The following is a 72089-nucleotide window of genomic DNA, read 5'->3' as shown; positions in this document are numbered from 1 at the left end:
CGGAAGTTGATTTGTTAAAAACCTTGCCCAAGTTGGTTGGCGCGATTGCGACTCTGGGACAAAGCGCCAATTGGCGCGCCCTCTTTAGAGGATTTCCCTCATTGGCGCGAGCAGTACACAAGGGACCCGCGCCAATGCAAAAAGGGCTATTTTTATGGGCAAGCTGCAGGAGATGTCTTCAGGGCACATGAAGCTTGTATTCAGAGGGGAACAATGCAAATGGTTTCAAGTCTTGTCACTTCTCACAAGTCCCGGAATGAGTCCTCCCAGATGCAGGAGAGGGATAATGGGGACGGTGACAAACGGTGACAAATTACTGTGTAACAAGAGTCCTCCAGCTATCCAAGCAAACCAAAGTGGGAGATTGGTATCTTTACCAAAACCATAAAGAGATAAGGATTTATGGGTTCTAGCTTGCACCATATAAATTACCCAAATGCCTCCTCATGAGGTTATTTGCTTTGGAGTATTATAGGCAAATAATGAAAACAAATGAAGTAAATTTTGTTTCAGCCAAGAAGAAAACCCAATTCATAGTCAAAGATCAACTGGGCCCTTTCATCTGTAATTCAAGAGAAGCAGGGAGGAAGCATATCACATATTGCAAGAAATGAAATTCCAAAAGAGTTTCATGTGGAGATATGACCCTCAGGGATTCATGACCGGACTTAAGGAAAAGGCCAAATTGGGGCCTTACATTCATCGCCCCATACCTGAAATATAAGCTTATGCCAACCAATCTGAGTGGGTGGAGAACACTCTTATAGATAGAGTTAGTACAAAGGTAGACATTGAGAATACCTTGATTGATTTAGAAAGGCAACTTGATGAGAGCTCATTTCTGCAGGTGCCAAGACAGCAAGAAGCCACCATGAGCACCCCTCTTATCATGCAGACTCCCCAAAATGAAGAAAGAAATCCCAAGAGAAACAAAGAGGGAGCTTCTACTTCAGGCATGGATACATCTAATCTACAGCAAGAAACAAGCCAAAGCAAGAGGCCAAGGCTAAATCCTGCCTCTGAACAGGAAGATACAGAAGGATCAGCACAGGTGACCAACACAGAGGTAGACAGAAGCAGGCCCACAACTCCATCTAGAGACATACAAGAGCCATCCACATCATAGACTCAGATGTTGGAAAGGCAGCTAAGTGTGGAAGTGTCTTCGTTCAGTAGGCCTGCTGACAAGGACCAAGACATAAAGGACAGATGTAAAGAAATCAAAATGAGGAATGAGAAGCTCAAAGCTCAGACTTATGCATCATATCTAAAAATCACTCCCACAAATCAAACAAGACTGATGTCAGCTTTTGACATCAAGGAGGGAAAACTTCAAATGTCCTTTATCAAACCTACAACACAACAGCCCAAGACATCTTCAGATTTCAAGAGGGTTGACTTTGAAGTATTGGCAAGGGATATTCATCCCATAGACCAGATAGAACTACAAAAACAGGCTGGAGAGATGATATACTCCACCCTTACAGGTAAATCCATATCTTCCCATCAGCTACAAAACTCATTGAACAACATCTCGGTACAGTTTCAATTGGAGAAGGCCTCCTCACAAGCCAAAGATACTAGGATTAAGTCATTGGAAGACTTAGTTATTGAGTGCAGACATGATCCCAAAGATATAAAGGCTATTGAGCAGCTGATAAAGAAGAAGAACGATGATATTGCTGCACTTAAGAAGCAATTAAAAATACCCCAGCTGCAACATCCTCAAACACTTGAAGTCATAGAGAGCCAAACCAGACATGAAGAGTTGATGGACTTGGTCCTAAAACTCAATCATCAAATAAGGGAGACAAAGAAAGAATTGGATAGCTTGATCCAATTAAAAAAAACTGACATTGCCAAAACTTCTACAAATGTCATCCCTATAGTATCTACAACAGTCCCTTCCACACTGGCAGCTTCACTAGCACCTATAGCTCCACCTGCCATAGCATTTCCAGTCACAACAGAGTCTACATCAACAACAGGTACATCAGGAGAAAAGGCAACAGAGTTGGTTAGAGCCATGGAGGAAATGTCTATTCAGGCTACAGAAATGAACAGACTGAAAGAAAAGGTGGCAAGTTTAGAAATTGACTACAAACTTGCCCAAATTATGCAAAAGGAAGAGGCACAAAAGGCCAATAGAATGAGTGAAAGAGTCAAAGCTATGGAGAAAGACCTAACATTGGAGAAACCCCTTGGACAAGCCAAGGAACTGTTATGGGCCAATATCATTAACTTCGTCAAGGATATTTGGCCATCTATTCAAGTTATTTTTTAGCAAACAGAACTGATAAAGATAGCTACAGTAGATATTCAGAAAGTCAAGGAGGAATTGGGAGACATGCCTGAGGATGCCAATAGACTCATCCACTTTCTCAACAGCAAAAACAGGTATGAGCTTCATGAGCTAGATATAGAAGATAGGACTGAAACCATTTTGGAAATAAGGAAGGTCCTTTCCAAGAGAAACCTAATGCTGAACTTGGAAGAAAAGTGCCAGAACATGTAGGTAGCCATTGATAGATTCATGGCTAAGTTCCAAATTTTGAGGGAGAAAGGATTGCCCAGTCCATTGGTCATTAATGACAAACTTATGACACAGCTGGACTATGATAATAGACTCAGGTAGTTGGCTAAAGAACAAGCTAGCACTTCAGCTATAAAAGCACTGCCAACAGGCAAAGTTTTGTATAATACATTTGAGAACTTGTTTTTTCTCCAGCATGAGATAAAACACTTGTTCATCACTAAGCCCAATTTTGCCAAATATACTGAGGCTGATGAGATATATAGGCGAATGATGAATGTCAAGTTACCTGATGCAGAATGGTGGGAAAATATGACTGATTTACTGTAAGAAATTTACAGTAAAAAAGGTTACTGCACAGTAAAAGTAAAATAACCAGATAAACAGATGAAAACAAGTCAGCATGGTTAAAGAGTATCAAGTGAAAGTTAAAAGGTAAAGAAGATTCCAGCTTAAAAGACCACAACAACAAGCCAACATAAAGGGCTACAAATCCAACCATAAAAGACAGCAGTACCGCAATAAAAGGGTAACATGAAACAATTCAATAGCTGTCTCTATCTTCTTGCAAGAAGATATTTTATTTCCTAGATTAAATCTCGAGTTGTTTTGAGATATTTTGTAATAATTTTTGTATAAATACATCACAATTCGAAGTATGTAGGGTGGATTCTTATACATTTCTATAGACCTTTTTTATCAAAAGACTGTAAGATATTGTACCATTGATTGGACCAACAAGCTGGATTAATGAATAAAGACAAGACATTTCACAGGATTCATGTGTAGAGCGAGCAGACAAGTATTTTCTCTTTGTGTTGTTATCTTTCTCAAAGTTTATTCACAATATTTAATGTATTTCTATATCTAAATGCTATAATATGGAATGATATCTCAGAATTTGCTTCACTACAGTCTGTTTTAACTATTATGCATTTAAATGTTTTCTACTGATTATCTAAGTTAAGGAATTCTTGATTGCTCCTTAGTTTAGGTTGTCCCCCTGTAATCTATAGCAAAGGATTCTTAATTGCCCTTTGTTCATGATTATCCTCTGTTCCTCATTTTAATCCCGGTCTGAGAATTCTTAATTGCTCTCTCACCCTGGTTAAGATCATTTCACCCATCTGGCCCAAAGACCTGCACTTTACTCTGCTAGCTTGCCCTTTGAACACTCCCTTTAGTGAGTTAATTCCAGTTCTACTGCCCTTCTTTGACTCCATAGCCCAATGGTCCAAAGACATCATTCTATCCATATGTTTTAAGGATTCCACCATCCAACCTTCAATACAAATAAAAAAACCCCTGAACCTTCAGAACTAGCCTAAAATCCCAGCAAACAAAGCTAAATCATATAGAGAGAGCCCTCTCTGAGCCATAGGTTGGCTAGAGACTATGTTTAAAAGTTGGTTTGTGATTACCTCGGTCCTTTCCTTCTTCTGAAAACTTCTAGGGAAAAGTTCTGAGTGATAACAGGATAAACCAATCCATAAACAACCAAGGGAATCTAGAGGTTAAACCACCTCCATCCTCACCCTATTGTGATCTCACCTAAATCGGTGTCGAGATAAAAAAACCAAACCGAGATTGGATGCCTCAGAATTTCTTCTCCAATACCTTGAGGAATTTTCCTGTCTCCACCCTTAGGCTTTACCATGTATCCCGCCATTACTGGTCAAGGGATTCCTAGGCCTTTGGGAATTTTCCTGAGACCACCTCACCCAGATCCAAAATCTTCCGGAAATCCAAAGCTCAAACTGAGAAAAGTCCCATCACACCATGGCTATCTAAAAATGGCAAGGCAAGGCTAAAATCCACTGTCGAAACCCAACAAAATCCATGCCAATGACAACAAAAGAACCAAATACCAACATGCACATACCATGCATGTCAAAACCAACTAGGAAATCATACATGAAAACTATTACCTGCAAGTATTCCTGTTGAAGCTACTTGATCCAACTTTTCCTTGCTTGATCCTTGCTTTCCTTTTCTTTCCTTGTCCTTCCTTTGCTTGCTTTCTTTCCTTCTCCTCTTAGTTCTCTTCTCCTCTCTGAAACTAATTCCAAAACTAAACTGATAAAAAGATACCAACTGATGCCCTAATGTGTTTTTATTATTGATGTCTCTAATTTCTTCATTTTTCTATTATTTTCCTTCAATTTCCCCCTCACATGCAACCTGTGACCTTTCACCTCCATTTTCTCCTAATTTCGTTTATTTTCACAAATAAAATGTCAATTAATGCATATTTTCCTTTTCAAATCTTTTTCCATTGCCTTTGCCAATCTCCCCTTAGCCATAAACACAACAAGTGATGCCCACTAGGATATTTTTCCCAACATTCAGCTTGGAATAAGTGACCCTTGACCTTGGTCTTATTTTGCCTTTATTAACTTTTATTACATTAAATTTTAACCCGGGGCTATTACAGAATGAATGGGAAACTTTGATTTACAAAAAAAAAAATATTATCTTTATTCTCTAAGATGATCTCCTCCTTTAAGCCCTAATAGTCGAGCCATGATTGTGAATCCTTGTGCCAACCATGCTTGAGCCATAGGTGGGAGTTTTGGCTATAGTTAGAAGCAATTTTAGGGAACCTATTGGTTTCTATGTTGCAGAGATTATTCTTATACATCAAATAGCGAAACATAGCCATGCTTTCAATGGGGGAAAGGCTACCTTCATTCAAGAGGATAGGATAGAGAGTATTACCTTTAATCTCGAGGTTGTAGGTTATAAATTGATTCGTGGTCAACTTGATCTTCCTCCACGATTCTCTAGATACACTGCAACCCCAAACCTCACATCCATATAAAATAACAGGGGTAACGAGCATCTCAAAGAGGAACTTTTTTTTTACTCCAAAACCATAAATCAATTGTATTCCAATTATTTTCAAGCTCATAATAAGATTTCCAACCACCAATAATCATTTTCTCAATGTTGTAATTCTAGTTGAGCTGATGATGAATGTCAATACCTAAATATTTGTATGAATAAACCTTCTCCAAGTAATTATTATCATGACTTTAGTCTTTTCAATATTAACAGTCATACCCATCTTAGAGCAATGATCATAGAGAATTTTAAATTGTTTTTCAATATCCTCATGGCTTATGACTAGAAGAGCAATATCACCAACATAAAGGAGAAGAGTAATGATCATACTATTGAGCTTAGTGCTAGTGCATCTTGCAGCTTCTAAATGCACTTCTACCTTATCAATGTAAATGCCAAAAGGGGTAGGGGATAGGGGACACCCTGCTTATCACTGATGTTGCATTTAATTTCTTTATACCGACCCTCAATGGTCTTAAGCTTGGCGACAACATTCTCATATAATTGAATCACAACAAACTTCAACTCAAGAGGAATCATTATCTCTTCAAGTCTTTGTTGTAACTTATCCCCGGGAACTATGTCGAAAGCTTTTGTAAAGTCAACAAAAAAATAAAAGAGATCATTTTTACTATTGTGACATTCCTTGACAATGATCCTAAGAGTGATAACATGGTCAATAGTTGAGGGATGTCTTCTAAAACCAACTTGTCCTTGAGCTCTTTTACCATGGCTTTTAAGCCATATTCTAATCTTCTTTTCAAAAATGAACCCATATAGTTTGACTAAGATGTGGTTAATCATAATGGTCCTATAATTAGAGGGAACATTTTTATCCCCACTTTTAAAGATAAGCACAATCAGGGTTTGTGTCCAAGGCTTAGGGAAGCCATGTTTTATAACCAAATTAAGAAGCTTGTGAATATGAGGAATGATGATAGACCTTTCCTATTTTGAGAGTATTCATTTATTTTTAGATTAAAAATAAATATTTTAATAATTAAAAATTACAATTTAAATTTTTTTATAATGGAATTCCAATAATAAAATTTTAAAAATTAAAATGCTAAACTTTTTATTAGTTGTTGGCTTGTTGGGGCCTGTCCCAGGTTCAGAGTTAATTAGCCAAACAAATCCCTGTACCACTGGCCCTTTCGGCAATAGTTCGCAGAGCGTGGATTAAGGTCTCACCCGACGTAGTATGGGGGGGGTGCTGGAACCAGGTTTCCGCACCCTTGAGATGTTTGAGAGGTTCGACTGGTCCAACTATTCGTCCCTGCGCGCTGGTTGCTTCGTACACTTCCCAGACCTTCGCACCCTAATATACTTGCCTTTGCGCAACCCTAACTGGGGGCTGTGGGGCTTCCGCATTGCTGGAGCAACGCTCTGCGCTATTCCCCTAAGTCACACCCAAGATCCTACTTATCTTCCTATACCAGTTAATTACCTTCGCGTAAATAGAAGCCTCAGGTTATATTTATTTATACAACACACATATATAAGTTTGCGTAGCAAATAAACAATACACTTGCAATTTATACCCAATCATACATTAAAACATGAAAAGATACACAGAAATATGGTAAACTTCTCTCTATTAATGCTTCCAATGGTTACAAACCCAACCCTCCATGCACACTCAGCTGCAGGGGTCTGTGCACTCATCTGCAGACTACTAGGCCTCTGCGCACTCAGCTGCAGAACCCTGGTGGTACCCTGAGAACCCATCAGTAAAAGAATATGCTTCTTGCCCACCGACATTTTCCAATACTTCATCTGTGAACGGAGTTGGGAATGGGTTGTGCACACATGCATCATTCAATTTCCTGAGGTCCACGCATATTCTTATCTCGCCCTTCTGCTTCTTTTCCTGCACTACCATAGGGCTTACCCAGTCAGATTCTTCCACTGGCTCAATGATTCTAGTTGCGAGCATTTTGTCTAGTTCTGCGTGGACCTTTTCCTTGTACTTCGGATTCAAGCGGTAAGGCCTCTGCTTAACCGGCTTTGCATCGGGTTTTAAGGTGATCTTCATCATCCCTAAATCGCCAACAATCCCTTTTAAGTCTATGATCTTGGTCAGGAATAAGTCCTGGTACTCGCGGAGTAACTCAGCGACCTTATCCACCATCGTGTCATCCCAGTAGTCGCCGAGTGTTGCATACTTAGGTTTGGCCTCCATACCAATGTTTACCTGCTTTGTCTTTACCGGCGCGGTTATGTCAGGGTCTTCAATCAATGGCCCTTGAACCTCGCGATAGCCTTCAATTTCTGGAATGTTAACTTTCCACGGATCCTCGTCATCTTCTTCAATATTCATGTTGTAACACTCCAGTGCGCAGCTCAGCTGGGTCGCCCATTCAAGCTGAAGCACTTCCATTGGCTCCTGGGGTATTTTAAAGATATCTACTTTTATTGCTTGTAGCGCATCATCAACAGTATCCCACCAACGATCCTCAAACGTGAAGGTTAACAGGAATCCTTCGCGCAAGATATCCCATTCGTTCGTTCCATGGCGGAGCTCCGTCTCTATATACCAATTCATGGGTATAATATCCAGGGTATGGCAGAACAGGTGCACCCACTCAGGTTGTGGCTCTTCTCCATAGACCTTTGTCCATTTTGCGAGGTGCGCACACGGATCATCTCGTCCGTCATACTTGTCTTTTAACTGCATCTGAGGCTTCCCAAACCGCATGCGCATCATCCTTCTGCATTCGCGCCAGTCCTCAAAACTTCTTTGGTGCGTACCCCACCACCTCGCGGGCGTAGTGCACAGTACCCATTTCAAAGCTTCGAAACGTTGTTGTTCCAACACTTCTCTTTCAAATCTGTTCAGGAAGTCATCCACCTCACTTAATCCATCATACATAGGAAGATCCCTCACCTCCGTCGATACGCAGTGCAACGATCTTGTCATCATGTTACAGTTCAGTGTGGTTACCTCGTGTAACCGGTTCTGCCATCGTTCTATTTCCTCATCTGAATCTGATGTGCATGAGCTTTCGTGCTCCCATGAGATTCGTCCATCCGCGGTCGGATTCACCCAGTCTTGCTCTTACGCGGTTATCTTGTAGATGCAGTCCAAGTCATCGTCGTTGTTGTAGGCTTCGTGTAGCGCGATCCTTCTGCAAGGTCTAAAGGTACAACCACGCGCAGAGACTTTTTCTCAAAAATCATCTTGCGCTTCTTCATATTTATCACCCCATTCATGTCAGTGGCCCAATCTATTCCTAATAGCGCGAGGTAGAGATTGTTGTCATCAATAATCTCTATCACTTCGAAATCTTCTAGTGCACTTGCTCCTTCGATATTTACTGTGATTCCTTGCAATCTCCCCATAGGTAGGATCTTTTGTTGGTTCGCTGTTCACAGTTGGATAGGAGACCATTGTAGTGTAGGCCTTCCCATGCGCTCACATGTCTTCTTCGGCAAGATGTTTGCGTCCAATCCTAGATCCAGAATCACTTGGTCCATCTCATATTCTCCAATCTGCACGATCAATGATCTCATCTCCCTTCACGTTTGCGTTGTGTGCTTTCCGAGCTTCCGGACTACGCACGGTTCTCTTGGCGCAGTCCCAACGCATATATTTATGAGTTCCTGCAGCCCCTTTACAGCCTTGTTGTCATACAGCAGCTTCATGCATGTTTCCAAGAACATGGTGAGCATCGATGGGTCCATTTCGACTCAAGTCTGTCTTTACTTCCTGAAGTGGAGGCATCAACGAAGCTCTTCTTGGCCTCCATGAAGGTTTCCTTAGCGCGCTCCAAATCAAACTTTGGTTCCTTCGTTGGAACCTTGCGAACCCAAGTACTTTCTTTAGGCTACTTACCTTTGTCATCCCCTGTCGTAATTCCACTTCGAAGCACAATATTCACGTTAGGGTCTTCCTCACGCAGCTCAGACCTCATCATTTGCAAGTTCTGAGTCGGGGGAGGTTGGAGTGCTCCTTTATCGCGCAACCTTGCTATCAGCATGGGACAATCCTCTGTCTCGTGATCAAACAATGTACAATACAAACATGATGGCCACGTTGGATTTGTACAATCGCGGGCATAATGTCCTGGCCCTCCGCAATTGTAACATATCAGTTGTCTGTGACCTCTTCCTGGTCCTCCTCCACCTCGGCCTCATCCGCGCCCCTGAAATCCGATTCGCGCCATCCCTGCGTTCTAGTCAAGGGGTTGCGTTTCGGCCTGAACTCTGTAGGTAGGAGTCTGATCCATCATCAGCTCATAACTTCTACAGGTGCGCTCATCATGTCCCACTGATCTACAGAAATTATAGAACAACTGCTGTGAATTCTGTGTATACTTCTGTAATAAATGATAGTTATCTGTAGCATGCTTTCCTCCTATTTGACAAATCGCGCACCATAATGCAGGCGTCACGCTTGGTCCTGCTTGTGCCTCCGGTCTCAATGGCATTGGTCCTCCTCCCGCGAGGTAATTCGCGAACACCGGGCAGTGGTCCATGTCGTGCCCCTGGCCCTTGTGCTTTACGCACCATACCTCATTGCGCACTTTTGGGCGAGCTGTCCTGTCCTGTTTCAAACTCTGCATCTCAAGGCACAAGTTTTTCAACTGCGCGTGAATCTGCTAAACTCCTAGGTTGGGATCTTGTATCAGGGTCTCGTGCAATCTCATCGCGACCTCCAAGGCCTCGGCCTGAGTTGTTAGCCTTTGTTGTGATAGCGTGTTCCTTAGATGTGGCGTTAACAATGCTACAAACCATTCGTGGTGTTTTCCATCCGTCAACGTCATGTTAGCTTCGCGAATTGTGCACTTCAATCTCTGATCCAGCTCCCAAGGGGTCTCGCCTGGTAGCATTGTGATTTCCTTAAACCCAATGATCGATTGTGCCTCTGAATTTGGCCTGCTAAATTCTTTGTTTAGTGCAACTTGGATATTCACGATCCCCACATTCGGATTGTCATTGGAATGCTTAATGTACCAAGTCAGCGCACGATCCTGCAGAGCGCTGACCAATGTTGCCTTCTTTATAGTGTCGTCTGTGACTCCTTGCGCTTCCCATACATCTTTTATCACGAACCAACACTGGTCTGGATCTTCATTCCCTACTCCCTTGAACACTGACAACTTTATCACGCTCGCCAAAATGCTTTGCGGTGGTGGCGGAGGTGGTATAGGTGAAGATGTGGGTGAAGGCGGTGAAACTGGAGGAGGTGTGGGTGGGGGTGGTATGCGCGGAATTCTCTGTCTTATTAAGTTGATTGCACGTCTTGGTGAGACCTTCGCAAGCTCTTCTTCGCCCCCTCGCGGAGGTGAAATCAAGAGGCTGGTTTCTAGTTTTGTACTACCTTCGTTTTTGTAGATTCTCCCACTTCGCGTAGCCCCAAACATCAATTTATTCGCATAACCCGTTTTTCACACAGTAGCATTTTAATCCAAGTGTTCAAAGATTTAACGTACTTACCTCGCGGCCCTTTGAGGAAGTGTTGTTCTGCCTCGCTATAGCTAACTGAAGTATCTACCGCGAACTCGGTGATGAATCCTCCTATGATTCGATCGAGCCAATGATCAACAACATGCGCGATCTTATCCTCTGATGCTTCCAATCTGCGCACCAATTCTCGAGTCCACACAATAGGTTTGTCGAGTTTACACCTTCCTTGGCTATCTGTTAGCTTCGCGATCCACTCGTATAGCTCAGTAGGGAAAGACGCGAAAAAAATTTCGTGGATCTTTATATATAAGTAGCAGTCTAACCACTCTTCCTTTGATAGTTGCGGATTCCTGTTTTTCTGCGCCGCGAACTCGTGAATCTTTTTATCCAACCAATCTTCAATTCCTTTCTTTGTCGGATTCCAGTGATACGACATCAGACATTTCTATGCAGATCTCGGTCCTAGCAACGAAACCATTTGTTGACTTGTTGGGGCCTGACGGACTGAGGTCTCACCTGAAGTAGTATGGGGGGTGCTGGAACTAGGTTTCTGCACCCTTGAGATGTCTGAGAGGTTCGACTGGTCCAACTATTTGTCCTTGTGCGCAAGTTGCTTCGCGCAGTTCCCAGACCTTCGCACCCTGATATACTTGCCTTCACAGTAGCCCTAACCAGGGGATGTGGGGCTTCCGCGTTGCTGGAGCAGCGCTCTATGCTATTCCCTAAGTCACACTCGAGATCCTACTTATCTTCCTATACCAGTTAATTACATTTGCGTAAATAGAAGCCTTGGGTTATATTTATTTATATAGCACACATATATAAGTTTGCTCAGCGAATAAACAATACACTTGCAATTTATACCCAATCATACATTAAAATAGGAAAAGATACACAGAAATATGGTAAACTTCTCTTTATTAATTCTTCCAACGGTTACAGACCCGACCCTCCCTACGCACTCAGTTGCAGGGGTCCGCACACTCAGCTGCGGACTACTAGGCCTCTGCGCACTCAGCTGCAGAGCCTTCTCCTACTCTACGACCCAAAGACGCACTTTACACTTTGACTCAATCGTTTAGACTCATCCTGCTTTCATTTTATTTTCTTTCCTTCTATACATTTAGAGCCTTGCTCTATTTATACAATCTCATGGTCCGCAGACCATGGGTAGGTCTATCAAGCCGACATTACATTACAAAACTAAGGACGAACAACCCTGTGACTCTATTATAACTTCACGCTCCACGCCCATAATTTGTGGAGCTTTTACAAAAGACTTGGGCAAATCTTGGGCTTTAAGCCCCAAAACATGCCTTGAGGGAGATTCCATACCCAGCATTAGTTTATTTGTAATAATTTTATTCTATTATAAAATTTATTTCTTAAAAACTAACATAACTATATAAATTAAAAAATAAACATGCTTATCAACATAATAAATTAAAAAATACAAACAATTTAATTTTAATTATAAATTTAATCCAAATAAATTATAAATTTAATTTTATAAAATTTAATGTTAATTAACTTCAATACTTTTATATTTATTTTGTATTATATTAAAAAGAACAAAAAAAAACAAATCTTTACTTTTAAATTTATAATACATTCAAATAATTTTACAATTTTAAATAAAATTTTATTAAATTTAAAATATAATTAATTTTTTAATTAAAAAAATAATAAAATCTATCATAACCTTATTAGTAATGTAACTTCAATGTAAATAACGTTTTATTAAAATTAAAATAAATTTATTTTTAATTAAAAATTAATAAAATCTATCATAACTTTATTAATAATATAACTTCAATGTAAATAACTTTATTCACAATCTAAAGAGCCAATCACTTGCTCTATACTTTGTTTTCTTTGTTTTAAAAAACCCCCTCAACCAATCCAACAAAATAAATAGCCACCCATCGCATTAAAAAGACATTAACTTGTTTTTTCAAAAGAAAAAACATAAACATAAACTCTTAACCAATATCTAAAAAATAGCCACCCATCGTATAAAAAATTGACCTAACTCGTCGTGATATCGTTTACCTTTTATTGTCCAAACTCCATCCAGCCTTTATTCTTTATTCTTTGATCCTCGCCTCTTCAACTTTAACATGGGGTGCCTACTATCGAAAAAATTGACCTAATTAATCGTGATATCTTTTATGGTCCAACTCCTTTCATCCATTCTTTATTCTTTGATCCTCGCCTCTTCAACTTTAACATGGGGCGCCTTGTATTGAGCTACTTTTTGGCGGCTACACAATCCGCGGGAAATCCCGATGACGCTGTTTACTGCAGTTTCTTCTTGATTTCTGTGTAGTTTTTAACCTTCCGCTGGAGTTACCAGACGGCTGCAGGCGCAATCAGTACACTTATGCGCCTCCTCCAAGTGGTGGCGCTTGAAACGTCTTAGCATACAACAGTTTCAGTCCAGGTAGGTTAAAACATATCTATTTCCGGCAATTTCGATTGTTTTTCCACTTGTTTTCCTGTCTTTGGCGAGTAATTTGTACTTTGGAATGTTCTTTCATCGATCTTTAAGCTCCGTTCTCTAGAGTAAATGAGTTTCAAAAATCTTTCCATATTTAATGTATTCCCGGCGATCAATTAGGCGTTTTTCTGTTTTCCAATTAGAGAGTTGAAACTTAGAAATTCTCATGCCGTTACTGCGTCTCCTTCACCTGAACTCCGAGTTTGGAATTTTTAATCAGAGAATGGCGTTCTTTATACTTATTTTGGTGATCTTTGAAGTTTGAGTTATTTCGACTTTTGTACTTTTGGCTAAATAAATGTATAGCGCAGTTTTTTTTCAAAACCCGGTTTGTGTTTGTTCTCGTGGTCAAGGATCCGTATCCACGGGTTTGACTTCAAGTTTAGGCACGTATCTGGTTTGTTCTTCTGGTTAAGGATCCCTATCTTATAAATGTCTAAGAGGTTTTAAGTTCGAGTTTTCGCTTAACGGCTTTTATGTGTGTATATCAAGACGGGTTTGATCTTGTGTTAAAAATTTATGTTTATGAATAAGATTTAGATTTATGCGCATACATCTGTTTCACCTTGTGATTAAAAAAGATTTACATCGATGTATAAGAGGGGTTTGTGATTAAAAATTTATGTTCATTTATGAGAGGATTTAAGTAGAAGTTTATTCAAATGGTTGAAGTTTAGGCATAACTTTTTTATGTGTATATAACTAGTTCGTTCTTGCGAAATACCTCTCTCCAAACAACAACTTTCTCTCCCCCTTATAACATGGTGTTGTAGCGGGAGAAAATGGAGCTGCAGAGCATGTTTGAAAAGGGTTAGGGCTTTTTCTGCAGTCGCTTGCCACGACTGCACCCTACCCACCCTAGCTGTTGTCGTCCACTTTCCTCTGGCTGCATCAACCGCGGTGGTACCCGGATCTCGTATCCCGTCGAGGCCTTCCGAAATAGCGCAACTAACCGTCCTCCTCCTCGATTACTGCATACCCACCGATTTCCGACACTCTCAACGCGACGACGGTTATGATGGTCCTGGAGGCAGCTGGCGGAGAACATCTCGAAACAGGTATGGAGCTTGACCTAGTAGACTATTCAGAGGACCCGTTGGAGAATGTCAATATCTGGCAAACCCCTCGCTCCGCCGCGGATGAACTCCTACCCTTCTGCTGCGATCTATCGGCTACCATTGCGGGTCTACCTTCGATCTCGGGACCTTCCTGCTCCACAGTGACATTCTCAGAGCCTCCTCCGATCTGACCGTTTCCTCCCTCGCCGCCACAGTCACCCTCGGCTACAACTTTCGTATCTGCCTGCCTCCACCCTAACCCTGAGGCTGCAAGCTCACAAACCCCCCTCTCATCCCACCCTGGTGGATCTTCAAGCAACCCCCCGGGACACCTCAACCTGGCCCAGGGAATCCCACAAGTTGTTGTACCTGAGGCGCCACCATCGGGTAGTTATGCGGTGGTACCCTGGCTTTCGGAGCTAATTCCAACGGTCGACCATCCCTGCCCCGATAACCCTGCTACAAACCCTAACCAATCGGAGGATAGTTTGGACGCCCCTGAAGAGCCGACGCGGTTGGGCAAAAAAAGGAAGTGCTTCAAAGCCAGAGGCGAAGACGTTATTCTCAGACTCGGGGAGGATATACAGTGGGGCGACACCATGGACACGGCGGACCGGGTGTTGGTTGGAAGGATTCGTGGCCGAAGCTACACAACGGCTAGGCTTAAGCTGTGGACCTCTGAGGTATGGGGGCAACACCTGACGGACCTCCCAATTGTACAAACCTTTGTTAGGGGCTGGTTTGCTCTGCGCTTTGCCAGAGCCAAGCACACAAATTGGGTCTTATCGTCCTTTTGGCATTTCGAGCATGCTCCAGTTCTTCTCTAGTGTTGGAACCCTCTTTTTGATCCCGAAAAAGAACAGATAGGAGTTGAGCTTATTTGGGTTCGGCTACCTAGACTACCCCTTCAATTCTGGTCGGAGGATATATTCCAACGCATCGGCAACACTTTGGGAACCTATATCGAACATGATAGATCATATCTGGCTTCTGGCATGATGGCATATGCCAGGATTCTTGTTCATCTGGATACTCGAGGCAGCCTTTAGGAGCATATCACCTTACAGTGGAAAACCTTCTCCCGAAAGCAAATCCTAGATTACGAAGGTGGGATACTTGTTCAAAGACTGTCCTCTGAATAAGAAGGTGAGGGAGGGAGCTAAGGGGAAGGAAACACCGTAGAAAAACCCACAAGCACAGGGTAGCCCTCCAGTGGCGGAAGAGGCAACAAATTTGGCACATTCAGAAGCAGTACTCGCACCTATTAAGGAGATCAGAAAGAAGCGAGGAAAGGCACCCATTGGCGCACCCTCTCCTCCTCTAACCAGAGCAAGGGCAGCTGCTGAGGTTGCATTCTCTATGGGTATGTCGAATACAAACTCCTCCTCTATTTACTCTAATGTTTCTCCACACTGCATTGATACAAGTTCTGTTCAGTTCTATTTAGTTCAGTCCCTTGCTCACACCTTCAACACCCCCTTATCCGTGGATTTCCCTATCAAGCCCTCCTCCCCCACCATCTCCTGCACTCAGCCATCCTTTCCCGATGAACCTCTTCCCAATTCCCTTAACCATGCTCCCCCCCCTCATTCCAGCCCTCCATCCTTCAAATACCCCACCCGAGCTCGGCTTCGATCACAGGCCCCTGACACCCTGGGTATCGACCTAATTACCTCTCCCCCTCCTGTAAAGATGACTATAGGCAGACCCTCCTCCCTATCCAAAGCTAAGTTACAAGCTGGGGAAGAGATTGTTGCAGGCAAGCAACACTCCATCGATTAGGTACTTAGAACAATGAATACCCATGAGCTCCCTCCTCCATGAAATTTCTCTCCTTCAATTATAAAGGGTGGGTTAGCCCTGAAGAAAAACTAGCTATGAGAAGATTGCTCTCAGCTGAACCCCTTGATATCCTATTTCTTCAAGAAACCCTAGGGCAGGGTTGTGTCATTACCCACCTCCTTGAATCATGGCTACCTGGTTGGACATTTTACACCCTAGATGCATCAGGGTGTTCTGGGGGTCTCGCTTTGGGTGTAAACAATCGTTCCATCAGAATCTGTAATACTTGGGGGAGCTCGGGCCACCTAGGAGCTGACATTTACTCCTCAGAGCTCGATTCTGAGCTTAGGGTTATCAACATATATGGCCCCTGTCACAACAGGGAAGGATATTGGAGCAGACTCTTAGACTCACACATCCTTCAAAAGGACAAGCTCATTTTGGGGGGGGGGCCTAAATTTCTCCATCGGCTTTGCAGAATCATGGGGGTACAATGCACAAAGAGATAACCTCTCAGATTTTTTCGAGACCATTCTGGAGGATCATAATCTCATAGATATCCCCTCCTCAAAAATCCTGCCTACTTGGAGAAACAACAGATCAGGGGTGGACAGTCTCTCCAGAAGACTAGATAGATTCCTCATCAAGGAGCAACTGCTAAACTTGGGGCAGGGATTTAGACAGTGGGTGGGCTCAGGGGGAATATCGGACCATAGGCCGATCTATTTGGAAATCAGAGGGGGTATGAACAAACCAAAAGGTCCCTTCAAATTTAATGTTGCATGGCTGAGAGACGCTGATTATATCCGTCTAGTAACTGATTTCTGGAGGGCTCATCCCCCTGTGGCAGAAAGGACTATCTCAAAAGGATTTGCAAAAAAACTGAAAGAACTAAAAAGCCTCTCCAAAAAATGGGCACATAAGAAGAGAACACAGGAAGATCATATACTCAAATTGACTGAAGAAGCCACAAAGGATTATGAGAATGAATATGAGGGGATCTTCTCTTCCCCGGATCACAAAGAGTAGATAACCTCTCTACTAGCTAAGAGAAACCAGATTCTAAAGGACAAGGAGGAGAGCTGGAGATTGAGAAGCAGAGCCATTTGGCTCAAGGAAGGAGATGATAACACCAAGTTCTATCACAAATTTGCGAATGGGCACAAAGCTATAAATACTATTTGGCAGCTAGCAGATGAACAAGGAGAACCTGTGAACACCTTCCCCCGACTAGCAGCTATGGCCACTGCCCACTTCAGGAACATCTATAAGACTCCCCCAAATGCCACCCTGGCTGAAATCATGAGGATAGCTCAACTATTTCCAAGGTTTGTTGAGCAAGAAGAAGGCTTGGAATTGACAAAGGAGGTCTCCCTGGGAGAACTGGAAGACACCCTTAAATGGTTTAAGCGAGACAAAAGCCCTGGCCCGGATGGCTGGAATGTGGAATTCTACTTGGATTTCTTTGATACTCTGGGTGGGGACCTTTTACAAGTTATAGAGGAATTCAAATCCTCTGGAAGAATGTATGAGGCCTACAACTCAACCTTTATCGCCCTTATACCCAAATCGGACAATCCCACCTCCTTCAATGACTTCTGGCCCATCTCCTTGTGTAACTGTATCTACAAGATCATCTCCAAGATAATAGCCAATCGCCTCTGGCCGATCTTATCAAACCACATCTCAGCTGAACAATTTGCCTTCTTACAGAATAGACAAATTCATGAAGCAGTCAGAACTACTCAAGAAATTCTACATTCTATTCAGACCCAGAAGCTCAAAGGTATGGTCCTAAAAGTTGACCTCTCGAAAGCCTTTGACAGAGTAAATTGGTTATTCATTAGAATGATATTAACACACTTGGGTTTTCCATATGAATTCATAAGATGGATTATGTGCTGTATTACTAATGTAACATTCAATGTTCTTATAAATGGTGCGGCCTCTCCTTTCTTCCACTCTGAAAGAGGCCTCAGGCAAGGATGCCCACTGTCCCCGCTTCTCTTCTTACTCATCATGGAAGGACTCAGTCGTATAATAAAGGAGGAACACCGACGAGGCAGGCTTAGGGGGATCCACATCACAGAAGGATGCACATTGACACACTTGCTCTTTGTAGACGATGTGCTGCTCTTCCTAAATGGGAGTATTGGTGACGTGACTGCTCTTCTCAACTCTTTCACTATCTTTCTAGCAGCCACAGGCATGTTGGTTAATGATGAAAAGTCCACTATAACGGCTATAGGATGCTCACCATACGAGATTCAGTATGCCCTGCGAAGATTCCCTTATACCCTACAACACCTGGATGAGGGACTAAAATACTTGGGCTATAGATTAAAGCCCCTTGGATATAAGAATGTTGATTGGATCTGGCTTATAACCAAAATGGAAAAAAGGCTAAACATCTGGTACCACAAATATTTATCAAGAGCAAGAAGGTTGATACTCATAAAAGCAGTTCTGGAAGCAACCCCAGTATACTGGATGTCTTTAGCATGGATACCAAGGGGAATACTGGCCAGAATAAAAAATCTATGCTGCAGATTCCTGTGGAAAGGGAAACAACTGGGAAGGATATTTGCCTGGACCAAATGGGAATCTCTGGCACTCCCAAAGAAATGGGGAGGATAGGGAATTAAAAGCCTTGGTACTTCCCCACATCCCTAGCGGCAAAACTAGGGTGGCAGCTCATCACCTCAATTTTTGAATTCTCAAACAGGATAGGCTTCTAGCCCAAAGTACAGTATATGCCATAGGCATCTGCAAAATGTATTTTTCTTTACTAATGAAAATTACGACTTTTTTCCAGGGAAAAAAAAACTAGTTTGTTCTTGCTGTTAAGGATCAATATCTTATACATAAAAAATGTCTTTATTCGCATATATCTAGATTGTTTTTGTGGTTAAGAATTTATGTCTATGTAGAAGAGGGTGGGAGGATCAATATCTTATACATACATTGTTGTTAAGGATCAATATCTTATACATAAATAATGTCTTTATTCGCATATATCTAGATTGTTTTTGTGGTTAGGAATTTATGTCTATGTAGAAGAGGGTGGGAGGATCAATATCTTATACATACATAATGTCTTTATCCACATATATCTCGATTGTTTCTGTGGTTAAGAATTTATGTTTATGTAGAAGGGGGTGGTTTTGTTCTTGTCATTAAAGATTTCTATTTATGTCTGGTTTTGAGTGCAAGTTTGAAGTTAAGGCATACCATTTTTATGTTCATGTACCGAGTTTGTTCCTTTAAATGTGCAATAGGTTTTGATAGGGTTTGTTCCTGTAAACATGTCATAGGTTTTTAGTTCAAACCCATGCATAATGCCTAGTTTGTTCTTGTGAATTTATGTATAAGAAGTGTTTGTTCTTGGGGGTAAAGATTTATAGCTATATATGAAGTTTTGAGTTCAATTTTATCTCAATAGGTTTTCAAATGTTTATTTCCGGGTTGAATCATATACCTATTTCAAGTTGAATGTTAAAATTTTATGTTAAAAAAACTTTTGAATTTGCTTTTTAAATTTTATGTTAAAAAAACTTTCGAGTTTGCTTTGAACCAAACAGTGTTCAGAAGTTTATTTCCACCTTAATTATTGCAGCTATTTTGGGTTAAATCTTAGAAGTTTATTTCTAAGTTAATACCCGCACTTGGAGCTGCATTTCTCTCTTGAATCTAAAGCTTTTAGACTTTATCTGCTCGTTTGTTTGCCAACTTGGGGATTTTAAAAACCGTAAGAAATTTCCAGCGTAGGATGGGTTTTTAAGAAATCTGTAATTGATAAAGAATTTACTGGTAACTTGTAACTAGCCTTTTTTGTCCTATTTCAATTTTTCCTCGGAATTTTGATTTTGCAATTATGTTAATGACAAGTTAAGTCTAGCCTTATCATGGTATAAATTCATGGATTTTATCACATTCCACAAATACTTCACTGATTGATTTATCACTTTCTAATTCATCATTTCCATTTTAAAAAAATCACACCATTGAAAATAATAAATTAATGATGAAAACTATTCAATACTGTTAAAAATAAATAAATTGTAATTAGGATTTTGAATTGTAAACTTATTTGCTTAAATTTAAAGAACTTATTCTCAAAAAAAAAAAAAAAAAAAAAATTTAAACTTTAAATAATGTATTTTTTAAGATAAAAAAATTACTCTTAATTCTGAAATTTAAATAACTTATCTTATAAAGTTTTCCCTGACGGGGTGACAACTCATGGGTCAAATTGGTGGCAAAGGAGGGTAAGCGAGGTGGCATGAGGTGATCAACACATGACAAAGCAAATGGGTGCAATGGAGGTTGGTAATAACCCTAAAGGGTATTCCCTATACAGGTTCCCTTGCCTATTTATTCCTTCACATTTGCAGTATGACACCCCCTCTAAACATGAGCATGGGGCTAATGACCACTAATAGTTCATGCAAGGGAGGTAGCTCATCTAGTTGGTACCCTGAGAGGGCAAATGTCGATTTAACCTCCCACTGGAGTGAAGCCTGGATTTGGATCATGCCAAGGACTATTGTCATGAATAAAATATTATACTCGGGGAAGGTTGTTAGAGACAAGCATAATGGTATTTGGGTACTCTTCCTAATTCACTTAGTGCTGAGGTATTTTTACTAGAGGATAGTTGTTTGGGATTTATTAGTAATAGTTTTTGTGTGCTTGGCTTCATTCATCTCTGCGTTGACATCCACATGAGTTATGGTTCATGGAGAGGGAGCCTGTATGTGGCAAAACATTGGTTCAAGCACATTCTAAGGGCAGAGTGCCTTCGAACCATGACTTTGACTTGTTGCAAGCATGACAAAGGAAAGAAGTTGATGTCTGGTTCTAGGGACATGGCTCGAAGTAAAGAGACAAAATCAAGGCATGTAGTGTGAGTTAAGTAGGATATGGAGTGAACTCACAACCAGTTTCTTTATGGGTGTCCCGTGGAGAGAAAAACGACCATTAACGAGGTAGGTGTGGCAGTGTAAAGGTTCTGGGAAAACATGGACTCAAATTAGCTTTTAGCAGAGACACAAGGTTGGGTTTATGACCTTGGGAACACCCAAACCCAGGAAACAAGATTCTTCGGGCTAGCATAAATGTATTGGACCACAAAAGCCATGATAATGCAGGGCATTGCTCCAGAGAGGGATGAAATTGTAGAGCTAAAGAAACAACATTCAATTTTTGAAGGAAAGTTTGAGGCCTTCATCAAAGGGGTCCTTGGAAAGTGACCATTAACGAGGTAGGTGTGGCAGTGTAAAGGCTATGGGAAAACATAGACTTAGAGCAACCTTTAGCAGAGAGGCGAGATTGGGTTTATGACCTTGGGAACACCCAAACCCAGGAAAAAAGATTCTTCAGGCTAAGCATAAATGTATTGGACCACAAAAGCCATGGTCATGCAGGGCATTTCTCCAGAGAGGGCTGAAATTGTAGAGCTAAAGAAACAACATTCAATTTTTGAAGGAAAGTTTGAGGCCTTCATCAAAGGGGTCCTTGGGCCCAACGTATCAATCACAAGTCCAACAAGAAGTGGGGAGCGAGTAGAAGACAAAGATGGATTGCAAGGCTCAAAATGCTCCTAGGAAAATCCTATGCTAGTCCCAAAAGATCCCCTCTTGTCCTCATCCAGTCTAGCCAACACCCTAAGTTCGCAAATTCCATGTTTTGTTATAGAGGAGGTAATCCCAGGCTTTCCCTTGGAGCATTACCCCTCTTCTAATGAATTTTAGTTATCATCTTTGTTCTACTTCTTATGCCTTATCGTTGAGAGCATCACAAGATAAGAATAAGCTCTTAAAAAATGAGACAAGGGAGAGACTTCCTTTTTATCATAGAAAAATAACTAATAAGCTTTGAGATGATCGATCTCCCTTGCATGCACTAGATTTGTCGTACGACCTACGTAGATCTTGCTATCTATGACCTGTATGAATAGTATGGATGCATAAGCTTCTCTTCCTATGCACGTATGCGAACTGGAGGCTAAGTTAAGGCTTTTTGAGTTGAGGCAATTCAACCTTCACTCGATTTCTTCTACCTGATTGTTGAATGTCTGCGATGTGCTGAAACACTTAACCTTTCCTTCCCTGATTTGACACACACTGCTTGTGCTTGACTAACTTGCCACTAACTTGCTCGATCTCCTCTTATTATTTTGATCTCAACCATAATCTCCCTCTCAATGACTGAGATTAAATCGTGATCAAGGATTGAGACTAAATCATAAGTTAACTTAGAATTTTTAATTTTCCTAAGTCTAACTTTAGGAAATAGTTAAATAAATCAATATTTTGCTAAAGTGGTTGCCTTGTGGGTTCTTCTACTAGCCTTAACACCTAGGTAAGAAAAAACCTACCTTCTCTACTCCAATCAACACTCCCTCTGCACTACACCCAACTTCTCTCTGAGATATACAAATCTGGTCCCTGGCAAAGCCGTGTTCAGAATGTCTGTTGTCTACGTCTCTGTTGGTATGTACTGAAGTGTTACGATACCTCTCTGAACAATATCCCTGATGTGGTGATAACATACGTCGATGTGCTTAGAGTGATCATGGAACACTGGACTTTCAGAGAGGTTGATGCAACTTTGATTGTCATAATGTATTATAGTGGGCTCCAACTCTGTTTTGAACAAGCCCACGAGAAGCTTCCACAACCAAATAGCTTCGGACCCTGCCAAACTGGCAACCATATACTCAGACTCATTTGAGCTCAATGCAACTGATCTATGCTTCCCGCTAAACCAAGAAACAATTATTGATCCAACACTGAATGTGCATTCCTATGTGCTCTTCCTGTCTATGGAGATCCCTGCCTAATTTGAATTAGTGAAGCCCTCAAACCTCATCTCATTAACCTATCTATACCACAATCCATGCTCTACTACCCCCTTGAGATATCTTAAAACATGTTTAGCAGCAACCCAATGCACTCTGGTCGGCTTGACCAAAAACTAGCTCAGAGTTGATTGCAAAACATATATATACCCATGTGTTAACCAAATACATCAGTGATCCAATCGTCCACCGATAATGAGTGGGATCTACTTGATTCGTTATGGATGTATCCACCTTCCTCTAGTTTGTGATTAGAGGCATGGTCATGGGCCTGCAAGCTTGCATGTGGAATCTCCTTAGAATCTGCAGAGTGTACTTGCCTTGTCCCACAAAGGTCTCTTCATCACCCTGCCATACTTCTATCCTAAGGAAATAGTGTATTAGCCCCATATACTTCATCTGAAACTCGCCTGGAAGATCTCTCTTGCACACTTGGATGAGCTTATCTGCGCTTGTCAAAATGAAATCATCCACATATAGCACCAGAATGAGCTTCTCAACTCCAGCGACATTATAATAGAGGTTGGGGTCTGCTTCACTCTTCATGAAGCTTAATCCATGAAGGTAACTTTATATATGAGCATACCATGCCTGCGGAGCCTGCTTGAGCCCATACGAGGCTCTATTGAGTCTACATACCTGTGTCTCTCTGTTGCATGTCTCAAACCACTCCGGCTGCTCAATGTAAATCTCCTCCTTAACAACCCCATTGAGGAAGGTTATCTTCACATCCATCTAGTGGGTCATCCACCCCATTTGTGTTGTAATAACTTTAACAATTCTAACAGATGAATATCCAACAATTGGGGCAAAGGTCTCATCATAGTTAATTCCTTCTACTTGTAAGAACCCTTTAGCCACGAATCTTGCCTTATATTTCTCAATGCTCCCATCACTCCATGCTTGATCTTGTAGACCTAGTGAGAGCCTACCACAAACTTGTCCTCTGACCTCGACACCACTTCCCAGAGATCATTCTTCATGATGGAGGTATACTCCTCCACCAACTCCTCCACCATGGCATCTCTACACACTTGTTGAGTGGTTGCCTCTTGATAGCAGGAAGGCTCAACAATCAATAACTTTGCCATAAGTACCATATATCATGTGTACCTTTGTGGCTATTTATTTTGTCGAAATGATGTTCTTGGAGCACCAACTTGCTCGCTCACCTCCTAAATCAGTTGATCTTCCCATCTCGCTCTCCTTCTCCTAGTGTTGGGTTTCGTTCCCTGAGTGGGCTCTACTCTCTCTTCCATTAGCGTGTCCTTCTCATCCTCATGTTGTTCAATGTGCCCATGCTAAGTTGTAGTCTGAGGTACTAAATGAACCTCCTACTTGGGAGATTGCTGCTCCTCCTCCTACATATTATAGCCTACTCATGCTCTAAGGACTTCTTCAAGGTGGGCTATCCTCTTCAAACATCACATCTCTCATGATGATTTTTTTTTCTATGTGATGGAATGTACACAATGTGCAATTTAGATGCCTTGATGTAGTCCATGAAGATGCCCTTCTTTGTTGTGGGCTCCTACTTCTTCCTTTTCTCCTATGGTACATGGAAATATACAAGGCTACCGAATATGCAAAAACGAGACACATCCGATTTCTTCCCTATAAACACCTCCTTTGGTTTAACTCGTCCCGACACTCTGTGTGGGCTTTGATTCTACAAGAAAACTACAATATTGCATGCGTTGACCTAAAGAAACTTAAGCAATCCTTGATCATGCAACATGGATTTGGTCACTCTAATTATGGCTATATTCTTGCGCTCTACCACCCCATTTTGCTGAGGGCTATATGGTGTGATCAACTCCCTCCTGATGCCCTCCTTGGTACACAACTCCTTGAATGTGTTTGAGGTATACTCCTCACCATTATAAATCTCAGCACCTTGATTTCCTGCCAGTTTGATTCTCAACCAAGGCCTTAAACTCCAAAAATTTCGAGAAGATCTCATCGTTCTTTTTCATTAAGAATATCCAAGTCTTTCTCGAGTGATCATCTATGAAGGTGACATAATATTTGTACCCATTAAGGGATACTGTAGAGAATGGACCGCAAACATCTAAATGAATAAGGTCCAAGGCCCTATTGTCTTTGTTAGGAAAAGAAGACTTGGCATACTTGCCAAATGCACAACCCTAACACACCTCATGTTGATCCACACTGAACTATGGCGACCCTGTCACTATCTTCTTGAAAATCTTCGAAGCTCCATGGTGCAAATGCTCCATGCGCCTATGCCACAACTCTCCAAGCTCGCTCCCTGAGTCACAACCTCCTCATCTAGTCAATGTTGTTGTTGTCTCAAATTGTAATTTGAATAAGCTCTTGCACCTAACCCCAATCTACTTCGACACCTTGGAGTCATAGGGTTTTATAAAACCCTACCCTATGTTGAGGTCACCTCGTACCCCTTATCCTCCAAAATTGAAATTGAAATGAGGTTCTTCTTGAGCCATGATATGTAAAGAACATCTATGAGATATAGAGGGTTTTGAGACTCCCACTCAAAATGAACTGTACCAATACCCTTGGCTCGGTACATCCCATTGACTTTCATCTTAATATCCAACTACATGTCCTTTTCTGACAGTTTGCCACGGAAAGTTTTAGGGGAAAATTTTTGCTAATTGGCAAATTTTTGGACATTTTCTAAAAAAATATTCGCCCATTTCATTAAAAAAATGCCTTTTTTTTACATATAAATGGTTAAATGGATGATATTAGCAAAAAAAGAAGTTACCAATTCTAGTAGTAAATTACATGTTTTTAGTGAATATTTGCCTACATTCTATATGTATGACTTGTCAATCAGGAATAGTTGCCTACAATACTATAAATAGGCATAACTTTTCAGTCCTTAGTAAATAGCCTTTGTTGAAGTACTTCGTGTTTCTTGTCATATGGCAAGATGCACTATTGTCCACATACCATAAACTGGTAGTCACTAATCTTGACATGCAAGCGATGAGTGAAAACTTCTCAAAATGAGAAGAGAACTCATCTATCTTTGCATAGGCTGCTACTTGGTCCTTTTTGGACCCTTTCTTCTTGTTATGGCATTTAGTAGCACAATGTCCAAACTAGTGGCGCGAAAAGCACTTGATCTTGCTAAGATCATTTTTCTTCTTCTCACCCTTAGAACTCGGTTCACCACCACCACTGCTATTTTTACCCTTGGACTTGGTCACTTTGCTGGCTAGAGCAAAATCTTTTTCATCTTCCTTGCTTTTAACACAAGATCCAGCTTGAGCTTGTCTGCAAATCCCCTATCGGACACAATCACCCCATAACTTCTCCTAATCTGGAAAGTTTTCTTGGGCACATATGCCATCTGTGAAGGTTTTCCATGACATGGTGAACCTAATAGAGTAAAATTTACCAGATCCTTATCTCGAATTGTCTCACCCACATCAACCAACTCTTCCTTTACTTTTGAAAACTTGGTGAGGTAAGAAACCACATAATCTAACTTGGACATCTTAATACTTCTAAGTTTGTCCTTCAACACCAACTATTTGACCTCACTTGAACCCTGATAGAGACCAATGATGGCTGTCCACATATCTTTGGCCTTCTTCTTCCTTGTTAGGGGAGGGATAATGTGGTCTTTGACTCCTTCCAGGATGATCCTTCTTTCAACATCCATCTTATTGTGTTGATCTAGCTATTGAGGTTAGTGGGTGTTGTTGGAACATTATCAACAAAATCCCAAACCCCTTGTTCCTCTAGCACCACTACTATCCTTTCATTCCACAAACAGAAGTTGGATGTACCATCCAATTTGTCTTCAAAAATGAGACCTTGATATGCCATACTGACAAATCAAATTGCTGATTACAATTCACACTACCAGAAACAATGTGCACTGCGTTGAAACCCTAACAACCAAATCAATTTGATAGACCTACTCCCTCTGAATCACAATATCTACTCCTGAAGATAAGATTTATACTTCTTCAAAAAAAAAACTAAGATCTGATACCATGTTAGATTTACTTCAAACCCAATAATCTGATTCACAATTTTCTAAGTGTAAAAACCCATAAATACAAAAAAATGATATTATGGAAACTTAAATCACAAATACATTGAGTTTTCTAACTTAACATGCACTATAGAAAATAAATCAGAAGACAAACTCATCAACACATAGAACACAAGATATACCCATGAAACCCCAACTCCGGGGAAAACTTGCAACATTGTATCTTTTATTTCCTTCTTTAGTAAAAGGATTTTCTTCTAATAATTACAACAAGGGGGATACTTCCCTTCTATCTTAGACAAACAATTGATCAGCTATGAGATGAATTAATCTCCCTCTCACGCACTAGAGTTATTGTACAACCTATGCAAATCTGACTATGTGCGCCTTGTGTGAATAACACAAACTAGAGGTTGCACTAAGGTTGTTTGAGCTAAGGCAAATTGACCTTAACTTCATTTCTTCTTCATGGATTCTAAATCTTTGCAACATGTTGAAGCCCTCAACCTTTCTTTTGTTGTTTTGACACACACTGCTTGTGGTCAACTAACTTGCCACTAACTCGCTCTATCTCCTCTTATAATTTTGATCTCAACCCTAATCTTCCTCACAATGACTCAGATTAAATCGTGATAAAGTGCTAAGATTAAATCACAAATTAACCTATGATTTTTTAATTTTCCTAAATTTAACTTTAGAAAATAGTTAAATAACATATATTCTACTAAAGTAGTTGTCTCGTGGTTTCTTTCACTGGCCTTAGCACCTAGGAAAACAAGCCTTTTACTTCTATACTCCAATCAACATTGGGGGAAGTTGACTTCAATATGTATATTATATTTTAGAAAAATGTACGTTGGTTTTAGAGCGAGAAAGACCCAACACCATGGATATGGTTGGCTATTGCTGAGCATCTTTTGGAGTTTGCGCTCATCCCTAACCTTTTTGCATAATTGAATGAGATTTGTTATCACATCTAATGCCTTAACTCGAGCACTTCGGAATTAGTGCAAATTCTTAAACAAGTTTACATAACCCACATTGATATGGCAACTCATGCAATATTTTTACATTTTAGGGTTTTTAGGTGGCTAGTGAATTATTAAACTTCATTATTAATATTTTTACTTTTTAGGGTTTTTAAGATGGCTAGTGAATTATACAAATTCATTATTTATCCGTATATTATAAAATAATGTAATATAAAGATATTAGAATAATTTAATTCGTGGATAAATTTATTATAAAATAATGTAATATAAAGATATTAGAATAATTTAATTTGTGGATAAATTTAGTTTTTTTTTAAAGCAACTTTTTGCAATTTTTAAAGTTAAAATTACAATTTTATGTAATCAGTGAGAATTAAGAATTTTGATAGTAAAATTTTACTTTCAATTATTTAAATAAATTTTTTCTTAAATTCAATAATTTTTATTTTTTATTTTTATTTTTTTAATGAAAAAATTATAATTCTAATTAATTAAAAATAATATTTATTTTTAATTTATTTTAAAAATTTTTAGTTTATAATTTTCTAAAAAATTTAAAAAAACACTATTCATTTTTTAACTTTATTTAAACAAAAAATACATAAAAGCTAGTAACTAGGGCTTATATAACTTAATTAAACTAAAAAATAATAAAACAAAGATTTCATCATAAAAATAAAACAACTAATAAAATGTTGTATTGTTGAATACAATTAATAAATATGAATAAGTAATATTGTTCACATTAACATATATACACTTTAATATATATGTTTATTTTATATATATGTGTGTTTTATTATATATATATATATATTTAATATTATAATAAGTTATTTTAAATTGAAAATATGGGGGTGGAAAGCTTATTTTGGTTTTGAAAATAATTGTAAAACAACAAACCTCGTAATGTGGGATAAAAAGAAGTTCCTCTTTGAAACTTTAGTCACTCTTGTTATCTTATATGGCTGTGAGGTTTGGGGTTGTAGCATCTCCAGAGAATCATGGAGAAAGATTGAGCAAATCCAGAAGCGTTTTATAACTTATAACCTGAAAATTAAAAGTAATACACCCTATCCTATTCTCCTTATAGAAGCATGTCTTTCCCCTATTGAGAGCCTAGCTATGATTAGGTTTCTGCTGTACAAGCACAAACTCAATAACATAGACGATCATAGACTTCCTAAGCTAGCTTTAAATTCCAGCCAAAACCACCTAAGGCTCAATCGGGGTTGGCATAAAGACACAAGGGCCTGGTTAAACTATTGGGAGATCAACGAGAATGATGCATTGCAAGACATAAATAACATTAAAGATATTGTTACTTTTAAGTTCAAAGAAAAAATGTGGTGTGAGAAAGATTTAGCGACTAAAAGAAAATTAAGTTATTATAAGAAGGTCATCAACCCCACCCTAGAAGATCAAAAGTATCTCTCTATTTTAACTAGCTCAAAGAAGAAAATTAATATAGCAAAGATTAGAACGAATTCTCATGAGCTCCATAGTGAAACAGGTCGTTGGGCAGTTCCTAAAACGCCATGGATGGAAAGGATCTGCCATATATGTGAGAATAGGAACATCGAGGATGAAAACCACTTCCTCTTAGAGTGCCCAGCGTACAACCACATTAGATTTCAGTTTCACAATCTTTGTTACAATACTGACCTTCCTAGCCTTTTACAATGTCAAAATTATAGTGAGACCGGGAAGCTTCTCTCCAAACTTTTTGAGCATAGGAATAAAATCTTAAATCAAAATAAATAATTTGTTTCTTTAGGTCCGATAGACCAATGTTTGCTCTGGGACGTTAACCATCATCATCATCATCATCATGGAGGGAAATTTATAATTTATGAAAATGAAAAAAAATAAAAAAATCAAAATGTTAAATAAAACAAAAAACAAAAAAATAATGACTAACATAAACTAAAGTACTAAAAACCCATAATAAAATTTCAACCAATTACTTTATAAATAAATATATTTAAATAATAATAATAAATAATATAAATTAAATTTCCAATAATAAATTATAAATAAACGGTAATTTTTTTAATCAAAACAAATTAATACACAGTCAAAATAAAACTAAATACTACTACTACCGTACCTACCACAAATAAAAAATAATAATTAATAAAAAATATAAAAAAATTAATATACTAGCAAAACAAGGTTGTGTCGGCAACCTGTGGAGCCACTCAATAATCCACTCCCCCGCATATATGCAAAAGGAGAAAATATTAATAAGGCACGACATCAGATCAATAGGGATGGGAATGAGCTGGTGGAGGAGTTGACACCGCCTTCTTTATCGTATGATTCTTTTTTCTATTCTATTATTGTATCATTTCTATTACTTTAAAATTCTTCAATAAATTTCTTTGAGTTAGGTCAGTCAACACGATTTGGGTGGCAGGTAGAGTGGCGTGTTGAGTTGGTGGGTAAGATACATGTTTCCTTGTAATACCACCCAGATTTTAATATTTGTAAAGATAAGTGTTTGCTCATAGTTAGAAACACTTACTTAAAGGGGTTATTTATATAATTAAAGCAATGCAATTTTTAGGATTTTGATCAAATAAATAATTCAAAAGCATGGATAATGTTATTGTTTTCATCACAATTCATCTATAATTATAGAAATATTGGTGAGAATCTTTGTCCTTGGGTAAACTTTATTTATGATAATCGTGGTAAAGCATGATTTATTATTATTTGAAAATATATACATTTTTATTATATATTACTTAAAAAATTAAAGAAACAATAATTTTTATTGTAAAAAAAATTAATAAAATTTATATTTATCATATTTATGGTAAATATCAATATCTATTTTTTATAAATATAGAATATTTTTTATAATAGCTAAAAAATGAAAAATGAAATATATATATATATATATATATATAATTTTTATGAAATATTTTTAATACTAGTTAAAGATAGAAGTTTGAGATTTATTTTGAAGTTATTTGTAAAATTTATATTTTTTAATTTATTAAAAAAAGAGTTATTTAATAAATATAAAAAAAAATTCATTTAATAAGTATAAGATTCGAGTATTCATTTTTATTTAGTTTTTATTTATGACATTAAATTCTTATTATTTATTTTTGTTTTATTATGTTTTTCTTGTTACATATATTTTTAAATGATCTACCAAGTTCCCATAAATATCAAATTTTTTGAAGTACAAAACTTTCTTTAAGTTTTCCACTCAAAAAGAGGTTTGTATCTTGAGAGCTTTTATCCCTCTTAGCCTTTGTAGATTTGAAGATGCAAATATCTTTTTAAGTGCAAAACTTGAGGAAATGTTTGCATCTTGAGAGATTTGTTTCCTTTGGGCTCTTCGTAGATCTAGAGTTAAGATGGATCTATGCTGGTTTTGAGTAAAACACTAATAAAATGTTTTAACTAAAGTTTTTTTTTTGGTTCACTAAGGTTATATAATATATACATAATTGATTTTGGAAAAATTTATTTATGATTCACCATCCTTCGCATTAAAATGTTTATACATGTCCCTTTCATATTCATTAGTAGAATATATATATATATATATATATATATAACACGTTAAATTATTTTTGTTCTTAATATTTTTTTTAAATGTTACATGTCAATTCCATATTAAACATTGAAGGTATTACAAATCTCTTTCATAGCTTGAATTAGAAAGAAGTGAGGACTCTTTCTATTTTATATCATGGATTAATTTTCCAAGAAAGCCACATTGAAATGCAAACTAGAAGAGAAGAAGAAGTTAAAAAAGCAATGTAAATTCCATATTAATTAGTGAAATATATATATATATATATATATATATATATATATATATATATAACCAAAATCAAATCTTCAAGGAAAGCCACATTGAAATGCAAATTTGAAAAAAGGAAAGTTAAAGAAACAATGTAAACTCCATATTAATGAGTAAAAGAATTATATATATAGATATATATACTTTCAATTATTTTTGTATCTCTATATAAAGTTGATGTAAAAATATTGTGAAAATCGATTTTACTCTCAACTATTTTTATCTCTCTATATAAAATTTATGTAAAATGAATGTGAAAATTGAAATATTTTATTTATGGTTGAAATTGAATTTTTTAATTATTATTACTTTTTAATTTGTTAATGTAAATATTATTTTATTAATTTTAAATGTAAGAGAATATCTCCCTCATACAGGTTGAGAGTGTCTTTCCAAACAATTAATATTTAAAATAATAATTTAAAATAAAATTATAATGATTTTTTAACTTGGTAGTGTGAGATGTATCATGAAAAAGTGTTTTTGATATTTACTCTAAATTGATATCTATCAAAATTTACTAACCATTTAATTTTTCTAAGGGAAAGCCTATCATAACTCATTGTCAAACTAGCAATGAGTACAACCAGTTCTTGTTGCTATCTTCGAACTTGTTGCTATATCTTCTAATGCAGACCAACTCAACACGGTTATTCAAGGAAAACCAAGCCATTTGGAATGACCCACTAATAGTCCGTAAGGGAGTAGACTTTCACCCTACCTCTGGGCTTAGGTCCTTAACTCGTTAACTTATTTTCTCATATTTAAAAAAGATGAACTTTTAACCCAAAAACAGTTTTAAAAACCTAACCAACCATTTATTTTATATAATTATACTACTTTAGTTTATATCGTAAAAACTTAAACTTATTTTCTCATATTTAAAAAAAATGAATTAAACCAAACAAAAATAATTTTAAGACCCTAGACAACCATTTAATTTATATAATTATACTACTTTATATCATAATAATAATTTTATTTATTTTAAACTTTATATCAAAATTATAAAAAATATAAATAAATAAATAATATACTACCAACCTCACCCTACTCGACGGAAACAATAATTATTACTTGCCAATAATGTATCTTTATACCTTTGTCGCTAATTACGTGGCAAGTTGCCATCATATTTTATTTGAACCATTGATATGAGATTCTACCTTACACGATGGAGAGAGGTGTCTAGCCTTTTTTAGTGACCACATAAGCTTGGGGAAAACGATAACGGGGATTGCTGCATTTTGCTCTTGACTTTTTATTTCTATGTATTTCACTCTTGCTGGAGTTCTGGAGTTCTGAGCTTGCTGAAGGCATAATAACTATACCGCTGCGCCTCCTCCAGGTATTGGAGCACTAAACGCCTCCGATCGCTTTAGTTTCAATCAACCTCAGTTTCCGTGACAACTGTGATCTTGTTTGCATATCTTTAGTGAGCAATTTAGGAACGCTCGTATTTCGATCCTTCAGCTTAAAATCGATTTCAGCAGGGCAAATTTGAGTCATAAGAGATTTTCATTTTTTGTTTGGCCGTGCATATAGTGTTTTCTCGGTAATGGCGTATTCGTTTTCCCCTTTTTTTTAATTGAAGGATTTGAAACTGTATTTATGATATTTCAGCTGAACTGCGAGTTCGTTAAGGCACTACATCTTTCTTCTTGTTTTGGCGGTTTCGGTGAGTAATTTCAGAGATTCGCTTTAAGTTAATTTATATAGTTCTTTTGTCACATTCAACGGTTTGTTGTCTGGATCAATTTGTAAAAGTTTCGTGTTAGAATCTCTGAGAAACTGTTCTTTTGTCACACTCAACTGTTTGTTGTCTGGATCAATTATAAAAGGTTTCGTGTTCGAATCTCTCAGAAATTGTTTTGTTTTTCAGAGGAAAAAAAGCTATATTTGTTATATTGAGATCATATAAGCTGTCATAAGATTACAATTTTCCATGATAAATTCGTGAATGGATGGCCGGTAAGAGACCAACCGGCATTTTGGATCATCATTGTGCGATATAAGAATAGATCAAAATAGTAGAAAACATAGAGAAAATATACACAGGATCTGTGCAAAATGTAGAGAATATAAACAACATGTAGATATATGGCGATCCAAAAACTAGCGCAAACCAGAGAAAAAGAGCCAGCATCCGGAGGAGCCATCTATAGATGATGATTAGTCAGGAGGCAAGAAGCTGCAGATCATTGAAGAGATGGACTGTATATGTGGATGGAGATCCCGAAAAACGCATGCGCATCTGGACTTCCATACGTGCCAAACCGAGAGAAGGAAGATAGCCTGCCAGAGAGGTCGCTGTGATGACCACCAGAGAAAAGCATCCGAGAATCTCTCAGAAATTGTTTTGTTATTTTGTTATTTCGTTAGTTTTAAGTTGAATCTACTATTTCAATTTCCGCTTTCCCTTTTCGTGATTTTTAGGTTGAATCTAATGTTTCAAGTTTCTTTGTGATTTTTGGATGTTGACTTTATGCTCTGTCTGAGCCAATTTTGTGCATTTCGATCTTCAAACCGGAGATTTTGTTTGTAAAAATATTTTACAGAAGAGCTTTACTGTTAAATGAACTCATGTATTTGTATTTCACCATATTGGCATGAATTTGGCCAACAGATGTACTTATGAATTCGTGTACTGCAATGATGTTCAGTGTATTTTATTTTTACCTATTCTTGTTTCTTCTGCGCATCATTGAGCCAAGCGTTCGTATTCAGTAACATGCCCGAGGTTTAGATAAACTTTTCTATGGTTATTGCAGCTTTCAGAACCCAGTATCAAAATTTGGTAAAACTGCCATAAGAGCTTGTTTTGCCGGTTAAACTGAGTGGTAATATTTTAGAAGACAGTCTAATTTTTGTCTAGTAACTTGAAACTGAGGCGTCCGTTTAGGATTTGTTATTATTTATTTTGTTACGTGGGTGATTTTTTTAATAGAAAACCTTGCGAATTTCTTTTAGAAAACCTTGTGTTCTCTTTGGGCAAACAGATATGTGACCAGGAGAACTTACACCAAGGATAGATTGAAAACCTAATTAAATAAAATATAAAATTATTATTATTGAAAACCTAATTAAATAAAATATAAAATTATTATTATAAATTTATATTTAGAAAAAATTGTAATTTTTTTGTGGGTTTGTTTTTAAAAAATGTGTAATTGTGTGAAATTATTGTTTGAAAATTAAAATTTAAAAATTTAGAAATCCACATTAATGGGTAAAACAACTTTGAAAAATAAATCTTGAAGAAGGCAGGAAAACATCAACTTTAAAAATCAAAGGCAGAAGGTTTAAGATTAACATAAACCTAAAATGTATTTTAATTATATTTATATTTATTTATTTTAATACAAAAATATCTGAATTTAGTTTTTTTAATTGGAATATATATAATTTATTTTTATTTTTAACATTGCATTCATTAAATTTTTTTTTTCTAAGTAATACTAAACTATTATATTACAGCAAGAGCAGAGTTACATTGTGAAAATTACAACGGGGCCGCGGCCCTGTAAAATTTGTCCGTGGACAGACAGTAGACACTTGAGAATTCTTGCCAGAATTGCATAGGACACATGGACAGAGGACACATGGATAAAGACTTAGAGCCACATTCATGCAGCTGACACATGGACATATACACTTGCAGAACATCGACACAGAACAGAGATAACATAAAACCGACACCATTACATAGAGACAGAGTGACAGACTCATATATAACCGCATAGGAAGCTGACTGAGAAAAATTCTTGCTGTAGAACCTGGAGTGCGAGCTGGGCATGTCAATCTTCGTCAGTGGTCTGCGGCTCATCTTCTGCCTTGCAGCGTGGAGGCTGAAGGATAGCTTTGCCAAGGTTGCGCGCTCCACGGTCGCTTGGGCCAGCGCCTGAGTCACCAACAGGCTCTCTCAGGCTCGCTCCCGGGTCATGTAAGGGCCGCATCATCTCAACAGCAGGGAATTCCATATCCACCATGGGAACAATCCCAGGAACACGCGGAGGGTTGGCCCGAGGGATGTCATCCTCATCTTCCCATGGATTGCTACAATGCTCAACAGAGACAGTCACAAAGAAAGTGGAATTAGCTAAGGTGCAGGGGAGGCGGTAACGCACCATTGGGTGTTCCGTGTGCCCACAATCCATGCGCGCAGGCTGTTCCCCCATTCTGCCTCTGCCCGGGGGCCTTCCCCTCGGCCTTCTGCATTCAGAGGATTCCTCAATTGAGGAGGAAGTCGAGGGGGCTCTGCCACTATACCCACCCCTGCCGCCGCTGCCTCTTCCCCTAGTACGCTGCATGCTGGTCTTATGAGCAGAGCGCTTAATTCCACAGTGAAACAGCGGAGTCGGCCTAGAAATGCTGCCAGACCAGGTTTGAGTTTCCCAATTGCCGAGAGCAGTGGCAGCAGAGCCTTGACCCTCTTTCTTAATGTTTGATTGAGGGCTGAGACTCTGAGCCTCCACACTTTCTAACGAAGCCAGAACAGGACTTAACAATGGACGCGGATACGAGCTGAAGCTCCGAGTGCCCTCACCTTCTAACGAAGCCAGAGCAGGAGCTAACGAAAGGCGCATACAGAGAGGCGTTACCAAATTCTCAGAGGCGCAATTGGCTTGCTTGTGAGCTTGCCAATTGCCCCACTCCTCCGCAGCATCACACTCACATTCACAATCAAAGTTCAGAACCTCCGTCACCTCCGGCGAGAACGAAACAGTTGCAGCGAGAAATGGCGTAAGAATGTCTGGGAGAAGGCTGTTATGAAGCGCCATGATGCGCTTCTCAAGAATCGCCTTGATGGTCGACAGGACTTCTCTGTCAACCTTCTTAATTCCCCTCCTTAAATGCTGAAGGGTGGTAGAATGTGTGCGTGTCCTTCTGTCATGCTTGGCTCGTCCGGGCGGACACATGCCCTTTGGACGAGCCTTGTGTGTCACATGGCTAGCGATCACCCGCATCCGGGGCATTGCATTCATTAAATTGAGGATAGAAAAAGTTTAAAATTAAATTTTATCTTTATTATTTAATATTTATTTTTTAAATTTAAAAAGTTTATTATTTTATATATTTATTTTTTAAATTTAAAAAGTTTATTATTTTATATATATATATATATATAATGGGAAAATTTATTATAACTCAGTGGTCAAACCAACCATAGTGACAATCATCACTGATTACTATTCTCATTTGCAGGTTGACTCATCATCCTTATTCAAGGAAAACCACTCCGCTTGTAGTTGGTGGTATGTAAGGCTTAGGTCGTTACCCTGTTTCTTTACATCATGGGAAGATGAACTCTTGACCAAAGAGAAACAATTTTAGGGCATATATATATATAGTCTAACTTATAACTTCAATAGATTTTTTCACCAGACGCCAAAATAATTTCAAGAAAGAACGTGATTTTTTGTTGTTTAAAATGCCATTTTTAATGCATAAATGGATTAAACAACTTAAACTCAAGATTTTAAAAATATATTGAGGAATTTGGTTAAGATTAACCATTAGTGAAAAAATTTATTTTGTCTATATGTTTATTTAATCTATATGTTAGAATATATGTGTGTGTAGTCTAACTTATAAACGAAATATACTTTTTTTCGCAAAACAATTTCAAGAAAATATGTGATTTTTTGTTGTTTAGAATGCATAAATTAATTCATCGCTGCTAGAATTATATACATTAAACAACTTAAACTCAAGTTTTAAAAATCTCTATTGGATTTTTGGTTATTAAAATTAACCAGAAAACATGTCGTGAAAAAGATTATTTCGTCTATAAGTTAGAATATATATATATATATATATATAATTTTAAGCACAAAGGGATCAAATCTTTTGAAGTGCAAAGCTCTTTCAAAGTAAAATGAGATTTGATCCCTATATAAGCTTAGTAGATCAAGGGCACCTCAAGAGAATTGATTCTTCTTGGCTCTTAGTAGATTAGGAGTTTAGATGGATCTAGGTTGGTAATACATTAATCATGTTAATCATACTGTATGATTTGAGTGGTTTTAATGATTAAAAACATGTATATTTTGATAACAGGTTATAGGTTCAAATCCAAAGAGGGTAATCTATATGGCCCATCCACATCTACAAACAAAAGATCTCATATATGAATTTGAATTTTTTCCTATGAAAAAAATCATAAATTTATTCATGAAAAAGGAACAAAGTTACATTTTGCATACGTTGAAAGCATTCAAACAATACCTTTGCATATGTTGAAAGCATTCAAACAATACCGTCGGCAAAGCAACAAGGCTGAAAGGCCAAGCAAGAAAGCAAGGCAAATAGGCTCAACAAGAAACCCAAAAAAGACAACCAAAATCCAGAAAAAACCCTAAAAGGTGCAAATATTTAGAAACCAAAAAAAACTAGCCAAAGAAATTGGACACAAACAGCTCATTAGTCCCAACAAACAAGCCCAACACATGCCTTCACAAAATATCGAGCAAAAACCCAGGCAACAAAAACCCAGGCAGAGATAAGAACGTCAAAGGAGCAATGACCAACATGAAGAAGCACAAATCAGGGCAAGGAGCAAAGTGCCACAAATCCGCTCCCTCAACTCTTCATCCGCAACCGAGCACATGCAAACCACGAAACCCCCAAAACCGACCACACCAGAGAGCAACAACAAGTGATAATGTTGAGTGACGACCCACGGAGGTAGCGATAAGAAAATGGAAACGACAACGTCCAAGGAACACCATCGAATTAGAGACGACCGCAAAGAGGAAGAGAGGGCCGACAACTAGGGTTCCAATCGCTAGACCCCCTCAAAGACGATACCTATAAAAAGAAACATCAAGCGAGAGGGTTGCAAATTTAAAAAAAACTCGGCTTCATATAACAATTTGATCTCTGACTTAATAAAAATTAATTAAATATTCACTTTTATATTCTAATTTTTTCATAATATAATAATATTTTTTAATATTATTATTTAATTAATATTTATAAAATAAAGTTTTATAATTTGTATATTCGTATTTTTCATTTCAACCTAATCTGTGATCTACAACAAAAAGAGTTCATTGGAGCTAGCATTTCGTTTATAAAATAAAGTTTTATAATTTGTATATTTGTATTTTTCATTTCAACCTTACTTGTGATCTACAACAAAAAGAGTTCATTGGAGCTATCATTTAGTGGAGGGCAAAGGTTTTTATTGCTCAATTAAAGACCAACTCGCATCAACTTCCATGTGAAACAGGACAGTGGAAAAGACCTAAAAAAGTTTGGGAAGAACGGGTGTGTACATTTTGCATGTCTCAAGTAGTGGAATCAAAAAAACATTTCATTTTGGAATGTGATGCATTCAAAGACATCGAGAAAATCATGGGAATATGTTAACATTGATTTTTTGGCATTGTCTTTTTAACAAATTTTTTTTGGAAAATTGAGCCAGCTCATCATCAATTTGAATAAAAAATGATTAAATTGCAAAAAATGAAAAACATAAAACTAATAATTTTATAAACTAAAGGCTAAACACAAAATATCATTTCATTTCCTCGCTATATATTATATATTATTTATTTGATTAAGTATAAAATATTTCTTAATTAAAAGTATATTATTTATTTGATTAAGTATAAAATATTTCTTAATTAAAAGTACTTCACTTCTTTTGACGAATATCCACAATAAATCTGTTCTTCGGTTTGATTATGTTATGTGATAAGAGGACATCGAGAGAAAGGCTGTGGCCAACAAGCCTTTACGTAACGGCTCCACAGCATAACGTGCAGCCACTCAAGGAACGACCAAACAGTAAAAACACAAGTCGAGAAGGCAGCCTTCTTTGCTCTACAACTTTGGTTTGGCATTGCCCTAATAAAAAAAATAAGCTACATGAGCAATGTGGGTTCCACATATGGTTGGAAACCTAACAATATGCACAGCGCGACAATGCTTATCACCAACGAGGCAGTCTTTCTTTGGGAATCGCACTCTTATAGGCGTCGCCGACCTTGAGCAAAACGAGTGATTACTGCCGCCATACCTTGTCATTTGGACCCCCAGTTACTTGTCTTTATCCCACTTTTATTTGACCTGCAACGCTGGCTCTGCATGTATCGAGATGCTTTCGGTGTCCACAGCGAAGCTTTTGCACATGGTTATGGCAGTGATTCTCGTCGTTTCGTATTGAGCCTTTTTCTTTTCCCAGAAATATTCCATTACAGTTGTCTGGGTGTGGAAGGCGCCCTCACTACTATCCTGTGCTTGTCCACTACTATCCTGTGCTTGTCTTTACGCTTGCTCTAACGGCAGTCCCGGTAAGTTGGAACGTTCGGTTTTCTGACAATCGCTGGTTTTCCTTACTTGTTTTCATCTATTCTATGCATAATGTGGAGTTTTGAATGTTTTTTCTTCGATCTTTGAGCTTAATTTTTGTTTCTTCCGGTCCATTTGAATCGGAAAGACTCTTTTTGCGATCCTTAAGCTAAGGTTTCTTAGCGATTATTTAGGCATCTCCCGTTCATGTGAGTTTTAAGAAGATTGAAAGCTGTGTGTGCAATATTTGAGTAAAGCTGCGAGTTAGAGTACAGAGTATGCGTGGCCACTATACTTATTTTGGTGGTCTCTATGTAATCTGAACCTTAGTTGTTTTACTCTAAATTAATGTATAGAACTCGTTGCTAATTCGTTTTTTTCTTGGGAACTTTGCCGAGTGATTAAAATTTAGAAGTTTTTTCCTAGGTTTAATATCGTGTTTCAGAGCTTCATCTGCATGTTTTTGTAGTGGCTTGGAGCCTTTTTTTGAGAATCTATAACCTGCGAAGTATCGTTGTACTAAATGTTATGTTTATTCGATTACTACAAATTTTATGCATTCTTAGTGATTGTTATACTTTATATTGTAACGATCCGCCCACCAATCTGTACGCCAAATTTTTCCATAAGTACTTATGCTTCTTGAGCCTTGAGGATTTTGATCCAGAGACATGAATTCATGCTTTGGGAGCATGCCATTTCTTTTGTCATTTTTTAATGCCCGTTTAGGTTATATAATCCCGCCACGTTAGATTTTGAGATTATTTAAATCGGTTGAAACTGCCGAGCTGTTTCGATCATGGGATAATAAACTCGAGAATTGACCATATTGCCATGAATTCAGCCGATACATATGCTATATTTTTGCATATGTACTTGTGCTTGAGAATTTCAGAGAGGTGAATTCAGTGGTTTTGAACTTAAATGTGTGGTCTATACCATGTCTTTTGTGCTTTTTTAATGCTCACATTAGGCTATACTTGAGCATTTCGAACTGTTCTTGGACATTAGGTTTTGAAATTATCATAAATTGGTTGAAACTGCCGATTTCACCATATTGGCATGAATTCGGCCAATAAATAACCATAAAGACATTCGAATTCCCAAATAATATGCAAAGAAAACGTGTCCCCTGGTACAGAAACTAACCTCTGCTGAAATTGTTATATAGGATTTTTGATTCGCGATTTCAGTCCTTTTGCTTCTTGTTACAGTTCCAAATCCCCGGCAGCTTCGGCTTAATTGTGTGCACTAGCGCTCAAATTGTGTACTTGAACTCATGCTTTGCCAATGTTATTTACATTTATCTGTGGTTAATTCTTCTGCCACTCACTGGGGTCGTACGCAGTGATGTGCTTGAGGCTGAATTAAACTTATCATGTAGTTATAGTATTTTGCAGAGCCCACTGTCCAAAATCTAGTTTTGATAGTAAAAAGTTTTCCTAGTGTCTTTTAGCGGAGGAGATTAAAGATTAAGGTCGCTTTGGTGGACGAATATTAAGCATTTTTAGGTAAACATATATCAGCTGTGAAATTATTGAAGTAGATCATCAATTGAGCTCTTCAGTTACTTCCACTGATTAATTTCAAAGGCGCAGACATCAATCAAACTCAGCTTGGTTCTTCTATACAGAATTGGTTGACTGAATTTGTCTTAAAAGAATCCTGTACAAAACATCTATTATCTTAAATAAAGTTTACGTTTGAGCAGTGGGAAGTGACCCTTCAACAGATACTCTGTTACATGAATGGACTAACTATTAGCAAGAGTCTTATGAAATTAGATAACGTTAAGCATAACCACCGCAGAGACAAACGAACCAACACAATAACAACAATCCGGCTACCACTGCCTTCTGGGGTCAAATTCAAAGATTCTGCTGAAATTCTTCCTACAACACTAAGGTTGAGGGAATACCAAGACATTTCCTCTTGCCCAGCATGCCAATTGCTGTATGTAAGAGATCCCCCAAGGTGAAGAGGTTGAAGTATTTGGTGTTGTCCATCTATAGTACAACATAGAAGGCTGATATAATCCCCAAGTGCTTGTTTTAAATCACCTGCAAATGTTTAACAATTCACTCAAAATGGAAACATTTTGTACACTGCGAAGTGTGTTTTCCAACAAAGATGTCTAACGATTTAAGAATTTCTTCTTAACGAGAATATCTACAGTGTAAGTTAAGCACAACTCAAGGTAAAATCCATTCTCAGCAATTGAACCTTAGTGAATCTCTTACAGCCTAAAGGCTAAAACACGTGATTACAAAGTGGGATAGCTGCTTCACTAATAGAAAGCCACATCTACAGTTTGAACATCTCTAGTTTTACATAAACAACAAAACCACATAACTAGTATGGGCTCTATGCTTTTCTGTTGCAGTTCCCAAGGCATGTTAGAAGCACACGGAGAGGAGGAGCAATTACATATCAATAAATAATAATAATAATAATTTTCTATTTTTAAGCTTATTGCCAAGCCAGACACTAAATTAGTGTATGAGAACCTCTTATTTGTGACCCACCAAATTGGTGTATGAGAACCTCTTGTTTTGTTTGTGGAATAAGGGGGACCTGCCTCTGTGTAGTGATTTTACTACCAAATTGGTGTATGAGAACCTCTTGTTTGGGGTATAAGCGACCTGCCTCTGTGCAGTGATTTGACTGTTAAAGTTTACGGAGCTGTACATACTCTATCCGCTCTGGATTTGAAACTGTGACCTCTTATAAGGAAACACATTCTCTTAACCATTAGGCCCACTCAAGTTGTACTGTAACAATTTAAGTATCTAAAACCTCAGGGGAAACTGTGAAGTAAAATGGCACATGTACATGAATTGCTATTTAGAAAATACTTTTATGATTATATTAATAAATAATTGGATTGACCAATGTTTCTTGTACCACTTTCCCAGAGATTGCTTATGATGTACTTCAAACTCATCAAATCAACTTCTTTCTTGTCAAATTCATTCTATTTAGAAAATACTTTATGATTATATTAATAAATAATTGGATTGACCAATGGTTCTTCTACCCCTTTCCAAGAGATTGCTTCTGATGTATTTCAAACTCATCAAATCAACTTCTTCCTTGTCAAATTCATTTTAATCCATTGCTTCCGTTCTTAGATCTGTGCTAAAGTTATCAAACACAGCATGTTGTGACTTCTTTTGTTTTGCGTATTAGTATTTGAGCTAAAATACAAGAGATGTATGAGGATTTTCTAAAGCAATTTATTTCTTTTCCATATTATGTTGATACATTAATGATGATGCTATTTATTATCTGCAGACTTCTAGGTTGTATCTTTGGTTTTCTCACTCATCATTGGGGGACTAAAGGGAATTTAACAAGGCTGTGAAGGAGATAAGGAGTAAACAAAGGAGATGAGAGAGATTATAAATATTCACGTTGGGCAGGCTGGAATACAAGTGGGAAACACATGTTGGGAATTATTTTGTTTAGAGCATGGAATTCAACCAGATGGTTATCCCTCTAGGTAAACCCTCTTACTAACCATAGGAACTATGGAGCACAGTTTGAAAGTATTGTATGGCAAGGTAAATAATTTTCTCTGAAACTATTTTCTATGAGCAGTGATGGAATAATAAATGGAGGAACCTATGCGCATAGTGCCTTCTTCAGTGAAACCAGAGCTGGGAAGCATGTTCCCAGAGCTCTGTTTATTGATCTTGAACCAACAGTTATTGATGAGGTTAGGACAGGTCCATACAGGCAGCTTTTTCACCCTGAACAACTTATTTCTGGCAAGGAAGATGCAGCTAACAACTTTGCTCGGGGCCATTACACTGGTTAGATTCCTGCTTCTTTTCTTTTATATATTGCTTGCAAACATTTGTAGAGAGTTTAGGCAATGAATGAACCCTTGGGGTCAGCTCATTGGGTTGATTCGTTTCTTAGCAGCAATTAACACAAGAGGCCTGATTTTGAGTCTTCAAGTACCTTAAAGATTAATGCGGTTTTGTTTTGGTTCTTCTTCTTTTTTCTTTCCTCTAAACTTGTTATTTTTTATGAGTATCCAAACCAAAGTAGTGCAACTTTGTGAAAATGTTTGCCCCTTACATCCGAACTTCATTTAGATGTGAATTGTTTGCTTTGTCAAGCTCATTAGTTCAGAGTTACATCATGCATGTAGGTAATGCATATCCCTTTCATCCATCTTTCCTTTTATTTTGCTCGTTTTGCAGATGTACCATGTATCTCTGGGTGTAAACTATAATGACCATCAACCTACATGCCAAAGAAAGCTGGCACGAAAACGAAATACAGTCAACCTTAGCGTATTAAAATTAGTCATTACGTGCCTAATGAAAGAGTTTGTGGAGATCAGGGTAAGGCTTCAGAATTATATGAAAATCCAAATGAAAAGGATGCGTTCTTTGATCTATTGTTTAGATGACTTCGAGATTATCATTTATTTTTTTAATTGTGGAAACTCATGGAAAATCTAGATGCACTCATTTTGAAAACAAAATCAAACAACTCGGTGGCATTGTGGCACACCCCGAGTGGACCTCATTAATACTCCCTCATCAAGCGTATGGACATAACAATAGAAAAAACAAAGGTTTATCAGCATTACCGAATAAGAAGTCAAATTCTTAGATGACTTCTGCTTTATTCTTGAGGCTGACAGTGAGTTTTTGTCTCCCCATTTGTTAGTGGGCAAAGATGTATTGGAGAATTGTCTAGACAGAATAAGGAAGCTCTGTGATAATTGCACCAGTTTGCAAGGATTTTTAGTTTTTAATGCAGTTGGAGGAGGTACTGGATCTGGTTTGGGATCCTTACTCTTGGAACGCCTTTCTGTTGAATATGGACGAAAACCAAAGCTGGGATTTAATATATACCCCTCTCCTCAGGTATTGTTCCTTCCAGCATATTCACATTTCCTAGTTAAACATGCTACATTTCTATGTTAATTGAACATCAAAATTTTACCCATACAAGCCATATCGGATTGTTCCTAATGAATTTCTTGCCTACTATTTTTCTTTTCTTATCTTTTTTGTCAAACAGAAACATTTGCTCCTTCTCGGACTATTCGTACTCTGTTTATGGTGTTTAAATAATCTTTTTACCAAGCGAAGTTAAGTACATTCTATAGCCCAAGTGAATGTGGAGTTATGTGTAGATGCGCAATCTATATCCCAGATGGGGATGGAGGTGCGTAGAGATGCATTTTATAGCCCAGTTGGAGAACATGTGAAGGTGTGTGCAAGAGTGCATTGGTATGGATGGCGAGCAATGAGCACCCAGCTACAGAATATTTATTGCTCTGTATGTTGGGTTTTATACTATTGGATTTAAAGCTATTTTTATCCAACAATGTAAAACCCAGCATATTGGACATTAAATACTCTGTAGCCTGGTGCTTATTGATCGCCAGATATGGATAGCCATTTAATCCCTGGTCTAATATGCACTTTTCGGTGGCCAAGCTTCAAGCTTTTTCAAGGTGGCTAATCTCTAGTTCCACCTTGAGGTTGTGAACTTGAGATATGCATACTCATCCTTGCAACCTCAAGGTCCATGTCAAACCTGGGTTTAGATGTGTATGTGGTAGTTTTAAGAAGCATTTTGGGCGTTTTCCTTCTTTGATTTCTGTTTTACCTCTCTAATTTGTGGCATCTCTGGGTGGGGTCTCCTTTTTGTATTCACTTAATCAATTTATACAGACACACTTCGCAAGTTTTTATTGCATCAAGACTGCCACCGTTTCCTTAAATATTGTACCTTTCCTTGGATTTACAGGTTTCCACTGCAGTTGTAGAACCATATAACAGTGTATTGTCAACTCATTCTCTCTTGGAGCACACAGATGTAGCAGTTGTTCTGGACAACGAAGCTATTTATGACATATGTAAACGATGTCTAGACATCGAAAGACCTACATACAAAAACTTGAACAGACTGATCTCGCAAGTTATATCGTCATTAACAAGTTCTCTGCGATTTCAAGGAGCCTTAAATGTAGACATAAATGAGTTTCAAACGAACCTTGTTCCCTTTCCTAGAATTCATTTTATGCTTTCATCTTATGCACCGGTAGTGTCTAAAGAGAAAGCCTATCATGAAGCTTTGTCAGTGAAAGAAATAACAAATTCTGTGTTCGAGGCCAGCAACATGATGGCTAAATGTGATCCCAGACACGGAAAATACATGGCCTGCTGTCTAATGTATAGAGGAGACGTGGTGCCCAAAGATGTGAATGCAGCAGTTTCAATGATCAAAACAAAACGAGCTGTACAATTCGTAGACTGGTAAGATTATTGGCTAGCTACCTGACTAAACTCTTACAATTTTGTAACGCGTGTTTAAATAAATGCATATTAAAGTCTTCAAAATCTGAAATAGTTTCTTCTATCACTGTTGTCAGGTTTACTAATTGATATAACGTGGTTTTAGCAGGTGTCCGACAGGTTTCAAATGTGGAATAAACTATCAACCTCCCACAGTTGTGCCCGGAGGAGACTTATGTAAAGTCCCAAGAGCAGTGTGCATGATCAGCAACAACACAGCAGTTGCAGAGGTGTTCTCCCGTCTTGACCACAAATTCGATCTAATGTTTGCAAAGCGTGCATTTGTACACTGGTATGTTGGTGAAGGCATGGAAGAAGGTGAATTCTCAGAGGCCCGGGAAGACTTGGCTGCTCTTGAAAAAGACTACTACGAAGTGGCTGCAGATGATCTAGATGATGAAGAGGTGGATGAAGATGAAGTTTATTGAAGACCTTTCCAATCTCTCGTTCTTTCTTTCCTCCAATTTTATCTCTATACATTTTTATTATGTACATTTTGCATTCCTTATTAGATTCATTCCCTTCTCACTTATTTCCAATTTTCAGTTCTCTGCACTTAAAGCAGAATTCGCGAGTTTGTAGAATTGTCTGGATTTGTTGTACCTGTAACATCAGGGATCACATTATGTATCTAGCCACCTTTAGCAGAAATTTTGTTTTATAAGCAATGTCAAAACAAGAGCATCATATGTTGTATCTTTGTTCTGCACCAGAGTCAGCGAGTGTACTTTCTCCCAAATTATTTTAAATTCTAGTATTAATCTTCATCTTCTTATTGAGCACTTCTGTGAGTTGGATTTTCAACTTGTATATGAAGAGACTCGTAGGCTGATTAACTTGCTGTAAATTCTTGGCCGAACCATCTTACAGTAAACAATGTTGGAAATTCTATTCAAAAAGCCGTCTTTTTATTTTGTTTAATTCACATTCGAACAATGCAAATGCTATAAATTAAATTCTGTTGACATGCTATTGATTTTTGAAATAAATTTGTACGGTGATTTTTAAAATACTCCCATGGACCTGCCATGTTGTTTTTTTTGGTAACATGCGTGGTGCAATGGCAGAACTTGCTTAGTTGACTTTTATGTCTGGTAAATATTGTGACATGAAAAATTTAAAACATTATCCAGGAACAAGAAACAACTGCAAAAGCAAAAATAAGGCCTCTACAAAAGAGGGAAAATAATAACATTAACAGACATGCCTTACAAGGAAGTGCATAAGTTCTAATATGTAAAGTTGATGATGGACACCCTTACGGTAGTTACTATCCTGCAGAGGTGGCCCCAACTTCAACCCATCTCCATAATATCTGAACTAATTGTCTAATGGAAATAAAAGTTCCCGATCTGAAATAATTGCCTAATGGAAATAAAAGTTCCCCAGAGAAATCAACTGATGGATTCATTTATTTGCTTCTTGCTTTCATCATAATCCCTGCCACTGATTTCACAACGTTCTCACAGCCATAGGCCCATCAGCCCCAGGTGATGTTCACAGTTTTGTCATTTTCATGACAAAATTGATGGTTCATGCCCCAAAAATACTAGAATATAATAGCAACACAGATGGAAAACTGCATTTCCAATCTGCGAGATTTTATTTCGATAGCCATTTGGTGGTCATAATTTTGTCATTTTCATGACCCAGTTGATGGCCCTTGCCCCAAGAGATATTAAATATAAAAGCAACATGGATGGGAAACTGCATTTTCTATCTGTGAAAGTTTTACTTTGGCGTGCAGTGTCCAAAATGACGATGAGAAAATTTGTAATGACTTACAGTACGAGAAAAATCCCGTGCTGGTGGAACAAATAAAATACTCAACATAGAACTTTTATACAGAATAAGAAGAAACAAGAAAATCCCCAAACTAGCACTTTTTGTAAAGTATGAAACCCCTGTTGGTGGAAGAAGCAAAACCCCCAACCTGGCACTTTTACAAACACATTGTTCCAGCATCTCATTGCTTCAGATGTTGATGTCCAGGTACTCAGCTTGTGCAAATGCAAATGCAAATGGCGCGCATGAGAATGACTGTAAATTCAACAAACATGTCCATAAATCCTTCACTAACCGTTTGGATTTGATAGTACAGGCTATGCCCGTGCCTTAAATGCATATACCGCTAAAAACTTAACGATCACATCTTTCATGACCATCCGGCCTTCCAAACTCTTTAATTAGGAAGTCTAGTGAACCAATCTTGTTGAGATAGGATAATGATTATTAGGGTACCATGCACTTAAAAAATCCCCAATCCATAATCCATAATGTAAATTAAGTGTAAATTTTACTGGGAGAATATGGGTAAATCAGAGTTAGCCTTCCTGCTACTTAGTTTAATAAAATATTTTAATTGTTGAATTTAAGCCTCTGTGATTGATAAGTTTAATGAGAAGATTTTCGGTGGAGATCACATTATAGTATTTTTGTCGACGCGTTTGGAACCAACGAGTGTGGTTCATTGTTACTCATTGGTTCCCAACGCGTCTACAAAAATACTATAATGTGAAAATCTTCTCATTAAAATATTTTAATGTCATGATGTGTTGTATGTACTCCAAACAATAATAAAATTGTAAAATAAGTTATATGAATATTTATTTGACTTTTTTTTATTGATTTTTTTTATATAATTAAACATTTTTTTAGTAGATAAAAATTAGTTATATATATATATAATTGACATTGAAGAGAATGATAACAAGTTAATCATTATTTATTTAATATTAGAGGATGACAATTTTTTTATATAATGCTCATATTATTGTACACATGTCATGTCATTAGAGTATATATTGATATAATGACACTTGTACAAATTGTATACATGTTATTTTTACATTTTTTTTTTAAATTTATTTTTAAATTAAAAAATACAACTCATGAAAATTATCTATTCAATACTTTACACCAATGAGAAAATGGAATTTTTGAATTTAATTACAAACCATTTGTATTTATGGTACATAGTAATTAATATATAATGTTATTTTTCAAATTATTTATATTTATTGTACATAGTAATTAGTGATATAGTACATAGTAATTAATAATCAAGTACACAAAAGTCAATTCTTGTGATCATTACACAATAAGAGGGGAGACATTTTAACCAATCATATTTGAGATAAATAGAAATAAATTTTATTTAAAATAATAAATTTAATTTCATAATGTTAAACTTTGGATAGATTTTAATTTTTTTAGTCAAAGAAAAACTAATAACAAGTCAATGAAAAACTGAATACATTATATCTTGCCAGCTACAGACATAATAAGGTATTCAAATAATGATTTGCATTAGTAGTTAAACTAAACCAAGCTGATTTTATAGTACATTCCGAATGAGGGAGAAGGGATTTAATAAATGATAGTTTGAGATGGAACGAGGGATTAAAGTTTATTTCTTTCAAAAGAATATTGCTTTCACATTTAACATACTTTAAAGATGGAGAAATTGGATTTATATTAGAGTTGTGTGAAGATGTTTGCAATTTAATTTTTTTTGTTGAGTAAAAATCAATATTTATTTTAAAGGTGAGTATAAATGTGAAATAGAGGTGCGGTGCGGAGACATAGTAGATTTTTGACAAGTATCTCTAGTGTTAATGAACAGTGAATGCAAAAGAATGTCACAATATGAAGATTTCCAAAGAGATTGGGTCCAAAGGATCCATGAAGTAAAATATGGTAAAAATCTTTTATTGAAACAGGTTTATCTTGCAACCCTTCTTTCAAAGTTTGTAGATTATTTGAAAATACATAATGTGTTTCAAAACCCCTATGAGTCCTATACTTGGGGGGAGATATATACTATTATAACTAAAGCCCTGGTAGGCCTATGTATAAATATGAAAGTAAACAAGTCCATACAAAAACTGTCAAGGCTACTTGATAGAAAATCTATATGCAATAAATATGGTATGTCTTTAGATGAACTAGTTGTACAAAGGAAGAGTGAAAAATACCATGAAAAAAGTCTTAAAAAGAAAAGATATATTTGCAAAACCTCAAAAATAAAAAGGAACAAAGAGATATTACAAAAGAATCCCTAGATCCCATTACTATGGTTAGATGGAACACACAAGCAAGAAGCCTGTGTTGGCATTATGAGATAAGTATTGTCCTTGATGGCAAACCTCACTGATGACAAATCATAGTACAGAAGGTCAGCAGCAAGGAATTGATGATCAGACTATAAGAAGAAGAGAAAGTTCATACACGCAGGTTTGTTAAGCCCAAGTCGCGTGTACACGCAGGTTGGCTTCAGAAAAAGCGCGTGTATGTGGAAAAGTACCTTTGGTCCATGGCGGTTAGTCCTTGGAAGTTGTGCCTATGGTTTCGGACCATTGTGTCTCGACGGGCGTGTCGATCCCTAGTTTTGAAGTTGATGGTATTGGATTTCTATGGTTTTGGCTCTTGGTATTGAACAAGGCCTAAGGCTATATAAAGGGAAGGAAATCATTAGGCAAGTGGATCTGAAATGTCTTGAATATCTGATGAAGCATTAGATCCAATATACAGGGTTATGGGTTGATGATGCATTGCTTGATCTGAGCTAAGGAGAGATCTCACCTGTTGATGGAGAACTAGATCTAAGGAGAGATCGGGATCAAATGGTTTGAAATGAACTATCTTTATAATGCTTATTCTAGATCTACATACTGACGCATGTATTGTTCTATAAGTGTTATGAGTATGACTGATGTCTGGTACAACTGCAAGTTATGAGAAATTATTTTTAGATCTGTACGCGGGTTGTCTTTGATAAAAGCGCGTATACACGCGGGTTTGATTCATCGAAGTAGCGTATACATTGTAAAGCTTGATATTTGAAGTTGCAGATGGATCTGATGGTTATTACAGAGTTCTGTGTCTGCTCTGTGTTCTGATGACTGTTGTTAACAGGGTTTCAGTGATTCAGAGTTTGATGATTGTTTTGAGCTTCAATGATAGTTATGGATCCAGTATGAAAATTGGATGAAAAGTGGCCTTACAGATTATGTGTTGTGCTTCTGTGTATCTAGTCTGAAAATTGATGAAACGTGGTACCTGGAGGTGAGAATATTGTAGGCAAGCACCTACGTACTAGTATCTAAGCTAGTACAAAAGCTAAAGGAGATCTTTGGAGCATTGTAGCAGGTAGCAGCCTGCGTACTAGTAAATGGATCGGCTAGTACAAGAGCAAAGGGGGTTGTAGCTCCCGTACTGGTATAAGACTGCACCAGTACAAATATTGTAAAAGGATTTTCTTATTAAGAAGAAGATTGAGATGACTTGCAGCAGGTGGTTTTCACCCACATTGGGTTTCCACCTTATATCTTTGTGTTCATGTGTGTGGCTCTTGTGTGATGTTCTGTTCTGTTATTCTGCACCTGTTTACTGTTAATATGCTTAATAATGATCTGATGCATTTACTGAAGATTAAGCTAACTGAATTATAAGATCTCTGGATATACGCGAGTTTCATTAGACACAGTAGCGTGTACACGCGGGTTCACTTAATTGAAGTAGCGTATATGTTTCTGAGTATGAAATTGAAAAGTTTGATTGATCTGATAATACTGATTCACCCCCCCTCTCAGTATTATTTCCAACAATTGGTATCGGAGCAGGTCCTTTGATAGAAGCTTGATCGCTTGAAGGAGATCCGTGGAACAATGGGAAAGAAGCTTAAGAAGAAAGCTCATAAGAAGAAGAAGACATCTCAGAAGGACTATGACAGTGGGAGAGTCGATTGGGGATTAGGTATAAGAAGCTCTTCAGATTCAGAATCAGATTCAGAATCATTATCAGGTATGAATGTGTTATCCTCTGATGTTCCTGCTATATTTCCTTGTGAAAGTGATGGAAGTGATAGTGAAACTACTGAACATGCTTTTATGGGTGAGCAAGAAAAGTGTCAAATAGAGGCAATGTTTAGAAGGCTTACAGACAAAGTTAAAGATCAACAAGATCTATTGAACAAAAGGGAATGTGCTTTCAAAGAAGAAGTTACCAAACTAAAGGCCCAACTAGAAGAAGGAAACAAGGTGAGAAAGCTTCTCAAGGACAAGGAAGACCAATGTCAAAAATTGCAGCATGAAGTGACATCATTAAGAAAAGAAGTCAACGAAAGAAGCACAACCATCAAGAAACTCAAAGATAGATCCAGCTACTATGAAAATATTGAAGCTACAATCCCCTCACTAAAAGGAGATCTTGAAGAATCAAAGAAGCAGAATACAGATCTACTCCAAGCTATTGCAAAACAAGAAAACGAAGTCACCAGCTTAAAATCTCAGTTGGAATGTGCCTTCAGAGTTCGTCAAATTCAGCAGGATCTGTATGAAAAGCAAGAAAAGGAGATACTCAATCTAAGGCAACAAATGGAAGAAGGAAGAAAAGATGGAGAAGACATGAAGAAGCAATGTCTAGAAAAGGAGGAACAACTTCAAGTTGAGGTAAATATCTTGAAAGGTAAATTAGAAGAAAAGGATAAACTTTTGAGATTTCAAGATAGTACTAAAGCCTTGGATGATATTCTAAGTAGTCAAAGGTCTCCTGCAATCAAGACTGGTCTTGGTTTTCATGAATCTGTTGAAGGTGAATCTAGCTCACAAGGTGAGGCAAGGAACTCTAAAGAGAAAACTAAAATGATCAACAAGGAGATGAAAGGTCAATCCCATCAACAAACAAGGAAAGAGACTCCTCAAAGAAAATCCTTTACTCCTCCTATGAATAATATTGAATGTTATGTATGTCATAATCTTGGACATGTTGCAGCTAGATGTAGAAGAAGAAGAGTTCAAGACTATTATGCGGACAGGTCATCTCAATCAAGGTACTTTAATGGATATTGCTTTGCTTGCAATATGTTTGGTCACAAAGCTGCTGATTGCTACAGGAGGAATATGAAATATGTAAGATGTTATGCATGTAACACGCTTGGACATATAGCAAAGGAATGCAGGAACAAAGGATGGACATCACACCAAAAGGAGAAAACCTCATCACACTTGAAGATATGGAGGAAGAAGGAAGTACAGTCAGCACAATGTACTGAGACACAGCACAGCATAGACATATCAGACTCAGGGGGAGCTGAAAGTGTAAAACTTCAGCGTTCTGAATCTCATACGCAAGTTCCTTGAAGGGAAGTCGCGTATATACGCGAGTTAGACACTGCAAAGTCGCGTATATGTCAGTCTGAGGAAAAGCAGTGGGAACAGGATCAGAAAAAGAATCTGATATGATTCAGTCTGTTATTTGCTCTATTGGTTACAGTCTGCTGAGGATGTGTGGAAATGTTTTGTTACTTGTATGATATCTAGAAGTGTCTTTGATCCTAACTTGAGGATGATGATGTTTTGATGCTTATTGCTGATATATGCATGATCAGATCTAACAGATGGCACTGGTTGAGGGGGAGCATATGCCTTTAGTAATTCGTTGTTGGCATTATGGTTAATAATCCTTGGTGATGATTCTTATATGGCTAAATGATATATCTTGCTATGATGTGGTTGTGAGTTGTCTATGATAAACTCTCATATGATTCTTGAAGTTACATAGAAGATGTTCAGATCAGATTTATGGTTGATTCCTTGATGATGCATATATGGTGCTTACATGGTGATCTTCATAAGGACAAGGAGACGTACAAAGCTTGAATACACATCTTCCTCACTTGATGATGAGTCACTTATATACTGCTGTTGTCATATGCATAAAGATCATACAGTTATGATGCAGGCACTCTTGTGGATAAGGATTGTTGCTGTTGATGATATCAAGAAGTTTTGTCAAATGAGCTTGAGCTCAAGATACATAATGCTGATACATGGATGACTACTCAAAGTTGCTTTATTGGAGACATGGTGATGAGTTCTTATCTATATGATGATAGGTTTATACTTACATATGTTAATTGATGCAGATGTTCCCAAGTAATGATACTTGGATCATGTAGAGCTTGATGAAAGGGCTATGGTGGTTTCACACATGATACAATGTGAATGACTCTGAATTCTGTTCAAAGGGATGAATTGATGCAGACATACCTTGTTATAGGTTGATGACCTATTCTCTACAGGATATTTACAGGTTGCTGATATGGAAATTTGAGTACGCGTGTTGTTTAAAGGATATCCGCGTGCATACGCCGTTTTACAAGGGGATAGTCGCGTATATGGTGTACGCGTGTTGCGTAAGGGATATCTGCGTATATACGCTTGTTTATGTGTATACAGACGCGTATATGGAGATTTGAAGGAAATCAGCAGGGACAGATGTTGGTTGCAGAAAGTCTGATATAGGTCTGACAGAGATCATCTGGCACAGGTTCAGGGGGAGCAGATAATCTTCCAATGATGCATTGTTGGCATTATCTTAAAGCTTTTGGTTCTAGTTCACATTTGGTGTTGATTTCAGGAGGAACAAAGGCGAAAGGAGAACAGAAGGATCTCTTGGTTACTGATCTGAATGGTGATTATCAGATGCTGCTGGTGACTTTCATAAGTCTTGCTCTAGTTAGTTCGTCTCTATGTCATATATCTCTTTTGTGGTATCTCTTTCATGGTGTCAAGGTCATGTAACGGCCTATTTTGGTTTCCCCACTATGCCTGGGATGATTGATGCAATATGATTGGTTGTCATATGTAAACTTTTGATGTATCCCCACTTGGTTGGGTGGATGAGTCAATTTTTGTATATCCTCACTTAGTTGAGAGATGGATGTATGTATGAGTCTTTGGTGATAGGAAGGTCTTTTATGATGTATAGAGTCATGTTCTTCTTGAAGAACATCTTTTGCAGATCTTGCCTACAGTCAGGAAGAGCATGAACAACACACTTCAGCAGTACAGAGACTTGGCATGTACTCAGGGGGAGCATTGACAGATTGGTACACCTTGGCATATACAAAGGGGGAGATTATTCAGAGATTTCAGCAGGTACTCAGGGGGAGTATGGATAGTGGAATGATTCAGCAAAGGAAGAGAATATCTTGGTCCACCCTTTGCCCTTGATGTCAAAGGGGGAGAGTGATTTGGTGTTGTTGCCATCAAGTCCAAAGGGGGAGATTGTTGGCATTATGATGCATGTGTTGTACTTGATGGCAACCCTCTCATAGAAGAATATCTCACTTATGTATAACTGGGTGAATCTTCAGAAGAGATATCAGATGTGACTGATGGAGGATAGCTCAAAGGAATCAGATGATAGTTCTAAGTGTGACAAGTTAGCTTTGCCATCAAGTCCAAAGGGGGAGATTGTTGGCATTATGAGATAAGTATTGTCCTTGATGGCAAACCTCACTGATGACAAATCATAGTACAGAAGGTCAGCAGCAAGGAATTGATGATCAGACTATAAGAAGAAGAGAAAGTTCATACACGCAGGTTTGTTAAGCCCAAGTCGCGTGTACACGCAGGTTGGCTTCAGAAAAAGCGCGTGTATGTGGAAAAGTACCTTTGGTCCATGGCGGTTAGTCCTTGGAAGTTGTGCCTATGGTTTCGGACCATTGTGTCTCGACGGGCGTGTCGATCCCTAGTTTTGAAGTTGATGGTATTGGATTTCTATGGTTTTGGCTCTTGGTATTGAACAAGGCCTAAGGCTATATAAAGGGAAGGAAATCATTAGGCAAGTGGATCTGAAATGTCTTGAATATCTGATGAAGCATTAGATCCAATATACAGGGTTATGGGTTGATGATGCATTGCTTGATCTGAGCTAAGGAGAGATCTCACCTGTTGATGGAGAACTAGATCTAAGGAGAGATCGAGATCAAATGGTTTGAAATGAACTATCTTTATAATGCTTATTCTAGATCTACATACTGACGCATGTATTGTTCTATAAGTGTTATGAGTATGACTGATGTCTGGTACAGCTGCAAGTTATGAGAAATTATTTTTAGATCTGTACGCGGGTTGTCTTTGATAAAAGCGCGTATACACGCGGGTTTGATTCATCGAAGTAGCGTATACATTGTAAAGCTTGATATTTGAAGTTGCAGATGGATCTGATGGTTATTACAGAGTTCTGTGTCTGCTCTGTGTTCTGATGACTGTTGTTAACAGGGTTTCAGTGATTCAGAGTTTGATGATTGTTTTGAGCTTCAATGATAGTTATGGATCCAGTATGAAAATTGGATGAAAAGTGGCCTTACAGATTATGTGTTGTGCTTCTGTGTATCCAGTCTGAAAATTGATGAAACGTGGTACCTGGAGGTGAGAAGATTGTAGGCAAGCACCTACGTACTAGTATCTAAGCTAGTACAAAAGCTAAAGGAGATCTTTGGAGCATTGTAGCAGGTAGCAGCCTGCGTACTAGTAAATGGATCGGCTAGTACAAGAGCAAAGGGGGTTGTAGCTCCCGTACTGGTATAAGACTGCACCAGTACAAATATTGTAAAAGGATTTTCTTATTAAGAAGAAGATTGAGATGACTTGCAGCAGGTGGTTTTCACCCACATTGGGTTTCCACCTTATATCTTTGTGTTCATGTGTGTGGCTCTTGTGTGATGTTCTGTTCTATTATTATGCACCTGTTTACTGTTAATATGCTTAATAATGATCTGATGCATTTACTGAAGATTAAGCTAACTGAATTATAAGATCTCTGGATATACGCGAGTTTCATTAGACACAGTAGCGTGTACACGCGGGTTCACTTAATTGAAGTAGCGTATATGTTTCTGAGTATGAAATTGAAAAGTTTGATTGATCTGATAATACTGATTCACCCCCCCTCTCAGTATTATTTCCAACAGCCTGTAACAAACTTACCTATTGGTTATGTGGGAAACATGGCCATACCTCAAATAAATGTCCCAGGGGAACAATCTAAGCTACACAGAGGAAAAAGGTCACAAGAATTTGCTAAGAAATGTCAGCGAGACAAACAAAGAAGAAAAGAAGGAAAATCACTAACCTCAGTTCAATGCTATAAATGTGGGTCCAAATTCCACAAAGCATAAAATTGTCTTAACATTCATATTAAAGAAGAAATACATGTTATAGGACAAAATTGTTGCGATTCTACTGAGACTTCAAGTTTCAGCGTTTCTAACTTGGAATATTCAGAAGATCATGATGCAGTGTTTGTTGTTGATCAGTGCAAATGTATAGATTCAAACAATTTCCATTGCAGCAATTCAGAGTCAGATTCTAAATATATCTCTGAAGAGGAGCCTAATCTACAACATAAATTAAAAATCTGCATGGCTCACATTTCTGATGATGATGAAGCAAAAGCCTTAGCTAGAATAAAAATGCTTCCTGAAGGCGAAATGAAGGAGAAACTGATGGAAACATTTTTACAGACCATGCTCAAGAACCAAGGTTCTACATCAATAAATTCAGGAAAATGTATTGCACCAAAAGCCCTTTTTGTTGATGCTTCTTATGAGAAAAATACTAAATCATTTCAAAGAATACACCGGCAAGACAAACAAATAATTCTTACTATAAATGAAGTTAGTCAAGAGATAAGAAGTCTGAAAAAAGAAATTAGTGAAATCAAAGCTTAGGTCTCTAGACTAGAAATAGGTAAAATGAAAGAAGATGAAATCTTAGAACAACCACCCTCTTTAAAAAAGAATGCAAATGTAGACATATATGAAGTCAGATCATATGACTATTTACGGCTAAATAATATGAAAATTGTGACAGTACAAAATCAGAAAAATCATGTTATGCTTACATTCCAGATATAGGGAGAAGTCTTTACCTTAAAGACTTTGTTAGACACACAGGTAGATATAAATGTATTGAACAAAGAATCAATCCCTACAAAATATTGGACAAAGGCAAAAAAAGAAGTCATAGGGCTAGGAACACAAGAGTAAAAATTCTAATATGAAGTTCCTAAAGTCACTGTTTGTTTAGAAAATTATTGCATTAATGTCAAATTCACAGTAGGAAGTATCCCAATAGACTGTTGTAACAACTCTAGTGAAAAATCCATGTAATAAAAGTTAATAAAGACAAATAATAACCACGGTTGACGGGACACGTCTTCCAAGTTGAATGTTGGGCAAAAATATAGTGATGGGGATCACTGGTGATTAATTAATGGTTAAGGCAATGACAAAGACAATGGAAAAGGCTTTGGAAAGACAAAATGGAATTTTGGCACATTTATTTATGAAAATAATGGAAATTGGGAGAAAAGGGAGGTGAAAGGTCATATATTGTATGTGAAGAGGAAATTGAAGGAAAATAATGGAAAATGAAGAAAATAGAGGCTTCATTAATAAAAAAGCTTATGAGGATTAGTATGTAGACTTTTGTCAGTTCAGTTTTGGAGCTCTCTCTCTATTCTCTCTCTCATACTCTTGGACACTTAAAGTTTTCTTGGAGCACCCTTGGATGTGAAACTTTGGCAGACCCCAAATCATGTTGCAATAACTGATGTTAATTCGATTAAACAATTTACTTGTGTGCTACGAAAAATATCAAATTAAATACACTGCAACCTTCACAAAATAAATACTGCAGAAGAAATACAAATGTTGGAAGAACAGATGCACATACACAAATACATAGTTATTTTTCCACTAAGTCCCTGGAAAAACCCAACTAGGGAAAACCGGTGCAGTAGCTGAGGGTTTTATTATTATCCAATAGTAAAAATGAGTACAAAACTATGGATGCTCAAATCTAGCAATCCATATAGAGAAATGGTTGACAATAAATATAGTGAGAAAAATCTCACTCCCACTGGCGATCCGACACTAACCTTGGCTCAAGTTTAAATGCTCTTTTCCGCCTTTGCGCAGTCACTGCATCAGCCTACACAATACTGCATCCCACAACTCAGAATTGCTTCTCTCTCGCTATCTAATCAGCTGTTGTCTGGGAGATGGATCCTCCTGCTCTCTGGAATCTCTCTTCGACCTCTGGCACTGAATCACTGCTTCTCCCCAGTAAAATACAGAATCCCCTATGAAGCATTGCATTGCCTCTCTGTGGCATTCACTGTCTCTGTGCAATGCACTCACCGGAACTAGTAAATCTCCCTCTGACCTTACTATCCTTGCCCCTCTCCCACTGCTTCAAGCTCACTAGCTCTCTCTCCGGCAACTCAGCGCTGCTACTTAGGAAATTGATCCGCCAAAGAAATCGAACTGTTGGTGTGTCTCCTCCAATCCCTATCAAGTTTCTTCTTATAATTTCTCGTTGAAACATCAACAACCATGATTAAAATTGAATCGACGACTAAGATTAACAAGAACTCGATCCATGTCTTTTTCTAGAATATTCTCACCGTGACTTAATTAATACCGTTTAATTAATCATATTCCCTAAGTTTAGACTTAGGAAACATTAAAAATTGATTAATTATTTTAATTAAGTCATTTCTAGGTGGAATTTCCAGAAATGATTTCTGGGTTTTGGAGAATACACATATTCTAGCCTCTCCCAATTTCATGGCTAGAACACATCCGATGCTACAAAAACTAACACTTCCTCTTAGCGAGGAATGTGTTCTAGCGCTGCAACCTACTGAAGAAACACCCTGTCTCTGCATCATCTCATGTTACGCTGCTGATGTATGGCTACTGCTACGCACCAACTACTGCACAACTTTGATATACTCTGCATCTATGCTGTTGCTAGCCCTGCTGAATTTTTGCCAACACTGCATCTGCATTGCAACTCCCTCTCCATCTGATGCCAGTACAACTACAACTGAAAAACATCCAAAATATTGAATCAACTGTGATCAATATGATGCATCTATCTCCTGAGTCTCTGCACTGTCACTGAAGCCTCTGTGATGCTGCTGACTTTGCTCTATGCCAACTGCACTGCTGTCAACTCTACACTACGCTTCCCAGTATCTGACCGTTACTATCCACTGCATATGTCACTTCGGCATCTGATTGCACCATCTGCCACTAATCCATCCTGCTACTGCATGCTATGGGCTCCCCTAGGAAGGTATTGATTCATGAGGTGAACCTCCTCAAGAATCCTGCTAATCTTGTAGCTCTTTGGGGCTACAAAACCAAATCACCCCACCTCACTCCTGGAGGTATATCAGTGATCATGGAAAACTCTTCCTCCAATCTAGAGGACAACCTGTCGATCTTGGCATGAGCTTCCACCTGGTCCTGCTTCTCCTCCTTGTCCCTTTCCCTGAGAGGACACTGGGTACTGTAGTTGCCAATCTCACCACATCTGAAACATTTGACCTTGGAAATGTCTTTCTTCCTCATGTGGTGCTCCCGCAGCCCCTTTGATGTGAGGACCACATTCTCCTCTTCCTTCACTTGCTTCGTCCCACTGCTGTTGCTGGTGCCACTGATGGTGCTCTTCCTGTTACAGATCAACCCACATTCAATCCCAATCAGGAAACTTGTCTCTGCCCAGAATACTCCGGATGAAGCCCTGCGAGTCTTCGGAAACGTTGTTTAGAGCTAACAACACCAATTCTATAGGCTAGGGTGATAACCCTACTGTAGACAACTGGTCTCGGACATCTTGAATCTTAGGGAGGAACGGGTTTATGCACTCCCCTTTCTGCATCCTTGTACATTTCAACTTCTCCTCAAGATACATCTTCCGTTGCTTGGAAGATCCTTGGTATAGTGTAGCGAGAGCTACCCACATCTACCTAGGACTATCTTTGCCCGCTATGTGAGACACCACGTGAACTCGTACCCCATCGAGAATCAACCTCTTTGTTTTCGTCATCTCCTTCTTGTAGGTATTCATCTGATCTACATCCATGGGATAACTACCATTGCATCGAAGTAGCCTTTGAGTTCATATTCATCTAGAAGACATGAAATTATTTTCTTCCAGATCAAGTAGTTGGAGGCTTCGTCCAACCGATCCTAATCTCTTAGCCTTGCTGATGCCATCTCTGCAAAAATTCGAACTCCTTCTCTTCTCCTCTGCATAGCTGCTCATTGGCGCTACGCACTCCCTGTTGGAGTGGGAAAATATGCTCACAACTACTGCTGCTCTATAGTGAAAAAATCAAACTTCTGGACTAGAAGTTCCCTGAGGAAGGAATTCCCTGAGTGTGTGATCTTTCTTCCTCTTGACGTTATTTTGCATTAGCAAATTGATGCAAAATAACTACGTCCTAGTTGAAGATATGATCTGCAAGGAAAATATTGTTTCTCTCTCTGCCTCTCATAATCTTTGATCTCGAAAATTTATTCTCCGTTGACTCTCTCAGAGAAATAAAATTTTCCTCAAAAATTGACCCTCCTGGACAAGAATTGCACCGCGTCTAAGGGTTTCAAACTGTTGCCTATGCAGAGCTTTGAAATTCCTCTTCCCTTCTGCTACTGAACTCTCTGACTTACAATTTGTGCTCTGATACCATGTGGAAATTCAGCAAACCCCGAATCCTATTACAACAACTGATTATAATTCTTCTAATTGTTAATTCGATTAAACAAGTTACTTGATGTGTGCTGTGACAAATATCGAATTAAATACACTGCAACCTTCACAAAATAAATATTGCGGAAGAAATAAAAATGTTGGAAGAATAAATGCACACACACAAATACACAATTATTTTTGGACTAAGTCCCCGAAAACACCCAACTTGGGAAAATGGGTGCAACGGTTGAGGGTATTATTATTATGCAGTAATAAATATGAGTACAAAACTATGGATGCTCAAATCTAGCAATCCATACAGAGAAATGATTGACAATAAATCTAATGAGAAAAATCTCACTCCCACTAGCGATCTGACACAGACCTTGGCTCAAGTTGAGCTGCTCTTTGTTGCCTCTGCGCATTCACTGAGTCAGCCTACGCAGCACTGCGTCCCACAATTCAAAACTGCTTCCCTCTCGCTATGTGATCAACTGTTTTCTAGAAGATGGATCCTCCTACCCTCCAGAATCTCTCTCTGACTTATGGTACTGAATCACTGCTTCTCCCCAACAAAATACAAATTCCCCTCTGAAGCACTGCGCTGCCTATCTGTAATGCACTCACTGGAACTAGGAAATCTCCCTTCGACATTACTATCCCTGCCCCTCTCTCACTACTTCGATCTCACTAGATCTCTCTCCAACAACTCAACGCTGCTACTCAAGAAATCAACCTGCTAGTGAAATTGAACTGTTGGTGTGTCTCCTCCTAGCCCTATCGAGTTTCTTCTTATAATCTCTCATTGAGACATCAATGACCATGATTAAAACTTAATCGATGGCTAAGATTAACTAGAACTCGATCCATGTATTTTTCTAGAAGATTATCACTATGAATTAAGTAATACCCTTTAATTAATCATATTCCCTAAGTTTAGACTCAGGAAACATTACAAACTGATTAATTATTTTAATTAAGTTGTCTCTAGGTGGAATTTTCAAAAACAATTTCTGGGCTTTGGAGAATACATGTATTCTAGCCTCTCCACCAAATTTCATGGCTAGAACACATCCGATGCTGCAAAAACTAACATTGGAGAGTGTACCATACTTGGAGTTTTGGAGCAAGAAGACAAAGGAAGCGCAGGAAAGCACAAGAGGAAGTCGGGATCAGCAACTACAATGGGTTTTTCTTGTAGGTACCGAGTTGCATGTATGTTTTCCTCACTAGTTTTGGCATGCATGGCATATGCATGTGGTTTATTGGTCATGATCTGTCACTGGCATGGAGGATTGTCTAGATTAACATTAGATTTGCCTAGCCTTTCCATTTCTTGGATAGCCATGGTGTTGTGGTTTTATTTCTTTGTTTTTTGGTTGGTTCTCATGTTTCCTTTAGCTTTGGTTGAGTTAGTAGTTCCTAGAGCCTTTGTTGGAAAAACGCTTTGGAGCCCTGTAACAACTTGGGTTGAGTTACTAGTCCTGGAACCTTGGTTGAACAAATGCTCTAGAGCCCGTCGACAATTGTGGGTTGAGTTACTAGTCTTGGAGCCTTGGTTGGAACAACCGCTCTGGAACCTTGGAAGGCTTGGGTAGAGACCAATCTCGTGATGGTTTTGTGATGTCTGACCATGAGGTGGAATCGTTGTTTGATGGGTTGAGGTGGCTTGGCATTTGGAAGCCATGGATGGTTTTTATTGATGTATTTGATGAGATCCCACATTCATGCTTGGAATATGACACGGGGGTGAGTGGCTGAAGAGAGATTTGAATCACCATGTCTATGGTCGATGGTTCATGGAAGTCCCACAACTAGTTGGCCTTTGAATCATTATTATGAGGTTATTTCTCCTTGTTATTTCATGAGTATTGTACTGGTTCATATGTGGATGATATGACCATGTTTTCCTTGGTATTTTTGTTGTTATTATGCTGGTTATGAACATGTATTATGATAGTGGCTATGTATGACTCTCATGATGTTTTTACTTGTAAATGAATGAACAATGTATCTATGACCTAACAGATGAAACTGTAGCTAATGTGTTGAGGCATCAATTCTTCTTAGCGATTCTCAGATGAGCATGAGACACCTATGCTCAGATCTGTTTTTTAAACCTCTAGATTACATATTTGTGACATGTTTGATGAAATGCCCGTCATGGCTAGTAGGGGTCCAGTCAAGCCCTTGTTCAAGTGATTGCATTTGTACCATTATTCCATTGTTATCTTTCTATTTTGAAGGGTCATTTAGTTATGGGCAGTGCTCTGGGCCAGAAAAAGTGGCTCAAATCCCGAGGACGTAGGCACAACACTGGGCATAAAAGTCTCAGGATGCTGGCATACCCATGTTATGAGAGTGTCTAGAGCCTCCTTGACGCATGCATGCCCATATCAAGGGAGTGTCTAGGGGTAAAATGGTCTAAAATCTCAGTGGGACGCAGGGGTTGGTTACCTCAGAGGTTGGGATGGTCACTAATGTGGAAGGTTTGTACAATGTGTTTTCATCAGTTCCACTTTCTTAAGGTGACTTAGGAGGTCAAATCATACATGTTTACCTCGGTTTTCCGATTACTTGGAGTAGATGTGGGAGGATGGTGTCACAGAGTGGTATCAGAGCATGTTTCACCCCTCGAACTAGATGGGCTATGTGTTGGTCTTGCATTCATGTCGGTTGCATATGTGTTTCTTGGGTTGTAAGACCATGTGCTTGTTGCATTTGTATGGTATGATTCATGGTTGTAGTGAGGTCGCCATGGGAAGTTGATGGTGTTGTTGTGGAGTGTGTTGTCATGAGTGTATGGTTGATTATGCATTGTTATGCGCGTTAGTATTCACATGTGGTCAAGTGTACAATGGTATGTGTGGTTGATATAGTCATGCACTAATCACTGGACTCTGGCTAGAATGATGGTTATATGGTTATATGATTATGTGTTATATTTTATATGATGTCATGATTATGTTATACATGTATTACACTGATTTAGAGATATTGCAGATGAGGTATCTTCCCCGAATTATGCTAAGGTACGTTGGTTTATTTTTATTTGGTTTAGATGACATGATATACTTTGCAGGAAGAATATCAAAGATTACTAGTATGGTGGTATACTACAGTTCTCGAGACTCTCCCTATGGATCATATGAGCAACGTGGTGTTGGGAACTCCATTAGGGGATTTTTGAGGTCTAAAATGGGCCTCCTAAGAAAAATGTACAACCAAAATAAACTTTATAAGAGCCAATAGGATTCAAGATGATGATGTCAACCATTGGGGATGATTCACCATTTTTGGAGTAAAAATGTACAAAGATTAAAAAATAATAAATAAAACTATTTTTTCAACTCGTATTTTCAACTTATCTCTCTAAGTTTTTATTCAAATTTTGAGCGGGAGTACTTGTTGGATGAAAATTTAATTCCCCATCTAATGAGTACCCATGTTGCATACTTTTGATGGACCCTACTACATGAAAAATGAGAAATACATGAAAAACGTGATTGCAATCACATTTTTCATTATTTATCATTTTTCCTATAGAAACGTCTATCGAAAGTATGCAACTTGGGTACTCCTTGGATGAGGAAACAAATTTTGCATCCAACGAGTGTTTACGCTCAAACTTTGAATAAATCCATATGAAGATAAGTTGAAAATACGAGTTGAAAAAACAATTTTGTCTTTTTTCCCTCTAAAATTTGATGATGTAATATAATTTTATTTTATTATTTACAATATTATTTTATAATTTCTTTACGAGGCCCATTTTAGACCTCAAAAATCCCCTAATCTTCTAATTTGGAAGACACACTAAGAATTTTAAAGGCATAAATAAGGAGTTGTAAGGCAAACAATGACAAAATCATACAAGCACCGAAGAAACAAGCAAAGGTAAGTGCAGTGATACTTCAGAGTTTGTTAGAATTGCAACGATAGGGACCCCTTCGGATCAATCATGAGAAGGAGGACATAACTAATAGGCATATGGAAGTAGGTCTCATGGTGGTCATAGGTCGGATAGAGATGACACGATGAGAGATGGAAGGTTGTTGAATACTCCAGATAGGAGAGGTGACAAACACATGTACTAATCTAGTTATGGTTTAGATAGGCGCGATGATCATCATCATTATCATCCTTACAGGAGGGGTGATAGGGGATACTTTCCAGATGAATTTAAGAAAGCAAAACCACCTACATTTGATGGAGAGATGAAGAAATCACAGGATGCAGAGGCATGGTTTCTTGGTATGAGGAAGTTATTTAGGTTGCATGATTATTCAGAGAACATGAAAGCCAAAATAACTACATTCAGTCTCAAAGGTAAAATAGATATTTGGTGGGAAGATGTGAAGAATGTCAAAGGTATTCATGAGGAGGACCTGACTTGGAATGAGTTTGAGAGACTATTCAAGAAGAAGTACCTATCGGAGAGATATTTTGATGACATGGCAAAATAATTCTATGAGCTAAAGATGGGATCGATGACAGATGAGGAGTACACTAGCAGGTTTTTGGAGCTACTGAGGTATGTGCCTTACCTAAAGGAGGAGAATACCAAGACTTAGAGATTCATTAGTGGATTACTGATTGCATTCAAAGACATGATTGAATTCGATGAGCCTAGATCATTGGAGGAGGCTATCTGAAAGCTAAAGCATTGCTATGAACAATCGAAGCGCAGATCTGAGATTAAACCAAATTGGAAGGGTAATGATAAGAATAAAGGAAAATGGGACAAGAAGCAAGCAAGACCTCAGGGTATAGGTAATAAAGAGAATGCAGTGCCATCTAAGAAGTTAATGCATTTGACAGAAGATAGGTACTTCGATATGAGGAACAAAATAAAGATCCCGTGCAATGTTGGACTTGTGGAGGAGCTCATCGCAAGAGAGATTGTCCACAACATTAGGGTGGTAGACCGTAGATCTACAGTGCTCAGGAGGCACAGACAGTGGGAGATGTTGGGTAGAGTATTCCTAGGATATGTGCAATGCAGGATAACGGAAAGGAAAACCATCAGGTATCTATCAGTGAGATAGACGGTAAAATTTGTGATTAAGTTGTTTCTATTTTGATTGACATTGGATCTAATTATAGTTATGTTAATCCTAACCTAGTGGATAAGTGTGGTTTGAATAAAGAAGTGCATACAGAGTCTTGGTTAGTGCAGTTGGCTGCAGGTACAAAGAAGCGAGTTCATAATTGGGTAAGAGCTTGTACATTTGATTTGAATGGTATGCCTAGATCAACACACATGAGTGTATTACCGTTGGGATCATACAGTATGTTGTTGGGCATGGATTGGTTGCACCTTCATAGAACCAAGGTGGATTGTTACCACAAAGCCATTGAGTACTTGGATGATAATGGGAACAAATATTTTGCGCGATAAGAAGAAAGAAACATCAGTTAGGATGGTGAAAACTATGCAGGCCAAGTGTAGTCGCGGGAAAGAGTGTCTATTATTTGAAGTGCACATTTTTAGTGACAAAGGTAAATAATTTGAGGATGCATATGTTTTGAGAAGGTACCCAGTTCTATAACAGTTTTAGGATGTATTTCCTGAGGATAACTCAACATTTCCACCTCTTAGGGAAGTAGACTTTTCTATTGAGTTGGGGCTAGGGGCAAATCTGACATCAAAGGCGCCTTACAAGATGAGCACTTCAGAGTTGGTAGAGTTGAAGCTACAGTTGAAGGAAATGTTGGACAAGGGATACATTAGGCCAAGTGTATCACCATGGGGTGCACTGGTACTGTTTGTGAAGAAGAAGGATGGTACTCTCAGATTGTGCATTGACTACAGGCAGTTGAACAAAGTGACCATCAAGAACATGTATCCGTTACCAAGGATTGATGACTTGTTCAATCAATTGAAGGGAGAAACAATGTTCTCGAAGATTGATCTAAGATCCGGATATCATCAGGTACACATTAAAGAAGAGGACATCTACAAGACAACTTTCTGGACCAGGTATGGGAATTATGAGTTTGTTGTAGTTCCATTTGGTTTAACTAATGCTCCAACTATCTTTATGTGCTTGATGAATAGTGTGTTGCATTTGTACTTAGACAAGTTTGTTATTTTGTTCATTGATGATATATTGGTATATTCTAAAACTAAAGAGGAACATGCCGAGCATTTAGCAACAATGTTGATATTGGTGAGAGAGCATCAGTTGTATGTTAAGTTTAGCAAGTGCAATTTCTTTCAAATTGAGGTACACTACTTGGGACATGTGGTTTCCAAGGATGGCATAGCAGTGGACCCAGAAAAGGTAAGAGCTATCATGGAGTGGGAAACTCCCAGGAATGTGGATGAGGTGAGATCTTTCATGGGGTTATCAGGTTATTACAGGAGGTTCATCAGGAACTTCTCACAGATTGCTTATCCTATCACATCATTGCATAGGAAAGGTAAGAAGTTTGAATATATAGAGGAGTGTGTGACCAGTTTTGAGCAGCTCAAGCAATTGTTAACACATGCACCAGTGTTAAAGATTGCAGATCCAGATAAAGAGTTTGTAGTATGTACATATGCTTGCAAGAGAGGACTTGGTGGAGTCCTTATGCAGGATGGACATGTCGTATGCTATGAGTCACATAAACTGAATGACCACAAGCAAAACTACCCAACACATGATCTTGAGTTGGCAGCGATCATACATGCTTGCAGGTACCAAATTGCATGTATGTTTTCCTCACTAGTTTTGGCATGCATGGCATATGCATGTGGTTTGTTGATCATGATCTGTCATTGGCATGGAGAATTTCCTGGATTGACAATGGATTTTCCTAGCCTTTCCATTTCCTGGATAGCCATGGTGTTTTGGGTTTATTTATTTGTTTTTCTGGTTGGTTCTCATGTTTCCTTTAGCTTGGGTTGAGTTACTAGTTCCTAGAGCCTTGGTTGGACAAATACTCTGGAGCCCTGTAACAACTTGAGTTGAGTTACTAGTCCTGGAGCCTTGGTTGGAAAAATGATCTAGAGCCCTTGGTGGGTTGAGTTACTAGTCCCGGAGCCTTGATTGGACAAACGCTCTAGAGCCCTATGGTAGCTGTGGGTTGAGTTACTAGTCCTGGAGCCTTGGTTAGAACAAATGCTCTGGAGCCCTGGAAGACTTAGGTAGAGACCAATCTGGTGATGGTTTTGTGATGTCCGACCATGAGGTGGAATCACTGTTTGATGGGTTGAGGTGGCTTGTCCTCTGGAAGCCCTGAATGGTTTTATTTGATGTGTTTTATGAGACCCCACATTCATGCTTAGAATATGGCTCATGGCTGGCTGACTAAAAAGAGATTTGGCTCAGCCATGTCTATGGTCGGGTGGTATGTGGAAGTCCCACCAATGGTTGGCCTTTGCATCATTAATATGAAGTTATTTCTCCTTGTTATTTCATGAGTATTGTATTGGTTCATATGTGGATGATATGGTTGAGTTTTCCTTGGTATTTATGTTGTTATGAGGCTGGTTATGAACATGTATTATGACAATGGCTATATATGGCTCTCATCATGTTTTTACTTGTAAATGAATGAACAATGTATCTATGACCTAATGGATGAAACTGTAGCTAATGTGTTGAGGAATCAATGATCCTTAAAGATTCTCAAATGAGTATGAGACCCTTATGATCAAATCTATTGTTTAAACCTATAGATTACATATTTGTGACATGTTTGATGAAATGCCTATCATGGCTAGTAGGGGTCCAGTCAAGTACTTGTTCAAGTGATTGCATTTGTATCATTATTCCATTGTTATCTTTCTATTGTGAAGGTGTCATTTAGTTCTAGGTAGTGAACTGCGCTCTGGGCCATAAAAATTGGCTCAAATCCCAGGGAGGCAGGCATAACACTGGGCAAAAAATTCCCTGGACGCTAGCATACCCATGCCATGGGAGCATCTAGAGCCTCTTGGACACATGCATGCCCATGTCAAGGGAGCGTCCATGGGTTAAACGGTCTAAAATGTCAGTGGGACCCAAGGGTTGGTTACCTCAGAGTTTGGGATGGTTCCTGTGAGTCCTATCACTGATGTGGAAGGTATGTATGGTGTGTTTCCATCGGTTCCACTTCCTTAAGGTGACTTAGGAGGTCGAATCATATCATAGTTACTTCTCGTCACATGTTTACCCCGGTTGGCCGGTTACTTGGGGTAGATGTGGGAGGAGTGTGTTGCAACTGCATCTTGGGAAATCCATTTTTAGCCATTGTTGAACCTCATAGTTTAGCAAAATTGAATGATGGAAATGTTGGGTGTAGTGTTTAAGGATATTTTAGGCACCTTTTTCCTTATTTTTGGTCATTTCCCTTCACCGAATCCATCAATCCCTTGACATAATGTCACTCTCCCTAGTCAAGAAGAAATCTTTTTCTCTGACATATTATTATGCCATTTTCTGTTAAGTATCGAAAGAAACAATGTATTTTTGGAATGACTAACTAGGGCAATTATGGAAGAGGTCTTTTGGATGTTTTTCTTTCAGGTGTTGCTGTAATTACTAAAGACTATGGGAAAACAACTGCTATTGTTACATGTTGTTACACCACGAGTTGTTGTTACACTATGACGCTACTGCTACACTGCAAACTGTTAAAGATCGTGGCTGCTATTTTAGAGATAATTGTTGAAGACCGTGAGATGTAACTCTATGTGGAAGGTTGAAAATACCTGAGTAGTTATAGCTATAAAAAGTGGTGTAACCATAATAGTTCTTTAATTGAAAAATGGTTGTAACAACTTCTATTTTATTTCATTTCTGTTAAATCGATCAACATGAGAATCATGAGATTCTCATGACTGATTCATTCCCTAATTTTGGGGCTCTGTAAGACTTTATAAAAAGGCCTAGTCCTATGAGAAGGGGACAGAAACATCTGGAACAATACCGATATTTTGATCTTGTATCTTTCAACTATTTTAATACAACAAGTACTTGGTGATGATTTTACAATTCCTGTGTTGAATCTTTAAGTAGTTTCATTCCATTCCTGCACCCTACTAGGGAGGAAGGGCCCTCCTCTTTAGCAGGGATCACAGTATTAGTAGTATATTTATTTTCTTAGATGTTGATGTGAATTTCTTATTGTCGTTGCATATATTGTGGAATAGACACACTTCTATTTTTAGATTTATGGTATGTTGTTTTATATTATTGCTGCACTCTAGTTAATAACACATGGTGCACCTATTTCTTTTCTGAAGCTTATGAAGTGTGAATTTCTTCTTTGCTGAATGAGTTTCATTTCTGTAGTGTGTTCTTTAATTTTTGCAAGTGTGAGTTTCATTTCTGCAAGAATGTTTTAAATTCTACAAGTGTGTTCAACGACATTTTTGTGTTACCTAGTTGTTCATGTATCGACACAGACAGTGCAGACTCCTTTGAAATAAAATACCTACCCTGGTTGATAATTAATGGTTGTGATTCAACTATTTTAAGAGTGATAAAATAGCACAAACAGGCAGATCATGATATTATATTTCAGTTCCAAATCAAGATGGGTATTTACAAGCCATCACACTACCATTTGTCTCCACCCCTAGGATTTGTACAATGGTCCAAGCCATGCATGAGCTAGGAAAATAAAAAAAAAGGCTAGAAGAACTCAAAGACCTAAAATCCTACTTGAAGATAGATGAAGGACTAAAACAAGTTTCAGTCATAAGAAAAATAGAAGAATTGAAAAAACAGTTAGAGGCAGAATATTGTGTAAAGGAACCTAATGCCTTTTGGCACAAAAAATAATATTTTGTAGAACTGCCCTACAAAGATGAATACAAAGGAAAGCCATGTAAAAACAAAGCTATTCCAATGAACAAAGAATATAGAAAATTCTGCCAAAGAGAAATCCAAGATCTCCTAAAGATAACACAAATAAGAGAATATGAAAACCCATGGAACTATTATGGATTATATGTGAATAATTTGTCTGAACAAATCAAAGGAGTGCCCATACTAGTAATAAATTACAGGCCATTAAATACTGTTATGGCTGGTGACACTTATCCTATCCCTCACAAATTAGGAAAACTGATATCCAAAAGTGCAAGAGCCAAGATATTTTCAAAATTTGACATGAAATCAAGTTTCTTGCAGGTTTCTATAAAGGAATAAGACCAGTTTAAAACAACCTTCAGTGTCCCCTCTCTACATTATAAATGGAATGTCATGCCATTTAAATGAAACATGCTCCTTCCAAATTTCAAAAGGTGACGGATCAAGTGTTTAAGTCATACTTTGATTGGCTTATTGTATATATTGATGATGTTTTGATATTCTCTAGATCAATTGATGAACATTTCAAACATGTA

General features: G+C 38.0%; 1 protein-coding gene across 4 annotated transcripts; it reads left to right on the top strand.

The window, feature by feature from the left end:
• Positions 1–12991: 12991 nt before the first annotated feature.
• LOC149258963 (tubulin alpha-2 chain-like) lies at positions 12992–47194 on the top strand. 4 transcript variants are annotated; one of them, XM_089417008.1, is made up of 7 exons: positions 33019–33151; positions 33427–33481; positions 43396–43603; positions 43702–43916; positions 44788–44987; positions 45880–46388; positions 46537–47194. In XM_089417008.1, exons 3-7 carry the CDS (start codon positions 43491–43493, stop codon positions 46853–46855), a joined length of 1356 nt encoding a protein of 451 aa, XP_089273134.1. In that variant the 5' UTR covers positions 33019–33151; positions 33427–33481; positions 43396–43490; the 3' UTR covers positions 46856–47194. The 4 variants fall into 4 exon arrangements, with proteins under 4 accessions (XP_089273124.1, XP_089273134.1, XP_089273141.1 ...); XM_089416998.1 differs by lacking the exons at positions 33019–33151; positions 33427–33481 and adding an exon at positions 12992–13229; XM_089417015.1 differs by lacking the exon at positions 33427–33481 and having other exon boundaries at positions 33127–33151.
• Positions 47195–72089: the final 24895 nt, after the last annotated feature.

Source organism: Pinus tabuliformis, chromosome 6, assembly GCF_031772625.1.
Source record: "Pinus tabuliformis cultivar Carrire ecotype Pingquan chromosome 6, CPIR1, whole genome shotgun sequence".
Taxonomy (NCBI): domain Eukaryota; kingdom Viridiplantae; phylum Streptophyta; class Pinopsida; order Pinales; family Pinaceae; genus Pinus; species Pinus tabuliformis.
The sequence above is the reverse complement of the archived record's forward strand: the minus strand, read 5'-3'. Positions and strand labels throughout refer to the sequence as shown.

What these genes read in the sequence shown, in the direction of transcription:
- LOC149258963 (XM_089416998.1), top strand. Translation starts at nt 43,491, where the DNA reads ATGAGAGAGATTATAAATATTCACGTTGGGCAGGCTGGAATACAAGTG. An exon ending in TGCTCGGGGCCATTACACTG is followed by an intron (nt 43,917 to 44,787) that starts GTTAGATTCCTG and finishes CCCATTTGTTAG; the next exon opens with TGGGCAAAGATGTATTGGAG. An exon ending in GCTGTACAATTCGTAGACTG is followed by an intron (nt 46,389 to 46,536) that starts GTAAGATTATTG and finishes TGGTTTTAGCAG; the next exon opens with GTGTCCGACAGGTTTCAAAT.